At 41.7% G+C, this 72089-nt stretch overlaps 1 protein-coding gene and 3 gene segments (V, D, J or C); all 4 read left to right on the top strand.

Annotated features, from left to right (window-relative positions):
- The first annotated feature begins 9030 nt into the window (after nt 1–9030).
- LOC123233154 lies at nt 9031–9780 on the top strand. The segment is given in 2 exon segments: nt 9031–9235; nt 9467–9780. Coding segments are annotated over 2 exon segments (519 nt in total).
- A 4351-nt stretch (nt 9781–14131) lies between these two features.
- Nucleotides 14132–29208, top strand: LOC123233155 (zinc finger protein 345-like). Its single transcript, XM_044659319.1, has 7 exons — nt 14132–14236; nt 14755–14922; nt 15291–15455; nt 22888–22942; nt 24392–24487; nt 27431–27468; nt 27775–29208. Exons 1-7 carry the CDS (start codon nt 14132–14134, stop codon nt 29206–29208), a joined length of 2061 nt encoding a protein of 686 aa, XP_044515254.1.
- Nucleotides 29209–52249: 23041 nt separating this feature from the next.
- LOC123233156 lies at nt 52250–52962 on the top strand. The segment is given in 2 exon segments: nt 52250–52420; nt 52649–52962. Coding segments are annotated over 2 exon segments (360 nt in total).
- Nucleotides 52963–62105: 9143 nt separating this feature from the next.
- LOC123233157 lies at nt 62106–62691 on the top strand. The segment is given in 2 exon segments: nt 62106–62151; nt 62384–62691. Coding segments are annotated over 2 exon segments (354 nt in total).
- Nucleotides 62692–72089: the final 9398 nt, after the last annotated feature.

Consider the following 72089-nt stretch of genomic DNA (forward strand, 5'->3'; position numbering starts at 1 on the left):
AATTCCCTCCCCCTTCTTCTCCCCTCCCTTTTTTTGACCTCCCCACTCCTCTGTTTCCCTTGATTTATCCCTTCTGACTTTCTCAGAAGGGTTTGATAAAAGTTTTATGTCCCAATGGATAGTATAGCTACTCTTCCCTCTCCGGGTTGATTACTCTGAGAGTAAGGTTTGATTATTACCTCTTAATGCTCTCTTCCTCTCCTTCTTATAATAGTATTTGTCCCCTCTCCTTCCCATGCCCTCTTTGTGTGTAATAGAATATCCTATTTTTCTTATTCACTCAAGTTTCTCTTGGTGTCCCCTGCTATTCACCCCTTCTTTCCCATCCCCCATGTCATCTTAGATTATTTAGTGTTCCACCCTCACCCAATGAATTATTTTTCTGATTACTATAATAGTGAATACTATAATAGTGAATAGATTTCACTACAGAGAATTATACATAACATTTCTCTACATAGGAATACAGATAATTAGATCTTACTAAGGCCCTTAAAAAGGCAAATTTAAAAATTATTAGTTTTCTTTCTTTCCCCTCTGTTTCTTATTTAACTTTTCATGTTTCTCTTGATTTTTGTGGTTGGATATCAAACTTTCCATTTAGCCCTGGTCTTTTCTGTGCAAATACTTGGAATTCTTCAATTTTGTTGAATGCCCATACTTTCCCCTGGAAATATATAGTCCATTTTAATGGGTAGTTGATCCGTGGTTGCAGGCCCAGCTCTCTTGACTTTCTGAATATCGTATTCCAAGCCTTGCGATCTTTTAGCGTGGAGGCTGCCAGATCCTGTGTGATGCTGATTGGTGCTCCTTGATATTTGAATTGTCTCTTTCTGGCTTCTTGTAAGATTTTTTCCTTTGCTTGAAAGCTCTTGAATTTTGCAATTATATTTCTGGCCGTTTTCTTATCTGGATCGAATGTAGTGGGTGTTCTATGAATCCTTTCAATGTCTATATTCCCCTCTTGTTGTAGGACTTCAGGGCAATTTTGCTGAATAATTTCTTTTAGTATGGAGTCCAGGTTTCTATTAATTTCTGGTTTTTCTGGAAGACCAATTTTCTCAAATTGTCTCTTCTAGCCTGGTTTTCTTGGTCTGTCACTCTCTCATTGAGATATTTCATATTTCCTTCTATTTTTTCAGTCTTTTGACTTTGTTTTATTTGTTCTTGTTGTCTTGAGAGATCATTAGCTTCTAACTGCTCAATTCTTGCCTTTAGGGACTGGTTTTCAGCTATGATCTTTTGGTTTTCTTTTTCAATCTGGTTCAATTTGCTTATCAGTTCATTTGATTTCTGAGCCTCACTTTCCAATTGCAAGATTTTACCTTTTAAACTGTTATTTTCTTGCCAGATCTCTTCCATCTTCCTCAGAATCTCAGTTGTGAACTCTTCCATAGCTTGTGAGGAGTTTTCCTTATTTGAGGAGGGTCCGGATGCTTGTTTGTTCTCCTCCTCTGTTTGCTTGGTTGTCTGGATTTTCTCTGTGTAAAAGTTGTCGAGTGTTAAAGACTTCCTTTTCTTGTTGTTTATCTTTCTCTTCTGAACTTCCTGAGTCTGGGTAGCCATCATTAGCCCAGCAGCTTCTCAGCTTTATCCTTGTGCTTGGGGTCTGTCCGTGGATTTTGGCTTCTGAGGTCTGAGTTCTGGTTTTTTCCAAGGTCAAGCCCCCTGGTGGACCCCTTTGCTTGATCCTCTGCCAGAGGTTTCTTTACAAGTCTCAGGGCGCTGCTTCCACGGTCGTATACCCATCTGCACTGGTTCCCCACTCAGGGTTTCAGAGCTTTAGCTCATGGCTGTGTCTGCTTCCTCCCATGCCTCCATCACTCCTGCGCTCAGAGTTCGCATGCGTTCTTTGGCTTTTTGGGGTCCCAAATCTTGCTGCTCTCAGGAACAGGCCCTGGAGCTGCCAATGACTCGATGGGTGCCCCAAACTTCCTCTATTTCTTTTTAACTGGCTTCGGCGCTATTGGTGGTGTGTGTGGTAGAGGTGGGGGTGGGGTGGTTGCTCAGCCCGCAATTTAGTGAGAGCTGTTTCACCCCTTTATAGCATGGAAATGTCCCGATTCCACATACCTTCAATGCTGCACCCTGTTGTGGGGTTCCTCCGTTCGTCTGGACTTGTTTTTATGTCCCCTTGAGGAGTCTTGTGTGTTTTGGTCAGGAGAGGTTAAGAGCTGCTTTTTACTCTGCTGCCATCTTAACCCGGAACCCCCAACCATTCTTGATAAAAATACAAGATATGTATAAAAACTTTTAATTTCAAACATTTAAATGAAAGGATACATAAAAAGGTAAACTTGAATTAAAAATGATAAAAGACTAAACAAAGAACTAGCCTTACAGCTGACATTCATATATAGGAGAGGATAACTATGCCCCCTCAGAATCCTATCATCCTCTGGGGTCACAGAGGGAATCTACTTAGACAGGACCTGAGAGTGGTTCCCTTATGATTTGATCTTTTTTTAAATTGAAAGAAAGAAAAAAGAAGAATACTCTTGTGGTGGGTGCGTGGGGGGAAGGAAAAGGAAGGTGAGAGTTAAAGTATCTCATATAATGAAGGTACACAAGTAGTCATCTCTGTAAGAACTAAAAATATATCTGGGCCATGATCCTGAGCTGAAAAACTGACTATATATTGACAAATTTATTTTATCCCTCTTCAAAAAAAGAACATGATGATTCCTAAATCTGAGTTGTTTTTAATATGAAAGCTTTCTGTAATCAATCCTGAGGTTTTTCATTTGTGGCAAGATTTCTTTGAAGGTAAGAGCTAATAACTTCAGAAGACGGTTCAGATTATCTTACAAATTAAATGAAGGTGGGCACCTTGAAGTCTAATTAATGGTGGTTTAGGAGAAAATTTCTTGAAGAAATATTGTTGTGGGGAGAAGATAGGGAAAATTTGGAAGTTAATTAGAATGTATAAAGTTTAACAAAACACTTAAGAGCTCGATAGTTTTTGGTTCTTTAATTCTATGATCTTCTTATACAACAGCCCCACTAAATATCTGGGCAATTTGTCTTAGTAGCCATGTCTGGTATGTTGAAATGATGCCTGAAGAAATCCAGTAGCTCTAATTGTATCAATCAAGTCTTGAGACAGGTTTTTACAGTGCTCACTCCAGTGGTGTTGGTCTAGTTAGTTCCTCAACCTCATTTGTACTGCTGGTCCAGGATTCCTTCCCTGACTTGTGAGGTTACAGGGTCTTCCTTCCCTTATCTATGCTGAGGCTGTTTCTTCCACTGCCTTTAAAATCTAGGTTTTCTGTCTTCTAAAACTAAATCTTAATTCAACTCATTTCTCTTTTCTAATGGCCTTTTTTTTTGCTATATCCAGCCAGGCATTTATCTTTTCATTTGGTTGATTATTTTTTCAAAACCAACAATGATTTAGTCTCCCCAGAGAAGAGAGGTTTCTCTTGACTATAGCCACAGGGAGCAGATGCCTATTAGAGCCTTCCCAGGGGACCCTCCAAGCAGGCTTGGCAGGCCTTAGGAAGGACAGATCTCCCAACCATGAGGTCACACCTTCCTTCATATGTACCACTTAGCTAGTCTGGTCCCCATGTCCTACCTGGCACTGACTCTTGGAGGTGAGACGTGGCCTCACAGGTCTCAAACCTTCAGATCTACAAAAAAAATGATCTCCCCATCCCACTTCCTCTCCATGCTCTGCCTTCTGTCCTTGGACCACAATCTCCTTCCCCTCCTTCATCATCTTGAACTTGGCCCCTTAGTCCTCCAGCTCTGACAGGTGAGCTCTGGCTGGATCTTTTCAGAACCGAGGCCTCCACATTACTTACTTCATGATGTACCACTGGGCAATTTCCTCCCTCTTCTCCCAGGTGCTCTTATACTTACATGTGTGAAAAAGAATTGATTCCTTCATCCATGATGTAGCCATAGTTTATTACGATCTATCTGTAATTTATTTCCAATCAGTATTTCTCTGATTATTGTGATTGAATAAATAATTATTCAATATACCCAGAGTGTAAAGATAACCTAACGAAGAAACTTTAATCAGTTTCTATTGTGACTTTTTAGAACTGTATCCTCTGCATATAATCCTATTAGATACCCACTGTTATTAGTGTAAGATTCGATTTAATAGTAAGCAAAAGTCCCAATTGTTGATTAGAGAATCGGGTGTAAGAATCAGTAATAAATAATCATATTGTGAGTAAAATGACATGGAAAAACTCTTCAAGGGCCTCACAAAATACCTTTGCCAAGGCAGGGTGTGCCGAGCCTTCAGTGACCCGGAATGTGTCCAGATTGATGACGTCTCAGTTGTCTACTAAGTGACCATGTCTGTTACCACATATGGGGCAGAGAGGATGGGATTAGCCACAACAAGAAGATTCCACTTTCTTGAAGAAGGAAACTTTCTAAAAATGAGATTCAGGTTGTCCTCTCTGAGAAGAGACATTCATCTGGCCCCCATCCCATTCTGGGGGAGTTTGAGTCATCTGACTCTTCTGTGTAGACGATGTACACTTGTCCTTTCCTCAGCTCTGGGTATTAGACCTCACTACTGGGCAAGTCTTGACCTTGGTGTTATAATTTACTGATCCAATAATAAATGTCAGTTTGGCTCAGAAAATTATTTCTTAGTATTTCTTTTTCTTTTATAATATTTACCTGTAGTCAATCCAGATTAATCATATAGGTATTGATTTTTGTTATGCTCATGTCAAGTTAAGGAGATCCAGGAATCCAGAGACTCTTTACCAGATCCCAGCCCTCATCCTGATCTCATTTTAGTGCTGAGACCCAGTTCCTGGAGATTTCATATGAATGAGAGAAGCTGCTGGGATAGAATCTGTCTTCCATACTCTGAGCTGGATCACTCTTGGCTTAAGCCTGTTGGTTTCTAGCTAAAACTTTATAATCTGAACTTCGTTCTCATTTTTGGACCAGCTAGTCAGATTTTAGTTAGCCAGAAGGGTTTAGGCAGATAGAGAGAGTAAACAGAGTAGCCCAATGGTGTTGGGACCAAGCAGGTCCTTGCAGACCCGTATCTGAGTGGGAGGAGCTAGGACCTGGTAGCTTAGGAAACTCTTTTTACTCTGGTTCTCTACCCATCCTGCTATTCATAAAGTAAACATCATTTATTTGAATAGCATCAAACCACAGTCAGATTTTGTGTTAAACTTACAGAGGACTGGTGTGGCTGACCCCTGGGCCTGCAAACTAGGCCAGAATCACTGTTTGGGTCATCACTGATCAAAACCTAAATCTACACTAAGGGACCTCTATTTAGTGGGTAAAACCCCCCATTCTTTCAATATAAATATTGATTTTTGTTATGCTCATGTCAAGTTAAAGAGATTCTATCTTATATTAGGTTTTCAGGCCATAAGAAGGAGCTTTAAGACTATACTGGGAAAACTAGTGGCTCAGTAGATAAAGAACCAGGCCTGGAGATGGGTGGTCCTGTGTTCAAATCTGACCTCAGACACTTCCTAACTGTGTGACCCTGAACAAGTCACTTAATCCCCATTGCCTAGCCCTTACCACTCTTTCACTTTGGAACCAATGTCTAGTATTGATTCTAAGATGGAAGGTGAGGTTTTTTTTTTTTTTAAATACTGTATATTAAGAGCCATGAGTACACTCTCTTAACCACAAAACTGTCCCAGCTAAAGAACTTCTACCCAATTTATGAGTCAATGGGAAGGATATCTCAAAGTCAGTCAGAGCACACATCACTGGATACACTCCTTTATTTAAATCTATTTCTTCTCATTTTATTTTTTCTATCTAAAGGTCCTTCCCCAAAGCTTTACTGGTGTAACTGTTTTCTTTTTTTTTTCGTATTCAGGTGTAGGAGTAGAGGGGAAATTGCTTAGTAAAACACGTGTCTTTAAATTGGGCAAATATTCCTGCCTTTGGACAACATTTAAGATTCCATCCCTTGCCCTTCGATTGGGAAATGGTTGAGCAAATTGTGGTATCTGATGGTGATGGAATACTATTGTGCTGAAAAGAATAATGAACTAGAGGAATTCCATGTGAACTGGAAAGACCTCCAGGAACTGATGCAGAGTGAAAGGAGCAGAGCCAGAAGTACATTGTACACAGAGACTGATACACTGTGTGTGGTAAAATCGAATGTAATGGACTTCTGTACTAGCAGCAGTGCAATGACCCAGGACAATTCTGAGGGACTTATGAGAAAGAATGCTGTCCAGATCCAGAGAAAGAACTGTGGGAGCAGAAACACAGAAGAAAAACAACTGCTTGATCACATGGGTCGATGGGGATATGATTGGGGATGTAAACTTTAAGCAATCACTCTAATGCAAATATTAATGATATGGAAATAGTTCTGGATCAGTGACACATATAAAACCCAGTGGAATTGCTCCTTGGCTATGGGAGTGGGGTGGGAGGAGGGAAGGGGAAGAATATGAATCATTTAAGCATGGAAAAATTTTCTTAATCAATAAAATTCAATTGATGGCAAAAAAAGATTCCATCCCCAAACTTCTGCATGTAAGATGATTTCAAAAATAATTTCTCTGCAGATTTGATACATAAGTAAATAAAGACTGAGGGAAGAAAGGGTACATGTTATCCTGCACAATTCTGATCTTCTTTTCTGGGGGCAGACTCCAATTTCCTCCTTTTCCTTCCTTTTGTCTGCTCAAATGCCTTCAGGTCTTGCCTGACAGCTCTGGCTGCTACCTTACTTTAAATCCTAATTTCCTCATAACAGTGATCAGGAGACTCCTGCTAGTTGGGAGGAGCCAATGCATTCAGTTTACTCTCTCTTCCCTACCACGATGAGGTTTAGAGTCATACTGGAGCCTATCATTATCCTGGTTCCTGGTATTAGAATAATGCCATTTACTTCGTCCACTCTCTCATTCTCTTTTTCTTGCTACATAAATCATATCAAGGAGCAGACTCAGTGCTTAGGAGAGTTCTGTCAAAGAAGACAGGACTGAGAGATAGATGCTAGATGTCAGTAGTGGTCCTCTTCCCCCAACTCAGCAGGATGATCACACTTAATGTCAGACAAATCTTATTTCCTTTGAGATGGGGCTGCAGAGTTAGTTCATCAAGATCATGCTTTAGTAGAATTGACCTGGCTTTTGGGAAAGCATCTGAAAAAAGTCTTTGATACTCCCTATCTTGGAAAAAAATGGAGAAGAATGGGTCTATAAATTAAGGAACTGGCTAGTTGCTGGTCTCTATGCAGTCATAAAAGGTGGCAGCTTTCAAAGGAGGATTCATGTAAGGGACACAGGTTATCTATGCTTATCCTCTGCTAGCTAACATTTTTATCCAAGTCTTGGATAAAGGTACAGATGGAAAGCCTAAGCAGATTTACATATTCTACACAACTGGGAAGGGAACTAAGACACTGAATGACAATCAGCATCCAAAAAAAAAAGGAAAGAATGAAAAAAGAGGAATACTGATGGGCTAGAACACTATTTACAGCCAGTGGGATCATTCATTTTATTTGATTATGCATATTTGTCATAAGAGTTTTGTTTTTCTTTTTTCCAAGAGTGGAAATAGGAACTGCCAGAAATAGGAGAAAAGCATCAAAAAGAACATAAAGAAATAGTGTCAGTGAGGTGTCATTATTAATGCATAAAAGAGAACAGTAGGAAGGTCAGAAAGAAGCTGAGATGAGCAGAAGAGTTTTGAAACTTATAGGTTGAATTTATTATTTGCATAAAAACAAAAGCAAATTTACACATAATAGAAATCTTCAGCTTCATGAGCAATCCAAAGTTTCTAGCTTATTTCATATATAGAAATGCTCATTTTATTTGTTTTTTTCCTGGTACTTATTTCACTTGACATTCCTTCCTAGGTTTCTCAGGGAATGCTCCTGAACACCAAGGAGCAATGTCATGAATAAATAAATTTCCCAAAGTGAAATTTCATATCCTATGTTTATTTTCTCCACATATCTTTTTAAAACAGATTTTCAGAATAAACCTTATTTCTAAAAAACTGGAAATACTTATTTGATCAGAGTGCTGATCAGAGGTTACTGTGGGAATGGAGGTATCAGCAAATAAGTTACTTTTGACAAAGAGGAAGAGGATTTTAACTTCTAAGATTGGTAGATAGGAGGAAGAAGGAGGGGATTAAGTTTGTGAGATTCTTAGAGACATACAGGAATATGTTTGGACACAGAAAGAATAGGAATCTCATCAGTCCTAAGGAGGAATGAAAATCTTCCAAAGACCTTCCAAAAATCTCAAATGAAATCAACACATTGGAGACGATCCTCTGATTCTTTATATGTCTGGAGGCTGGGAAGGTCAGCTCCTGGCCCTCTGAGGACACATTCTGGCTATCGGGCTAACCTTAGCTTCTGGTGAGAAAGTCCCACATCAGGTAATACCAAACTTCTATCTAGCAAGTTATTGATCTAAGAATATGAATCTCCTTCCATCCATCACCTTATATCTTTCCATCTCCTATGGGTCCCCTGCAGTACAATGGAATCGTGTAGGGATTGAGTTGTTTAAAGTACAGACAATGGTATGGAAATCGCAGGAACACAGGAGGAAATGCAGAGATCTGAGGAGGATCATTCCGGTTCCCCAATGGAGAGTGTCCAATTAGGCAAGCCCATTTTCCCCTCAGCCCAGGATCCACTTTGTGCTGTCCCAAGGTGGTTGTGTCTTCCTTCTCCTTCTCTGAATCTATTGCTTCACCTGTCTTGGAATTTGATCTTTTCATTCTTCTAAAATGAATTTCTCACTCAGGTCACTACCCTTTCCTAACAACTTTTTTTGTTGTCTACAAACCAGACATCTGCTTCTCCTCTTCACTAACTTTTTAACCTAAACTCGAATTTCAACCTAGTAACTTCTGGGAAGAGAGAGAGGCCTCACTTGTTTATGACCACAAACAGTCATAGGCCATGACTTTTCTTTGTGATGCTCTACATAGAGTTGGTGGAGATGAAACTACTGAGACCATTTAAGTATGAGATAACAATCTCCAGTAAACCCAGTAGAGAGTCTGACCTTCTTCTGGGCTCTGGAGATGAAGCTGAGAGGCCTGAGGTGGTTCTGGGTCTGTTTTGCATGGGGAGATCTCAGCCCCCTGCACAAGGCTGTCCTGACATATAAATGCATCTCTATCCCTGTCTGTCTCATTCTGGGCTCAGAGCTCTCTGCCTGCAGCTCTACAAAGGACACAAGGATGTCCCCATCCCAGCTCCTCTGCCTCCTGCTGCTCTGGGCTCAGGGTAAGACCAGCCACAGGCTAACCTGGCGGGGAGGTTCTCCAGGAGGTTCCAGAACTAGAAACCATCTGAGGAGGCAGAAGGAGAAGTTCTCTACAGCCAATGGGGATGATGTGTCAGACTCAGGCACAAAAGAGATGGTCTGAGAGGAGGGAACTCACTGGGGAATTCATAGCACCTGGATGGGGTTCTTTCTCTAAATCTGCTTTTTCTCTTTTCTTCTTTCCATGCCAGAGTCCAGGACAGCCATTGTGATGACCCAGACTCCAGCCTCCCTGTCTGTGGCTCTGGGAGAGAAAGTCACCATCAGCTGCAGGGCCAGTGAGGACATTAGGAGTTATTTAGCCTGGTACCAGCAGCCTCCAGGAAAACCTCCCAAACCTCTTATCTATCATGCTTATCATGTAGAATCAGGAGTCCCTGCCGGCTTCAGAGGCAGGAGATCTGGGACAGATTATACTCTCACAATCAGCAGTGTGAAGGCTGAAGATGTCGGACATTACTACTGTCTGCAGTATGATGATTCTCCCACAGTGATGGAAGCTTGAACAAAAACCTCCCCAGGCTGTTGAGTCCTTCAGCTCAGGGCAGCAGCTGCTTCCTGCACAGCATCTGACTCAGAGTCATCAGGGAGCCCAGGGGAGGGCTGGGACTGAGAGCCCAGTTGGGGGGCCACAGAGCCCAGGCTGCCTCCTCTGACAAGCCATTGGGGAGGGCAAAGAGAGAAGAGGAGAACCTTCCCTCCAGCCTCTCTCCAGCAGCCTCAGAATCTCCTCTCACACACCTCAGAGAAGCTGGTCCCTTCCTTCCTGCCTGCTCTGCCTTCTCTCTGCCCCTTCCTGGGGGCTGCTCAGAGGAGGCTCCTCAGGGTTGATTAAGGGAAAGGCCTGGAAGGGCTCCTGGGAAGGGGCTGGCCTGACCCCTCTGAAGCTCTTCCTATAGTCTGCACTGCCTGGCAGGGCCAGGAGAGGATCCTTAGTGAGATCTTCCTGAGCATCCCATGACAAAGGACACATGAGAGTGTTTGTAACTGACTCCAGAGAGACCCAAATGGCAGCTGACATTATTATGCCATTATTAGTCCTCCCTGAACACCCCATTTCAATTGAAACTAGAAGAATCAAAGAGAGAGTCCCAGAGTCCCTATTACACAGCGAGGTTGCATTCAGGGCTATCATTAGGGACCAGAGCAGCGGGTCTGGGACACATTTAATTCTCACAATTGGCTGTGTGAGACCTGATGTTGCTTCCAGTTTCCATGATCATGACTTCAGGTGAGGACAGACTCTGAATGAAGACCCCCCACTTTGGGGATTCTTTACCCCTTGGGGTCAGGAAAGAATTGCTTCCTCCAAAGGCACCAGGACAGAACACCAGAGTTTCCTTTGGCCAGTAGCCTTGGGCCTAGAGTTAGACTTAATTAATGCTCCTCAATAGCATTTGGCTCCTCATGATTTACTTCCAAATCTGACTTAGCTGTTGGAAGAGTCCTCATCTCATCTGGGAAGAACTCTCAGAGGCTCTATGCTGGGCCGATTTGCTCACTCAACTCTGGAGGGACTCAATGTTAAGTCAGTTGTCTTGGGTCATTAGGTACTTCCTAGCTACTACTTTCCATGATAACTAGATGGATAACTAAACAGAGCAAATTGTTCCCCTTCTCATCTTCTTTTGAAGTTTAAAGCAATTCTAGTTAGATTTTCAAAAATATATTTTATGATCATTTTAAAGATAAATTCTGTTTTTGTCCACAAATGTGGTTTAATTAGAGTAAATGGGTAGCCTATCTTCTGTTCTCTCACAATGTAAAATTAGAGCTTGATTTATTGTTTTATTGATTGTCTACACTTAAGAAACTGATGGAGAAAATATTTAAAATGGAGATTCGATTTTAAATTGTATCATTACAAATACATTTTCTTTTCAGAGAGTTATTTGTGAAACATTTACCAGTTTAGACCTGAGAGAGTGAGAGTGAGGAGGGAAGAATGAGACCAAGGTTTCAAAACTTTATTTCAAAAGACTGCAGAGAGTGGTAGTGGGGTAAAATCTTGCTTCCAAGTAAGATAAAGCAAAGAAAGGATTCACCTATTCAAGCCAGGCTGTGGGATGGGGCCAGGAGTAGAATCCAAGTTTCTGATGGACTGGAGAGGGTCATAATGGGACCATCGTGAGGAGACCTCAGGAGGATGTATATTGACCACCAGAGACAAAAAAAGTATAGGATGTGTCTTTTTATTTTTTAAGGTTTGTGTTTAATTTAGGAAAAGTAGTAACATCAACAATGTTCAACATAAATTTAACCTACAACTGAAAAGTAAAGGAAGACAAAGAATATGGAGCCATTTGCAAGAATTAGGCTTGTCATTAAGGTACATTATAATCTGGCTATTTGGAAGTTTATCTTCTAAAAATTTAAATAATGGTTAGGTAGCTTCTCTCCCTCAGTTTCCAACACATTTACAGCGCTTTGGTATTTTGGGGATTGTGATGTTCTTTTCAGAATAATAGTCATACCCTTGAACCCAATTTCTTGGTTCTCCCCAAAGCCGGGAGCCCCTCCCCTCCTCCCACGTGGTGGGACTCGAGCTGGGCGTGGCTGGCTGGGTCCAGAAAGGACTTGGGGCTGGAGCGGAGCCAGACAAGAAGCTTAGGGGTGCGGATTTCATTGCGGGATACCCTGTGGCTGCTCTGGTCTGACAGGGTTCAGCCTCCTCCTTCCTCTTCTTGGTCTTCTTAACTGCTAAAACGTCCTGCCTGGAGGGGTCCCAGCTCCTCCTCCCCCGCCCCTTGGGCAACCTCTGCTTCGGGCACCCCAAGTGCGCTCTATTTTGGTGTTGGGGTTAAATTAGGAGTTTGACAAAGGTAGGAGAGCAGTTTAACACATTTTTTTAATTGAGAAAAATCAGTAGAGACGGAAAGATAGGAAAGAGATTTAACTGTCTATCTTAGCACTACCTAAATCCAACCTAAAACTTCTTCTATCAACCTATAAGCTGGCTAAAAACTGTCCTTTGAGAGAGGCTCACTAATAGCTCTTCAGCCTGGCTAAGCGGGCCGGACCTACACTATTGGTCCCTCTAGGGTCTAACTAGCTCCCTAAACAAGGGCAGCCGCCCACCCACACGCTCTCCTTCCACAGGATTCTCCAGCAGCAGCAGCAGCCACCACCTACCCTCAGGAAACCTTAGAGGGAGAGGGCGCCCTGCCCCCACTTCCTGCTTGCCTTTATCTCCCCCCATCCTGCTGCCCTTCTTATGTCACTTCCTGTCTGAGAGCAGTTTCTGTTTCCTTTTCCTGTGGGCTGGTCTCCAGGGTAACAGAACCTCCTCTTTTGGGCCTGGTTCTCTGTCCACTGTGCTGGCTCTTTCCCCAGTTAAGGTAGAGCGAGGGCGGGATAAAGAATTCCCTTTTACACTGGCTAAACAGGCCATAATGACCAGAGAGAGGGCAGAGTGAAGAGTTCAGGAGGGCTCCCTGGAGGAGGTGAGACTGTCCTTTGGACTGTAGGGAAGCTGGGGAGGGCAGTGGTCCGAGCTGGGGAGGAAGAGCCTGTCAGCTGCCCTGGGGGACAGCCAGAGAAGGTGCTCCTGGCCAGGAGCTGGAGGTGCCGTTAATGGGCCCCCAGGAGGCTGGTGTGGCCCAGGGCAGAGGGTGTGGCAGGAAGGAGGGGGATGGGGTCGTTAGAGCTGAGAGTGCCAAAGTGCATGATGGGAGTTTGGACGGGGGGCGGAGCCTGGGCCAGAGGAAAGTCACCTCAGGGGCTGAATGGAGGCTGGCTGGAAGGGGAAGAGAGGCCAGGAGGCAGCAGAGCACCAGGAGGGCCCTGCAGTCAGGGATGGGGGGCTGAGGGGAGGAGGAGGGCCTTCCCCACAGGGGAAGTTTCTACAATTTTCAACTGAGAAGGTAAGTCCAAATTTTTGTTTATCAAAATCACTTAAAGCCCATTGTTAATCCTTTTAAGCCTGAGGCTAGCTAATAAAGGTTTTGCCCATATTCTGCTATAAAACGCCTTTAAAAATCCTTGAAAAGACCACACTCTGACCCTAACCCCTAGCCAATAGCGCCATCTACTGGTAAAGAAAAGCAAAAATTACAATGAATCTAATAAGTAAATTAATACCAGTTAACATGGATTTTTACCAACATAACTTGAGTTGGAAATACGTTGTCTTTTCTCCGTTTAAAATGACTCATATGTTCAGAGGACATTTCACAGTATCTCTATATAGCCAGTGAAATAAGTTTGATACTATATATATATTCCACCTGAAAAAGAAACAAGAAGATCCTTTGTTTGCACTCAGAGCTGAATTAAAAGCTCAAAATGAAAGTATGGAGAATAGTTTGTGGGAGATAAAAACTTTTATGAAAAACATTAGAAGAAAATTAAAGATCCTCCAGAATAAATCTCTCCATACTTCCTCATTATTGAAGCTGATTCAATCTCTGTCCCATCTTGACCTACACAAACTCATTCCTCCTATTTAACCCACCCCCTCCCCTGCCCCCATCCTTTCTCCTCTGCCCCAGTCCCTTTCCCCCCTCTTCAACCTATCCCTTCCCTGCCCCTACCTCTGCCCCAGTCCCTCCCCACTGCCCAACACATCCCTCCCCCTCCTCCACCTCTTATCTCCCTGCCCCTCCTATCTCAGCCTTCCCTCACCCTGTCCTCACCTCTTATCCCTCTTTCCCTCCGGCCCCAGCCCCCCCCCTCCATTACCCAATTCATCATCCTCCCTGCCCCTCCCTCTAATACCTCTGCCTTTCCCTGCCCAGAACCCTTCCCTCTCAGTTTACCAACTCCTCCCCCTCCCCACCCCAGTGAAAACCAACCATTGAGAAAAAATGATCCAGGTGGGAGGCAGGAGTCTGAGTAGGGAGGAAAGGCAGGGAAAGATGGAGGAGCTTCCCCAGAGGGACTCACTGAGGCTACTTTGCTGCCTCTACAGGGAGCCTGGAATCCCCGGGATGGCCTGTGAGAGGGACAGACTCCCAGGCCAGGTAAGTGCATTCCAGCCCCAGATGGGAGCCCCATCAGCCAGGGAGGCCCTTCCCTGGCTCTGACACAAGTTGGCCTGCGAAGCTGCTCCCTCCTTCCTACTGGGCCCTTTCTGTGCCCACATTCCAGACAGGAGGAACAGCCTTTTCAGGCTCTCTTCTGGGATTTGGGAGGGATTCCTGGGCCCAGGGGCAGCTCAGAGCCCAAGAGCTCCTCCAGGCTGCCTCCCAGGTTGGATTCTCCCCATCACAAGTGAGGCCAAGGATGACCATTGACTCCTTCCTCCCTGTCTAGAGATCCTGTCTTGGCTCCCTCCTTGCCTGTGACACTCACCCCCTCTTCCTCTACTGCTTCTCACCTCTTCCCTCTTGAGTCTGGGCTGGAGCAGAGCCAGAGGGTGTCCCCTGCTCTGTGGCATCCCCAGAGAAGACATTGTCCCCTGGTGCTGCTCCCTGGCTTCTGCCTCACATGATTGAGGCTTCCCCGGGTCCCTCTGGCTCCTTCCTCTCCCCCTTTTTAGCCCAAGTCAGCCAGCCTGGAGGAACACCCTGGTGTGTGCCGGGCACGGCTGAGCCACAAAGGAGGGGAGAAACCATTGACCGTCCTCCAGGCCCCCAGTTTGACCCAGGAGACCCCTCAGCAGCCATGTCCAAACCAGCTCTGTGCTGGCAGGATGGAGGGAGGCACTGTGGGAGGGAAGCTCTCAGGGTTCTGGGAGGTCTTTGCTTCCTGAGGGGGGGATTCAGCTGGGACTGAAGGGAGCTCCGAGGCCAGAGGAAGGAGGGAGAAGCTTCTCTGCAGGGAGACAGACAGCCCTGGAAAGGCCCAGAATCAGAGCAAGGAAGGTCTTGGCCAAGGCTCAGCCAGGAGGCCAGTGTCCCTGGGTCAGAGGAGGAGGAGGAGGGAGGTGTGAGGGGAGAGGAAGGGGCTGGGAGGTCAGCAGATGGCAGTGGAGCCTGTGGTGGTAATGGTCAGGGTCCTTGCCAGGGACAACCAGACTCAGGCAGCTGGGGAGGCCCCAGAGAACCCCCCTGTGGCCTTTTGTATCCACTGCAGAGTATCCCCACTGGCCTTCTGCTGCTGAACCCCCTGACCCAGAGAGAGTCCGAGGCGTTTGGGGGGAGCCCAGGAAGGGCCTCACACAGAAATGGGGGCTTTTTCTCAGGAGAGGAGCTTCGAGTGTTCTTGAGCAGAGCCGTTTGTACCAGAGCCAGCAGTGGGGTACGTTCCTTCTCTGTTCAGTAGGTTTCTTCACTGCTCTTGTCCTTCCCTTGTTGGACAGGCTGGAGAGAAAGGGGGGAGCCTGTGGAAGGCCTGAGAGTTTTCTTAGTTAATAGGGTTAGGGAGGACCTGAGTGAGTCATCCTGGTCTTGTCACACAGGCATCCGGCTCAGTGGCAGAGAATGGGATACAGACAGACTGAAGAGCTTTATGTTCTCCTAAAAATCAGCTTTCAGCACTCTGTGTAATAACACTTTGGGTAAATGTTCTAATTCTCATTATTTCATAGTTGAGGAACCTGAGGCAAACAGAGGTTAAGGTTTCTGTGCAGATGCTTTTCTGTTTTCAGTAATCAAACTTTTCCATTTTTTTGGTAATTGTCTCTTTCTCAAGTTCGGCTAAGCATTTGTGTCCTTGAACTGCAAAGTGAAACACCCCTGAGGCACCCTGTCATGCCTGTCAGTTTGGCCATTGTGCTAGAAAAAGAAAACGATCAATTCAGAGATGTGTGAAAGCTGGGACACTCATGCATTGTTGGTGGAGTTGTCCGTTGATTGACCATTTGTGGGGCCATTTGGAACTCTGCCCAAAAGGCTTTCAAAGTGTACATACCCTTTGATCTAGGCTTGTATCCCAGAAAGACCCCCAAGAGGAGGGGAAAAACTTATTTATATAAAGATATTTATATAGCAGATCTTTTTGTGGTAGCAGAGAATTGGAAGTGGAGGGACATTCATTAATTAGAGAATGGCTGAACATGTTGTAGTGTCTGATTATAGTGTAACCTGGTTGTCTATGAGGAATAACAGGAAGCATCATTTCAGAGAAACCTGGGAAGACTTCCATGAACTGGTGCAAAGTATGAGCAGAAGCAGGAGAACATTTTATAGGATAACAGCAACATTGTATGGTCAGAAGCTGTGAAGGACTCGGCTGTTCTCAGCAATTCAGGGTTGTAAGACCATCTCAAAGGACTTGTGATGAGAAAAAGCATCTGCTTCCAAAGAAAGAACTGATGAAACAGACCAAAATATGTTTCCCTTTTTTCCTTACTTTCATTTTCTTTTCTTTGAGATTTCTTCCACAAAATGACTAATAAGGAAAAATACTTTACATGATTGCTCAAGTAAAGTCTAGATCAGATTGCCAGCTCTCTTGGATGGGGAATGGAGGGAGGGAGACTATTTGGAACTCAGTTAAAAAAAATTAATGTTAGAAATTGTTTTTACCTATAATTGGGGAGAAAATAAAACATTATTCTACATATATCTCCCTGTAGCTGTGAGATGTGTATGAGCTGTTTCTCTCCTACCTCCTTCTAGTGTGATCTTTAATATTAAGCTCACATTTCCTTAAACCATGTCTAGTACAGTATGGTTTAAGCTTATGCTCTGAGCCTCATTTCCTTCCAGGCTGCTTTCCAGTTTTCTTAGCAGTTTTTACCAAATAAGGAATTTTTTCCCAAAGAACTTGTTTGCCACTTGACAGGAGTTATTTTCTTTAATCTGTTCCATTACTTTATCTCCTTATCTTATCAGTCCCCCGGTTTTAGAGTGACGGCTGACTTGTGATCTTGTTTGAGCTCTGGTAGTGCTGTTCCCCATTTATCCTGGCTTCTTTTTCTCATTTTACTTGATATGGTTTTTTTTATCTTTTTTTCTCAAATAAATTTTATTATTATTTTATTCATCCCTTTCAGATACCCTCTTCCTCATTGCATGAGGGGCAAAATTACATTTTTTTCTCCTGGATTATATTTTTAGATTCAATCTTAAAGCTGCTTCTGTGAGGTTTCACTAGAGAAATTTATGTGGACTAAAACATGGAGCTCCCCCTATCTGAGGAGATATGCTGAGGCTGCCATGGCTGCTGTTTCCAGAAAATCTCTGTCCTCAGAATTCCCAGAAAGCATGGTCTCAGCATTTCCTGGAGGGTGTGTGAAGAAGCTGGGACAAGCCAACCTTGTCCCATCTACTGAGCTGATGCCCTCTTGGGCAGGAAGGGAGGGCTTTGGGGAAGCAAGGGGTGAATTGTGGAAACATTCTCCATCTTGTGACTCCGTGCTGGAGCTGGCTCGGTTCTCTTATGTTCCATTGTGTGCCTCGTCCAAATTTTGTCTGGTGAGGAAAGTTTATTCAATGGGGAGAATTGGGAGAAAGCCGCATTACATTATTTGAATCTCTTCCTGCCTGGCTGGGAAACTGGACCGCCTGTACATGCTGTTTAGAGACCCTCAGCTAAGGCCCGAGCTTAGGTTGACTAGAAACACTTGGATTCTGAAACTTATAAAAGGAGTTTTTTTTTTTCTTATTGTATGTCTCAGGTATTCCGTGGGTCTTATCTGCAAAGTGGGTCCATATTGATCAATCAGTTATTGATTGATAGGGATTTCACACTAGGTGACCAGGAGACATCTTGAGCTCAGTCTGACCCAAACACATTGTTTTCTCTCACCTAGACAGATCCCCCACCTTCTCTATAGCTGTATCTTCTTCATCCTCCAGGCTCAAAACCAAAGAATCCCCCTTGACTCCTTACTGTCCCTTAATCACATATCCAATATGGCACCAGGACCAGTTAGTTTCACCTTTGCAGCATCTCTCCAATACACCCCCTTCTGTTCTGTGTCACTGCCATCATCCTGGTGGAGGCCCACATCACCTCCCTCCTGGGCTGTTTTTTTAAAACCTTTGCCTTACGTCTTAGAATCAATACTGGGTATTGGTTGTAAGGCAGAAGAGTGGTAAGGCCTAGACAATGGGGGTTAAGTGACTTGCCCAGGATCATATAGCTAGAAAGTGTCTGAGGTCAGATTTGAACCCAGAACCTCCTGTCTCTGGGCCTCACTCTCAATTCATGAGCCACCCAACTGTACCCCCTCCTGGACTATTAAGACAACCTGCTGCTGGGTCTGTCTATCTCCCACAAGGCTCTTCCCACTCTAAGGCCTCCTCCATTCTCCCACCAGAGTAATTTTCCTACAGCTCAGTTTCTGATTGCGTCACTCAGTCTGTATTCTTGGATCTAGGGAATGTGATCTTCTGGATTCCTTCAGCTGCAGACTTAAAAAAAATCCTTTATTTTCTGTCTTAGAATTGATGGTAAGCTTCTGTTGTTAGACAGAAGATGGTTAAGAGGGAGGCAACTGGAGGTAAGTGGCTTACCCAGGGTCATATAGGTAGGAAGTGTCAGAGGTCATATTTTAACCCAGGACCTTCTGTCTCTAGTTCTAGTTCTCTATTCACAGAGTCACCTAACTGACCCAAAATGGAAAAAGTTTTTTTTTAGCCCTCACCTTCCATCTTAGGATCAATTCTAAGATAGATGAGTGATGGGGGATCAGTTTTAAGTGACTTACCCAGGATCACACAACTAGGAAGTGAAGGAGGTCACATTTGAACCCAGGATTTCCTGACTCCAGATCTGGCACTCTATCCACTGTGTGATCTGGCTGTGTCTAATCCCAGGTGTTTCCAATGGCTTTATGTCATGTCTGGAATATTTTTCCTCCACAATTCAGATCACTGACCCCTTTAAATTTCCTGTAAGCCCCAACTAAAGACTAAAAACTTTCTCCAGGAAACCTTCCCTCATCCCTCTTAGTCAGAGTGCCCTCATTCTTTCCATTCTTCCCTATTTCTCCTAGATAGAGCTTGCTTTGTGCCCATGTGTCTGTGAATTGTTTCTTTCCCGCACTGGGCTGTGAGCTCCTGGAGGGCAAGGACTATCTTTTGCCTCTTGGGAAATCCCCAGAAGTGCAGAACAGGTACTCATTGTAGAGGGAATGGAAATGAAAGTTTCTGCTCCTTAAGATGCCCTGGGTGTGTCTTTGTCTTCTCTGTATCTACCTCCTCTTCTCTCCTGTGGTCCTGCAGTCCAATGCATGAAGCACCCTCCTGGAGCAGATGGGACGCCACATGATTCTTCCCATGATCCCCTCTGTCTTTGTCTTCTACTTTAGCCCTCCAGGGTTTCCTCCTTCCTCCCTTTCTCCTTGTCTGTAATTTTTATTTTTAAAAATTTTTTTTAAACATTTATTAATATTTATATTTTAGAAAAGTTAACATGGTTACAAGATTTATACTCTTACTTTCCCCTTCACCCCCCGGCCTCCCCCCTCCCCTGGCCGATATGCATTTCCACTGGTTTTAACATGTGTCATTAATCAAGACCTATTTCCAAATTGTTGATAGTTCCATTGGTGTGGTACTTTCGATCCCCTATCATGTCCTCATCATCCCATGTATTCAAGCAGTTGATTTTCTTCTGTGTTTCCTCTCCTGCAGTCCTTCCTCTGAATGTGGGTAGCGTTCTTTTCCATCAATCCCTCAGAATTGTCTTGGGTCATTGCATTGCTGCTAGTACAGAAGTCCATTGCATTTGATTTTACCACAGTATATCAGTCTCTGTGTACAATGTTCTTCTGGCTCTGCTTCTTTCACTCTGCATCAGTTCCTGGAGGTCTTTCCAATTCACATAGAATTCCTCCAGTTTATTATTCCTTTTAGCACAATAGTATTCCATCACTAGCATATACCACAGTTTGTTCAGCCATTCCCCAATTGAAGGACATACCCTCATTTTCCAGTTTTTTGCCACCACAAAAAGTGCAGCTATAAATATTTTCGTGCAAGTCTGTTTATCTATGATCTCTTTGGGGTACAAGCCCAACACTGGTATGGCTGGATCAAGGGGTAGGCATTCTTTTATAGCCCTTTGAGCATAGATCCAAATTGCCGTCCAGAATGGTTGGATCAGTTCACATTGTCTGTAATTTTTAAAGGAAGCTTCTTTCTGCTCTCTCTGATGTTCTTCTGATGCTACTGTTGTCTTCAGTTATATATTCACTGCTTCTGCTGCTCTGAGTATTCAAGAAGCAAATGATCTCTTCCCATTAGTGTTTCCTCCTAAAAATACTGCAGACTCCTCTTCATTAGTGAACATCTACTGTTCTATCTAACATTGTGAAGCTCACATTTGCAGGTGTTGGGAATGAAATTTAACCAAAGGGCAAACTGAGGCAGCTCTAGAAGGAAAACAAGCAGGGAAATGCTACCTGTCAATAAAAGGGGTTGGGGGATTGCCTCTGTTAATGCTCCAGACCCTAAGCAGAAGGATAGATATCTTTGATAGGTTTGGGGGAAGCACAGAACAAAGAACAAACAAGGTAAGTGATATCATAGGATGGAGGGTCACCATTGTTTATAGAGCTGGCATAATCAGGGACATTGTGACTGATTGGAATAATCAATAATAAAGGGCCAGCATTGCCCCAGCCCTACTTCTCTCCTCAGACTAAGAAGAAATTCTTGTGTGAGTCCAGTGCAAGGTCAGGGCCCCAACTTTGGGCAGCAAACCAGACATCTCTGAGATGGGTCGGGGGTATAGAAAGACTAGACCTGACTCCCTGGGACTCTCCTGAATCTTCCAAGGTCAACTAATGCCTTGAAATGAGGCTAGAACAGTGATGAAGTGCCCAAGAGCTGGATTCTGCACTTCAGCTATTATAGGCAGGCTGAACTGAGTCAGGAGACAGAGAACCAGAACACAGGCAGTTATTAGGCAAAAGCAGTTACTGGTAAATAGGATCAATAAGTAAATTTTCTGAGATCAGCTCAGCCTTCTCCAAAGATAGGTCACCCTGGGCTGTGTCCTGAGTTCCCACGCTCTCCTTTCTCTTGCCTTCCACAGTGTTAAAAGTAAAAATGGACCTGGGGGCTTATTACCAGATTGATGAGCATTTATTAATAGAGAGAAAGTTTGAGAAAGGCAGAAAGAGAAAGAGAGAAGTCTCAGCCTTTCTAGATCTCATTCTTTTATTATTATTATTATTATTATTATTATTATTTAAACCCTTAACTTTTCGGTGTATTGTCTCATAGGTGGAAGAGTGGTAAGGGTGGGCAATGGGGGTCAAGTGACTTGCCCAGGGTCACACAGCTGGGAAGTGGCTGAGGCCGGGTTTGAACCTAGGACCTCCTGTCTCTAGGCCTGACTCTCACTCCACTGAGCTACCCAGCTGCCCCCTAGATCTCATTCTTGATTCAGTTTGCTCAGGCTGGGCTGGCCAGAGATCAAGAGATCAGGAAAACTCCGAGGCAAATCGCCAGCCCAGAGAGCCAGTTCCAGTAAAAGGCATCTAGGGAAGGAGAGGGGGCTTTTGTATGCCCCCTCTTGTTCAAAAGCCTCCTCTTCTTCCCTGAACTGCCTTTTACTTTCCCAACTCCTCCCTCCGTGGCTCTCACATTGATGATTCTCACACTGATGCTGGCTGCACTGGGGCATGGCAACAGACATGTGACTCTGAGTGCTACTTCCCACCACTCTGGGGCCCTGGGGATCCAAGCTGCAGTGGAGGTCCCCACAATATTTCCCTTCACATAATAGAAACTTCTCAGCTTCCTTCCATAGCAACATAGAGCTGCTTTTCTCTGTGAAGATAGGACTAACTCTCCCCTTGCCTATTTTTAAATTCAACAAAAACTGAGAACACCTACTATTTAACACTAAGTAGGGGAAGTCTACAAGCCACTTGCTAAAGTGGGTGTCAACTCCAGAAATGACTGACCACCCTCTGGGCAGTGCTAAACAAATTGATGGATTGCAGTTGGTCCCCATAAAATGGAGGAAGGCACAGGAAATGACCTGGAAAAAGGACTATAAAAGTCCTGAACTTCCTGTCCAAGATGGTCTTTGGCCTGAATCTTGGGCTTGGAGGGTGTTGGAATGGGACTGTGGGTTAGAGCTACAACTTGGAACTTTGACCTGGGACTTCTGGTATGACTGCTCCTGGATCTTCTCCTTTGGAGTTTTGCTTGGGTGACTAAGAAGCTGACACTCCTTTCCTGGCTTCTGTAGAGATTAGTTCCAGAGAGGTCTTCCCCTCTTGGAGGAGGCCATGCGAGTGGAACCCCTGTTTAATTCACCACAGGGTCCTCTGGCTGAGGATTAACAAGCCCTCCTGAGCTGACCTGGGGACTGAGCAACATTTAGGGTGATGGGCTAGACATCCCTAACCTCATTTATAGTTCTCTACTTTCATTCCTTCCACCTTTTTGTGAATAAGACTACTAAAAGTCATTTTGACTTGAGCTATATAATATTTTTAAATTGGCTACCACAGTTCTATCTTAGATTTCTCATATATTTAGTCAAACCCTTAATTCTAATTTCTTACATTCAAACTTCCATTGGACTCTTAAAGACTCAGCTTCAAGTAGTAGCTTTGACACTGACAAAGGGGAGACCTTTGGGTCCCTCCCTTTTTTGTGGGTCAGTTTCCTCCTGTAATTGACCAGAGGTGGGCTCTTCATTGTGATGTGACTTTCAGCCCTCTGTGCTCTGACTTGGGCTACTCTAGGAGGTGGTGACATTCAAGGATGTGGATGTGGACTTCACCCAGGAGGAGTGGCGCCTCTTGTCCCCTCCCCAGAAGGAGCTGTACAAGGAGGTGATGGTGGAGAATGCCCGAAACCTGCTCTCTGTGGGTAAGGAGTCCTCTTCCTGATGCTCAAGTCTGCCATCCAAGGGAATATTGCCCTCAGTAGCAGGGTTGGGAGAAGTTTTCAATCATGAAAAAGGGATGAGGGCTGGGATTCTGAATCCCAGAGCCAGGGCCTTCCTGCTGCCTGGTTCTCCCGTAAAATGTCTTTGAATTGTGTAACTGGACCTTGGGGGTTCCCTTTGGTGTTCCTGAAGTCCAAGTCCAATGTGTGTTGGAGAATCTCAGATGTGGAAGTAATCTCAGCACTGATTCCATCTCTCCTCTCCCTGGCCCAGAACTGGGTCTCTCAAACCCATCTGGGAAAACTGTTCAGGAGAGATTTCCTCCTATCCTCTTTCCCTCTAGGGTAGATCTACTTTTGGGGATCCTTTTCTCTTTAACCAGCATAAACTCATAGCTCAGTGTTCCTAGGAGTCTCCAGGAGATCAGGTTTGTCTTTAGTCTTCCTTCCTATTGCCCTAAGCCTTCAGCAGAGCCAGTGAGGAAGGGAGGGAAGGGATGAAGCATTTATAATGACCTGCTCTTGACCCGGGGTTCCGCTGAGAGTTTTCTCTGTAATATTATGGTATTTCTTCCTCACCTTCATCTTCCTAATTCAGTGACACAATTGCCTCCATTTTACAGATGAGGAAATAGATTCAATTAAGTGGCTTGTTCTGAGGCATCCACATAAGAGCTGATTCTGGTGAAATGTAAACTGAGACCTTCCTTCCTCTAATCCCAGGTCTCTCCACCCTTCCCCTTCTAGCTGCCTCTCATTTCCAGATAATGGAAAACTATGGACTGAGTCCAGCCTTTTCTGAAGAAAATGCCCTAGAACCTAACATTCTGGTACCAGATTGGTTCCCCAACCATCTAATCCCTCCCCTCCCCATACTAAATGCTGTGGAGACTCTCCTCCAGGAGTCCCTGTAAGCCTCCTGCAGGCCCTGCTTGCCCTCCTCTGTGATTGTCAACATGAGTGGATTTGATGAGAGACAGCATTGGGCCCAAGGATTGTTGAGTTCACCAGGAGAGGAGGTAGAGATTCCCTGAGAGAACAGTTCAGGAGGATCAGAGAGGTGTTAGGGAGGGAGGAACAGGCAAGGTGATGGGACAAAATCTGATCCCTCGAGGTCCCTGGGTCTGGGTCTTCAGACTGACCCAGAACACTGGCCCTTGGCCCCAGTGTGGAAGTTTAAGATTTTCTGCCAGAATGGATCAGAACAGAATGGGGAGGAGGGAGGCTGTTGCTCATTCCTGGTCCCTCAGAAGGGTAACAAGCCCATACTACCATGGGCTTCTGCATTATAGACAATGGGGTGAGGGCAGACTCCTGTGGGAAACCCATGGAGAGAGTCTCTGAGTGGTGTCATTGGACTCCCCAACTTTTCCCTAAAGAGAACTCTGAAGAGCTTCTCTCAGTCCTCCTCCCTGATTCTCTCTTGCGCAGGGCTTCCAGCTCCCCCAGAAGATGTGATCTCTTATTTGGAGCAGAGGGAAGCCCCATGGATGCTGGAGCAAGAAGGCCTGAGGAGCTGCTGCCCAGGTAAGGGAGGGGAAAAGAAATGTGGGAGAGCTGGGATGACCAGAGGCTTCTGTGTGCTCTGGTGAACCCAGGGCTAGATTTGGTTGCAGGAGGATGAATTCTTTTTCAGAAGTTTTAGCAGGGGCTCTCTGGATAAATCACTGAACCCCTGAATTTCAGTTTCCCCATCTGTAATATGAGGCTGTTGGACTCTATTTCCTATCTGCTCTCTTCATAAGATCAGTCTGTGACCCTCTAAGCAGTTTTGGGGATTAAAGGGCCTGGAAGTCTCCTGCAGGTGCCATAAGGGCTGAGCATATCCCCTCTGAGCTCTTTAGTATCCAGAATCATATTTGAGTGCTTGCTCTGTGCTGGGTCCAGGGGACATAGAGGGCTGCAGTGGACATCCCCTGCCATCATGGAGCTCACCTTCTGCTGGAGCACACAGGAGCATGCTGACAGTTCTATAAAAGCCCTCTATATTCCAGCTCCAGGGCAGCCAATCTTGAGAAGGAAAGCCCTGAAGAGAAGGAGCACTACAGAGGTCTAATGCGGGGAAGGTGGCCTGGGGCTTCAGGTGAGCCAGACTGAGGATTCTAGGGGAAAGTATAGCAGAGAAAACAAAGGAAAGGCACTGGTACAACTCACTGCAAATGACCATTGCTAGATGTTGGACAGTATCTCATGGATATGAAGAGGTCAAGTGAAAGTGTTTGGAGCACTGGGGAGAAATGGTTTATTGGTTCTGAGAGGAAGAGAGTCATGACCTCATTAGTGTGGGAAAGGCTGAATATGAAAGAACAATGGGGGCAGTAGAGGGAGGAATAGATGGGCTTAGATAAGGGATGAGATGGAATTCTTTGCCCATGGAAAGAGATTTTCTTTAGCTAGGAGAAGAATGACTTTTTCCTCTGATCTTGAGGCCCAAGAGGAAAAGGAGGCAGCTGAGCTGGGTTAGATGTAGAGGATAATAGAGCTCTGCATACAGGTCGAGCTTTTGTTCAGTGAAATATGAGGCCAAGTTCTTGGCTCAGAAGGTGAGGCAGGGGTTGGGAGGAAGCAATAAGGGAGAGCTGGAGACCAGGGAAATCTTTGGAAGGCTGCTGTGTCGGGTGGTAAAGGGAATGTCATAGACTTGCCTTGCCATGGTGAGGACCCAGGTGAGATCAGGGAGCCTCAGTGTAGAGTGGAGCTGGGCAGCTGGTTTTGTGATTTTCCTTCTCTCCATTGACCTGCAGCCCATGAGGAGGAGTGAAGACTGCTGCCTTACTTGGAAGGGATCCAAGCTAAGCTTTTCCTAAGTCATCAGCCCAGGCCATTTCTTGGTATTTGGGGCTCAGTCTTTGTCCTGTTCTTGAACAATCAGGTAACCACAGCACCTCACTTTAGAGAGATGAGAGCTTAGAGAGAAGCCTCTGGGATCTTAAGGATTGGGTCTACTCTAGTTCCAATGGTGTTACTGTTGACTCCTGAGAAATGAGGGCAAGAGAGAGACAGAAACATGACTGAGGCCAGATCATGCATTTGCCTTCCAGATGAGTGGCAGAATGCAAGAATACTGGTAGCGTTTGGGCCCTACATAATCCCTGGGCCCAGTCAGTAAACATATTAAATAATAAATATGTTCTAGGAACTGTGCTAAGCCCTGGGCATACAAAGGAAGGGAAACACCAGTTTGGGCTGTCCTGGAGCTCACAATCTAGAACCCAGACATGAAGGTGGTTTAGAAAAAAAGCAACAGATCCTGTATCTCATTCTGAGATGATCCAGGGAGAAAGGAGTGTTGTGGAATGGGAATGCATTTAATTCAACAGGGAAATCAGGAACTAGAGGAGTGAAGAGAATGACAGTTTGAGAAAAGCAATCAAAAGAAGAAATAATCCAAATTCTAATGATAAATATAACATTACCATTTGTGTGTGTGTGTGTATGGCCCCATAGTATGTGTCATATACTTTATAAATATTATCTCATTAGATCCTCATAGGAACCCTAGGAGTCACTTGATATTATTATGTCCATGTTATATTTGAGGAGCCTGAGATCAACAGAGGTCCTGTGACTTGGCCAGGCTTAAAAGTCCTACCAAGTTTCTGAGGTACAATGAGAATGCACCATCACCTGTATTGGGATTTTTAAGAAGAATATCATGAAAAGGCAGCATCTATATAAGGTGGGAATTAGGAAGAGAATTGTATGACCTTTCTTGCCCATTTCCTTACAAAAGGATCATGGACTCAATGTATGAGACATGGAAAATGCCAAATTTTTATTTAAATTGTATTTAGTAGGCACGTAAAGAAAAGTAATGGCTATTCTCAAGGAGTAGGAATCAGAACAAAATCTTTTACATCTTGGATAAATACAAAGCAGAGTGCTGAATTTCTTCATCTGATCTCAGATACTGGAAGAAAAAGTAAGGTTGAAATCAATCATGAAGGGAATTACATAATGGTTACAGAGAAAATAGATAATGAAATAGAAATATTTAGTCTACATGCACCCAGTGATGTCATACCTTTGAAGAGAGCACTGAATGTATAGATAATGAAAATTAAAGCAAAAAGATTGAAAGTGAATTGTCTAGTACTGTGAACAGAGCATGCCCAGCCACAAGATTTGGTTTCAACTGCCAGGATTTTGGGTCAAGTCACACATTCAGCCTTTCTGAGGTCATGGTCTTAGTTTAAGAATGTAATAAAGTTAGCCTGTCCAAAATCCCAGGTTTGTTAGAAGAGCCAATGGGATCATATGGGAAGCTCTTTGTTATTTAAATTGTTGTTTAGCTTTGATGTAATGGCATTTTCAAAGGATGGATTGTGCCCATTTAAGTTGGAAGACTTTTCTTCTTACCTGAGGAAATAGGATATAAAAAGTGGTTTATGTTCCTTCAGTGGAGGAAAAGAGATTGCTTTGTGTATGTGTATATGTCACTATATATGTATGTTTTTCTGTTTGTTTCAGGAGAGATCAGACCTGGAATGAAGGAGAATCCAACAGAGGTGAGCTTTCCTGTGGAAGAAATGGACCTACAAATATTCATGAGTGATGGTCCCAATAACTTTGCTTTCAGAAACTTCTGTGTTGCACCTCAAATTTCACCTTATATTGAACATCAAAGAATGCACACTGAGAAAAAATCTAGTGAAAGTAATCAGTGCAGAAAGACTTTTATGCACAGGACTAGTCTTGCTGGCCATCAGAGAATCCACAATGGTGAGAGACCTTATGAATGCAAGCAATGTGGAAAGACATTCAGTCAGAGTTTCTCTCTTGCTGTACATCAGAGAATCCATACTGGTGAGAAACCTTATGAATGCAAAAAGTGTGGAAAGACATTCAATCAGAGCTCCCATCTTGTTGTACATCAGAGAATCCACACTGGCGAGAAACCTTATGAATGCAATCACTGTGGAAAGACATTCAGTCGGAGCTCCCATCTTGCTGTACATCAGAGAGTCCACACTGGTGAAAAACCTTATGAATGCAATCACTGTGGAAAGACATTCAGTCGGAGCTCCCATCTTGCTGTACATCAGAGAATCCACACTGGTGAGAAACCTTATGAATGCAATCACTGTGGAAAGCCATTCAGTTGGAGCTCCAAACTTATTGTACATCAGAGAATCCACACAGGGGAGAAACCTTATGAATGCAAGCAATGTGGAAAGACATTCACAAATAACTCCAGTCTTGCTATACATCAGAGAATCCACACTGGGGAGAAACCTTATGAATGCAAACAGTGTGGAAAGACATTCAGTCAGAGCTCCTCTCTTGCTATACATCAGAGAACCCACACTGGCGAGAAACCATACAAGTGCAATCAGTGTGGAAAGACATTCACAAATAACTCCGGTCTTGCTGTACATCAGAGAGTCCACACTGGGGAGAAACCTTATGAATGCAAGCAATGTGGAAAGACTTTCAGTCGTAGCTCCCATCTAGTTCATCATCAGAGAATCCACACTGGTGAGAAACCTTATGAATGCAAACAGTGTGGAAAGACTTTCAGACAGTGCTCCAGTCTTTCTGTACATCAGAGAATCCATACTGGCAAGAAACCTTATGAATGCAAGCAATGTAGAAAGACTTTCAGACAGAACTCTGAACTTGCTATACATCAGAGAGTCCACACTGGGGAGAAACCTTATGAATGCAAGCAATGTGGAAAGACATTCTGTCAGAGCTCCGATCTTACTCATCATCAGAGAATCCACACTGGGGAGAAACCTTATGAATGCAAACAGTGTGGAAAAACTTTCAGACAGAGCTCCAGTCTTGCTGTACATCAAAGAACCCACACTGGTGAGAAACCTTATCAATGTAATCAGTGTGGAAAGACATTCACAAATAACTCTGGTCTTGCTGTACATCAGAGAATCCACACTGGGGAGAAACCTTATGAATGCAAACAATGTGGAAAGATATTCAGCCAGAGCTCCCATCTTACTGTACATCAGAGAATCCACACTGGTGAGAAACCTTATGAATGCAAACAATGTGGGAAGACTTTCAGGCAGAGCTTCGATCTTGCTGTACATCAGAGAGTCCACACTGGAGAGAAACCTTATGAATGCAAGCAATGTGGAAAGACATTTAGTCAGAGCTCCCATCTTACTCATCATCAGAGAATTCACACTGGTGAGAAACCTTATGAATGCAAGCAGTGTGGAAAGACATTTAGTCAGAGCTCCCATCTTGCTCATCATCAAGGAACACACACTGGGGAGAAACCTTAAGAAGACAAGCTATATTGAAAGATGTTCACATGCAGCTCTAGTTTCGCTATTGTATGAATTAAATTTACCCTCTCCCCCTTCTGAGGCAGCATACCTGGTGTGAGCCTAAACTTGACTCAGAGTTGAGGATTGCACGATGGAAACTATTGAGTGGGAATAGAATGGCAGCAGAAAAAAAGGCAGCAATAGAGTTGAGAGATCACAAGATGAGGGCAAAGTGATGTCTCCTGCATTGCCCCCTGGATTGCCCCCCTGGGCTACCCAGGCAAAATAGAAAGCCACAGTTGGCACCTGAGATGAGGTTTGTGAGACTTAGTGGGTGGAGAAAAGGTTTGATAAACTGAGGCAAGTACGGATATCCAAGCTCTTCTCTTTCAGTTTTGTTGCTGGTTGGACTTCCTGTGACCATAGCTAGAGCACCCTAATGGTCACAGAAGAGCAAGCTAAGTGGAGCAGTGAGGAAAGTATCTCTCTCCTATTGTTCCATTTCCCCCTACTACCGTAGAATGAATAAAATTAGTTTATGGCCAATCTCATAATTTTCCCTCTTATACTATACTTCACAGAAACCTCAGACATTCACACTGAACTTTCACCTTGCTCAAAATTAGACAATTCACTCTATGTAATAAGCTCTCCTAAGATTAGGTCCAAATGGGCATAGGATTTAGACCTAAAGTGTGATCCCATAAACAAATTAAGGGAGAGTAAAATAGTTTACCTTTCAGATCAATTTATTGATAAGGGAAGACTTTATGACCAAATAAGAAATAGATAGCATTATGAAGTGTAATATAGGCAATTTTTATTATATTAACTTCAAAACTGTTTGTACAAACAAAACTATTGCAACCAAGATTAAAAGTAGAAACAAGAATTTATCATTTGTTTTACAACAATATGTCCAATTAAATGCTTCATTTAAAAAATTCTAACCCTATTTTTGAATGCCTTAATTTATCAATACATGGCATCTAGATATAAAGAGGAGTATAGAAAATAAAATTATTGACATTCCAATGAGTTAAATTCACTGGAATGCATTATCAGAATAATTATCTTACACGGAAAATCGCCACGCAACTATTACCTTGACACTGTGGACTGATTGAACTTAGAGGCCAGTGTAACATAACTGATACAATACATTTAGTTCTACAATTTCTAAATTTATCATTTACATATTAAATCTTAAGCCTATTTTTCATTAAGGTGTGAGCTACATATGTGGTGAAAATTTATCACACCAGTATATAACTCCAAGCTAAATAGGTTTGTTGGGAGGAGCCCAGATTCCCAATAAATCTAGAAACTGGTCAAATCAAGTGGAGAGACCCTGAGCATTAGGAGATAGCCTTTTTTATGCTAAGAAATATGATGCAGTGACAGAAAAATACAGTCACAATGAAAATATAATGGATGCAAAATTGTTCTTATGGGCATCTTCTTAATGACACAAGAGCTGATTAATCTGGTAAGTATAAAAAAAGGTCGCTATGATAGTAACTTTGCAGTACTCAGGGTCTTGGTGTTTTCACAGATGATTATGGTGTAATAATAGGAGTTTTGATTAACTGATATGTGAAAACAAGTGTAGCCCTCCACCTCCTGTGTGACTTGTCTTTTTCTACAAAGAAGACCATCCTTCCTCTTTTTGTCTGACCATCTTGTTATACAACCAAGAGGGGTGTGGAAGGATTTATGGAATCTTCTTGGTTACAGGCTTAAGGTCAGGATGTAAACAAAATTTGATAGTACCCCAATCTGTAATTACCTTAGCTAATGTTTATAATTTTTGTAAAGTAAACTGTCATTTGACTATGAACTCAAAACTAATGATTGTGTTATAAAAGTAATCATAAAGGCTAATAAAAATAAAAATAAAAGGGAATAGGGCGTTTCACACATATAAGATGTAGTGAAATTAGGGAAAATGGAAGTGGCAGGCAGAGAGAAAGGATTCCAGAATTTGGGTCAGTGACTGGCTGGTGTGGCAATTAGTCCCTAGACTCTCACTCTGGAGGTACTGGCTTGATATCTCTCATTGGATACCCTGCCTAGGTGGATCATCTATCAAGATTTCACTGGCCAGGAAGAGGTTAAATTTTGGTGAAACACACTGGTTAATGATGTGGTCAAGAGCCTTACTCCCTCTCCTTTGGATTTAAGTACTGAGACCCTACTGGATTCCTGACAGAGCCTGAAGGACAACAACCATGAGATCTCCCTACCACCAGCAGACCTGTTTGCCTTCCAGCTTTCCCTTATTCTTAAAAACCATCAAAGGGGAAAATTCTGGATAGGATAGAGTGAGGTAGCTGGGTAAAGTTAGGTAGAGATCATTATAGAAATCTGTTGGACCTTGGTGGGAGGGAATTCATTTCTACCCAGATAGTTCATTCCATTTCCTTCCCTTCCCTGCCCCAGTTAACTAATAAAGCCCTATTATTACCTTATAAGTATCCTTGAATCCTTTCCCAGATCTATAAGATTTTAAGTTACTGGCCCAAGGACTATGAAGAACCTAGAAATCATTTAATATTGTTCGATCTTTATATCAACAACCTAATAATTATTTAATCCACCCACATTTTATTTTTTCAAAGGTCAAATATAATCATCCTAATAGGAAAACAGATGGGAATTGAGTGCTACCACATAATTTATATTAAGACCATTCCATCAAATCTAGATTCATCCTTATAAATGGTACCCTACAGAATCTTTTCTCGAGACATTTGCTGTCAGCACCTCAAATGATAAAGACCTCTACTTTCAGATTAGTCTGCTGCCCAGGGTTTATGGATATCTACCTGTTCAGTAGGAGGGTCTTATTCTTGGACATGAAAAAGGGAAAGAAGAAGGTCTTGAAGAGATGGGGAAAGTAGAGGCACAGAGATCAGCATGGGAGAGACCCAGGTAAAATTCAAGCCCTGGGGCAGAATTGAAGGCCTGAGGAAGAACTGGATCTAGGGACTCTCAGAAGGAAAGTGCTAAGAGTTTTAGGGACAAAGAAACTTCTCAGAAAGTGAGATGCTACCTGAGAAGACTGAATCCAAGAGGTCGATGTGAGCATGGAGGATATATTCGAAGCAGTGGAGACAATCAAGGGAAAGGCAGAGTTTCAAGATGGAGGTTCTTGACCAAAAATCATCCAGGAGGCCAGTATCACTGGGTCAGAGACTGAGTACAGAGGAGTTCTTGTTGCAGTAACACTCAAGTTTGTAGAGGAATCTCAGCCCAAGAATGGGAGGATCAAATTCCATTCAATTTATAAGAAAAGAATTGTATTTGAAGAAGTTTATGGTTGTATAATAACTGATGGAATAGTCTGGAGGCTAATCAGGTGGCCTTAGGGCTGATGGACAAGTCTAGGAGATAGAAGGGTAGCCTTTTTGTAGCTGATTGTATAGAGTAGCAGTTCTTTTGTACAGTGGTAGCTTCATGTATGGAGTAGCAGCCACAACTGTAGAATAGCAGCTTCCCAGCTCTGTGGATTAGAGTTGGCATATTTATTAGGGCCAAGGAGGTTGTCATCTCCCATTCTAGATAAATCTTCACCTTTCCTGAAAGCCCTGGTAGGGGACATTACCAAATTCAGGTGCAGGAGTGTTTTAGCATGTGATGTCATAGGGAATAAGAAGCATGTGTAAATTTGGGGGATTCCTCTGGATTTCCAGAGTCCCCAGTAGGCAGGCCCCTTGTTCTGCACTGTCCACCTTGTTATCATTGGTCAATATGGGAGAGTTCTCCCTGACCTTCTGGAATGAGAACATGGTAATGGGGGATATGGCACACTGGAGGACCACTATAGGTAGATAATGATGTTATAGTTTTATGAACAATATGAGAGTTTTTACTTCATAAAACCAATTAGGCACAAAACTGATGCATAGTATGGAATATTACAGATCCCATACAGAGTTGGTAACAACTACCTGCCAATCATGTTTGACTAATGCTGAAACTACAGGTTTTGTAGTTGATGTTTAACCAGTTTTAACTACTGAGAAATGCCTGATTTTGGAGTCTGAGGGTTCCTTTCCTCACTACCCTTCAGTGGCTGCTATCAGCCCACATCAGAGTGAAGGATAAAAAGTCTGGAAAGGGGGTTGGGGAATTCCCTGTGATGAAGGGCAGGGCTTGGCAATTAGAGGCAGGCAGAATCTTGAAGTCCTGACCCAGGGTACCATTGGAGGAAAGGGCCCATCCTGGGGCTTCAGAGGCTGGGCATAGTGGGGCTCTCAGATCTGAGAAGACCCACCCAGAGTGGGCTGGATGTAAGGGAGACCCTTAGGAGCTGAGATCACTCTGTCTTTTGGAAACCAACTCTTCAGGTGCAGATCCCTCTTAAATCAGGGCCAAGAACCCCAAAGATACCAGACTTCTGCTGGCTTCCCTTTCCTTTGAGTCTTATTCTCCACTTCTTACTTCATGGTGAGCATCTTCTGAGGCAATCTAGAACATGGCTCTCTCCTAGAACTCGTTATTGGCTATCCACACTCACATTTTCATCTCAAAAGTCATAGGGCACCATCCCCAATTTACCACTGAGTCACACTTTCCTTTCACACATCTGCTATACCAGCTCAGGTGTCCTGTATCCCTACCTCCAGTTCTTGGTTAGAGGTTTGGTGATACTGCCTCCATCACAGGTCACTGTGAAATCAAAATTTCTGAAATGGGGCTGGGCCTGCCTCATTCTTTGGGTACTCAGTAGGAAAGCTCAGGTTTGGTATTCAGATGGTGGCAGCAACCATTTTAATAAGACCCAGAGACAAGTAGTGAAAAGTGGAATGGGTAAAACTCCTTTGCTTATTTTATCAAATATTTTCTATAGTATTGGGATTATTTGGGTAAAAGGGGTGAAAAAGAGGATTTCACTGATAGAAAAGGGAAGAGACAGTTAAAATGGGGTAAATTATATCACCAGAAGAGGCATGAAAAAAGAAAGCTATTACAGTGAAGGGGAGGATGAGGGTGGTGACAGTCAATGCTTATTCTGAGTTTGGATGATCCAGTCTCCAGCCTCCCAGTATGTGGCTCTGGACAAGAGAGTCACCCTTACCTGCAGGGCCAGTTGGGGCATTAGCAGTAATTTGGCCTGGTGCCAGCAGTCACCAGGAAAAACGTTCCAAGCCTATCTATGCTGCTACCTCTCTAGCATCAGGAGTTTGTGCCCACTTCAGTGGCAGTGGGTCTGGGACAGATTATACTCTCATTATTTGCAATGTGGAGGCTGAAGATGTTAAATATTACTACTGTGGACAATCTGATGAGTTCTATCTCCCATAATAATGCACGCCTGAACCAAAACTTCCCCAGGCTGTTGAACTCTTTAGCGTGGGGTAGCAGCTGCTTCCTCAGCAACACTTGAGGCAGAGACACCCACAGAGCTTTTCTGCCATCATCCATTTGACCAGAAGTGTCAAACATCAGACTTGCTCGAACCAGATCAAAATGTTACTGGGAAATATGTGTGGAAATAAATATAAATACAGTTAAAACAAACAATGGTAACTTGTGGTTCTCTGAATCCAGTGTGTAGGCAGCAAGGATCCTTATGAATGATTTGGTGGTCTCTTTCCTATTTGAGTTTAAAATCATTGTAGTTGACTATTACTTTTGCCTAGAGAGATTCCCATTCTTTCTCAAAGGGATGAAGAAACTGTCCCAGTAATGCCTCCTGGTCATCCTTTCTGGGTCCAGGGAAATTAACAAGTGGTGGGAGGGACCCAGAGACAGAACTTAAGGTATGAGCCTAAAGAGAGAAGCATATGAAGCCCATTCCTCTTCTCAAGGACAGACATTTACCCATAAGATATCTCTTTTTTAAGCTACTCAATTCTCAATCTATCACCCTCCCTGCCAGGGTCCCAAGTATCTTAGTTTCCAGAGAGCCTGTCAAATAGGACCCAGGACTCTAGAGAAGACCACCTTATAGTGAGAGCAACAGGACTGGTACTGAGGAGATCAGATCAGAGGACATATTTCCAGAAGAAAGGGATAACAGTGGGAAAGGCCAAATTGGGAAAGATCTGAACCAATAGATCAGTTGAAGGAACTGGCAATGGACTCTAGGCTATTTATTGGTTGTCTTAACAATTGGAACCTGGAATATCCCAGGTTGCAAATTTAAAATTCCTGGGATAAAAAAGTAATAGAGATTTTTTAAGCATTTGATTTTTATTTAATTAAATGAGGGCATTTCAGGGGAAAATGGAAAAGAAAAGAGCTGTGGGATAAAGAATTGGAAGAGAACTAGCAGCTAGCACGAAATAAGTAAAGCTTTACCTAAGCAAAAAATTCCCTGCAAATTAGAATGGATTAAATAAAAACAAATGATTCCATTAAACAACAGAAAATATTCAAAAAAAGCCAAGAGATTGATGAAACAGAAGAAAATGTGAATTATCTCATAACATATTAACCACTAATTAATTAATTTATTGGTTAATTAATTAACATGGAAAATAGATCAAGAAAAAATTAAGAACCAGTGGACTATCTGACCTCTATGACCAAAAAAGAAAAAAAAGTTTAACCATTCTGTTTTAAGAAACATACTTAAAAAAACTGCCCAGATGTCTTAGAATCATATGGAAAAGAAGAAATAAAAAGAATCCACTGATCACATCCTGATAGAAACCCCAAAATGAAAATTTCCAGGAATATCATAGCCCAAATCTAGAGTTGCCAGTTCAAAGAAAAAAGACTGCAAACAAACAGAAAGAATTAAGTTATCAAGAAGCCACCATAAAATGATTTCATGATTTCCACTATAAAGTTATGGAAAACTTGGAATTCCATATTCTAGAAGGCAAAATATTATGGGCACACAGCCAAGAATAACTTAACCAGCAAAACTTGAACAAAATGCTAAAGAAGGAATAAAAATATATTTTAAATAAAATAAAGGCTTTTAAACACTCCTAATGAAAAGAAAAGATCTATTTAGAAACTTTGGGGTTCAAACATATAAATGAAGAGAAACATAAAAAAAGTGAAGAGGAATTAAAAAATGATGAAGGATTAGACAACAGACTAGCCCTTACCAACTCTTCTGTTTACATTCAAATATAGGAAGATAATACCTATGTCCCCTCAGATCCTATCATACTCTGGGGTCAGAGAGGGAGTTTCCTTAAGACAAGGCCTAAGAGTGGTCTTAAGAAAAGAATGGAAAGAGAGAGAATGAAGAATACTCTTGGTGGAAGTGGAAAGGGAAAGGGAGATTGGAGAAAATTATGTAATGAAAGTACCCAAGTAGTCATCTCTGTAAGAAAGAAAAATATATCTGGGCCATGATTCTGAGCTGAAAAAAAGGATTTTACTTTGGGGGCAAATACAGTTCATGGTCCATCACACCCAGCCCATGGCAAAAGACCTCATTTATATTTTACAGTTTAACAGGTTTTTGACAGTGAAATAACATAAGTAATTAGCAAAATCAAATGTTCAGAATAAGTTACTAAAGCTTAGGAAATATTTGCTAAGAGTTAATAAATTCCAATAAAAGCTCCCATTAGCCCTTGTCCTTCTTGTGATTTAGTACCAGTTAAGAATTCTTATTTAGACGTCAGAAGGATTTACAAAGATCACGACCGCTTTTAAATATCTCAGCCTCTAGAATGTATGGTTCCCAGTATGTCACAAGCACCATCCATCACTGCGGTGTGAAAATAACAAAAACCATAAATATGGGAATGAATCTGATGAAGATACATTTTTCAGGCATCTCTAAATGATATTATAAATAATACACTGACATAACCAGACTTCACTCCCTATACTGACGCTGAGAAGAAGACTAAAGATAAGCCAGAGATGTTGATCTTGGTCATATACTCTGAGGCCCAAAACTCATTGACTTTCACAAACCATATTCTCCCATACAAGGAAGGAACAAAAATAAGACAAGATCCTGATAAATTCAGAAAATCAAAGGGAATTAAAAACCATTTCAAGGCTACTTGCCATCTTTAATTCCACAGAGAGTTTATCCTATTAAGATTCTAAATTCATATTGGGAGAGGAATTTAATGCTTATGTGTAGGATTGTTTGGGTCATGATTGTTGGTTTTTTTCCCCCAACATAAGCACATCCTACTAACTGTCCTTTACATTCACTGTTAGCTGGAGAGTGTTCAGGAGCCAATGACATATCATAGACAATGGCCCAGCCATAGTATGTTAGCAGTGTGTGTGTGGGTAAGACCTTGACCAGGAGGTGGAAGCACATACCCACTGTAGAACCACCCTTCTAATATACTATTTTCTGCTTGTTACTTTGATAACTGTACACTAGAAACTAAAAATTTGCTCTTTCTTTTTTGGGTGACATAGAAAAAATGAGCTGCATGGCAAAAAAAGTAGGGTCATCAGGACTGATGTAAACAAAATAAGGAGAATAATTTATACAATAACAATAGCATTTTCCCATTCTATCACATTTCTATTTTACTCCATATGTGGAAATATGCATTTTATTTGGTGGTACTATTTATTTCATTTTATATCCCTTCATTGGTCTTTTAGTAATTGTTCATGAAGACCAGACAGCAACTTCATGATTCTGGAAATGGGCCAAAGTATAATTTCACATCCTATTTTTATTTTCTCCAAATACACTTCTAAACTTTGTTTGTATGAAAAATATTATTTGTAGAAAACCTTGGAAATATTTAATGTGACTACAATAGTTAAAGGTTATGCTTGGAAACTGGAAATATCACAGAGAGATTTTCAGTTCTGTGTTTATCTCTTTTTTATTTGAAAATTTTTATTTAATTAATTGATTTAGAATATTTTTCCATGGTTACATGATTCATATTCATTGCTTTTTAAAATTTATCTTTATTTTATTGATTAAAAATTAAGAAAAATTTTCCATGGTTACAAGATTCATATTCTTTCCCTCTCCTCCTCCCACCCCCTCCCATAGCCAACGCAACCTATTGCCATATTATTGATATTGATATTGCCACTTGGGTGGTCGTTTAGAGTCTACATCCCCAATCATATCCCATTGACCCATGTGATCAAGCAGTTGTTTTTCTTCTGTGTTTCTGCTCCCACAGTTCTTTCTCAGGATGTGAATAGCGTTCTTTCTCATAGGTCCCTCAGAAATGTTTTGGATCATCGCATTGCTGCTAGTGGAGAAGTCCATTACAATCGATTGTGCCACAGTGTATCCATCTCTGTGTATATGGTTCTCCTGGTTCTGCTCCTTTCACTCTGCATTGTAAAGATCGCAGTTGCAAAGATGTAGCTTGCAGGCCCAGAGCCCCGGCTGTGAACTCAAGTCTCCGGGAGGGTGGGTGGGTGGGGGGGGGGAAGGAAAACAAGTAAATAGAACTACTCCTTCCCCCTTCCTCTGGAAGTTCAAGGCTCAAGGAGGTGGTTTAACTGAAATGTCTGTGGACCAATGTAGCTGCCTATCTGACAAGCTTTTCCAGGGCTAAATTTGATATAAAATGAGAATAACTTCACAGGAAATTGATGACTTTATCTATTTGAGATTTATCCCCTAAACAATGATGGTTAATTGGCTCAGGATGTCTTCAAAGATGATTCCTTTCTCTCAGGATCCTAACTGCCTCCCAAGATGGAGGCTGACCTAGGTAATATATGTGTTTAGGCTTAACTAGGATAGGTAAAGAATTTACATACCTCACTGACAACTAATAACAAGGGTTTAATAACTTGGAGGGTCTGGGTAGATGATATGTACAGGAAAGAGGGAAAGGTAAAAATTGTCTAATTTATCTTCAGTACTATCAGGACAGCTTCTCCCCTAATGGGGAAAGCCCCAACAGACATCTTCTTTCCCTAACTATCTTACAAAGTAATCTGTATCTCAATATTAACTAGGAATAAATGCAAGATGGTTAAAAGTATCTTGATTGGAGATCTGTAGATTCAGGTTTTGTTGAGATACTCCTAGCTGGATTTCTTTGCATCAGTAACTAAATCAGAGGTCAGTGTGGGATAGTTTTGATGATTGCTTCTATGGGTAAATATCTAACATCTACCAAGCTCCTTAGATCAGACTTGTTAGGCTTCAAAGAGAAGTAGAAAACCCACTATCACATCCACCCAGTATCCTGTCCCCCCCAAAGAATGCTTGACTCAAGCTTGGGGTGCTGTTTTATACCCACATTCTTAACTGTCCTAACTGTCCCTCTCTTGGGGATCTATGGGGTAATTCACCCCACTTAAGATTCTTCTGGTTACAGCATCAATTCCTGGAGGTCGTTCCAGTTCACATAGAATTCCTCTAGTTCATTATTCCTTTGAGCACAATAGTATTCCATCACCAACAGATAACCACAATTTTTTCATCCATTCTACAATCAAAGGGCATCCCCTCATTTTCCATTTTTTTGGCACCACAAAGAGCATGGCTATATTTTTGCAAAAGTCTTTTTCTTTAATATCTCTTTGGGTTATAAACCCAGCAGTGGTATGGCTGGATCAAAGGGTAGACAGTCTTTTAAAGCCCTTTGGGCACAGTTCCAAATTGCCTTCCAGAATGGTTGGTTCAATTCATAACTCCACCAGCAATGCATTAATTTCCCAATTTTGCCACATCCCCTCCAACATTCACCACTTTCCTTTGCTGTCACATTAGCCAATCTTCTAGGCGTGAGGTGGTACCTCAGTTGTTTTGATTTGGATTTCTCTAATTATAAGAGATTTAGAACACTTTATCATGTGTTTATTGATAGTTTTGATTTCTTTATCTGAAAATTGCCTATTCATGTCCCTTGCCCACTTATCAGTTGGGGAATGGCTTAATTTTTTGTACAATTGATTTACCTCTGTATAAATTTGAGTAATTAGACCTTTGTCAGAGGTTTTTGTCATAAAGATTTTTACCCAATTTTTTGCTTCCCTTCTAATTTTGGTCACATTGGTTTTCTTTTGTACAAAACCTTTTAAATTTAATGCTATCAAAATTATTCATTTTACATTTTGTAATATTCTCTATCTCTTGCTTGGGCTTAAAGTCTTTCCTTTTCCATAGATCTGACAGGTAAACTATTCCATGTTCACCTAATTTACTTATAATTTCCTTCTTTATATTTAAGTAATTCACCCATTCTGACTTTATCTTGGTGTAGGGTCCTGATGGTGAACCTATGGCATGCGTGTCAGCACTGACAGGTGTAGCCATTTTTTATGACATGCAGCCGCTGCATACAGAGAAGCATGGGACCGCATGCCAAGAATGAAACATTTGCTGTAGTGTAGTGTAGACACTCTGTGCCAGAGGTCTTTAGGCCAAAACAACAGAACTCCAGCACAGGGCCTCTAGTTCTGGGACTTCCGGGCTGTTAGGAGATCATTGACCTCAATTCTGGTTGGTGGAGCAGGGAGCAGTGGAATGCCATGGGGGATGCATCTCTGGGGTCCCTGTGATCTCCATTGCCAGCAACCACATAACCACAGCTACCATCATCTATTCTACTGTTCTGGGATGTTTTGGATTTCTTTTTTTTTTTAATTTTAATTTTGAATATTTTCTCCTAGTTACATATTTCATGTTCTTTTCCTTTCCCCCAAGCCTCCGTAACCCCCCTTAGCCAATGCACAATTCCAGTAGGTTTTACATGTAACACTGATCAAGACCTAACTCCATATTATTAGTAGTTGGACTAGAGTTATTGTTTAGTGTCTATATCCCCAATAATATCCCCAACAGCCCATGTGTTCAAGCAGTTGTTTGGATTTCTAATTGACCATCATTACTTAGATAAGTGAGGGGGAGGCTGGGAGAGGTGAGGGCCTATGCTATGGGTGCCATTTTCTGCCATTAGAAATAGCGGCAGCCATCTTAATTTACATAGGGAATGCCATCTTGCAGTATAGTGGAGACTCTATTTCACTACTACTACTGTTGTGCATCCTTATAAATCCCTATTTCTGCTTATTAACCCTTCCCTTTCCTAAAAAATGGTTACCATCTTGTGGTCAGTTAGGCTAGTTAATCCCTAATTGCCTGCAGGGCTAACAGGATATCTATAATTCTATCTTCTGTCACTGCCTTCCTGATGGAGACCCCCCCCCCAAAAAAAAAAAAAAAAAAAAAACCAAGGTTAAGTAAAGGAAGTGGTAGTACCAGTAGCTGACCCTTTCAAGAGACATGGACCAAGATATATGGCATTATAGAAAAAATGGCAGACCATTTTACATTCTATGTACTGAAACTGTAGTAAGCAGACATGGAATATAAATAGATATTTTGAAACTCATCATTCCCAGCTCTTGAAAAAAATGAGGATGAAAGGAAGGAATACATTTCCAGGCAGCTACACCTTTATAAGACCCAATCTAATTCCATCTTTAAATTTGTAAAAAGTACAAATTTAACATCTGCAAGTTTGAGCATTGCTCACTCCATAGCTCAGCATGGAAAAGCACTCAGTGAGGGAGAATTTATTAAAGAAACTCTCCTAAGATGTGCACCAGTTCTATTTCACAACATGAAGAATAAAGATGCAATTATTAAGAGAATATCTGAGATACCACTCAGTAGAAATATCATAAAAGATCAAATAATGAGACTGAACACAAACGTACAACATTAATTAGAGACATAAGTAATTGTAAATATTTTTTGATCTCTCTTGATGAAACTACTGATGTTACATCACATGCTCAGTTGGCCATTATTGGTCAATATTCTGATGGTCTCACAATGAGAGAAGAGTTGATAAAGTTAGTATCAGTGCCAACAAGTACATCAGGAAGTGAAATATGTAAGGTTGTTACACAAACATTCTGTGACCTAAGCATTGATATCTCTAAAGCTGTGTCAGTGACGACAGATGGGGCACCAAACATGGTGGGAAAAAACATCAGATTTGTCAAATTGTTTATGGAAGCTACTGGACTTCAGATTATGCCTTTTCATTGTGTTCTCCATCAGGAGGCTTTATGTGCCAAGACAGGATTAAACAACTTAATGTCAGTTGTTACAAAAATAGTTAATTTAATAACTGCTTACTCCCTTCACTTTTCTGCATTTTTACTGGAGATTGATTCCACCTACTGTGGACTGCTAATGTACAATAATATAAGATGGCTGAGTCGAGGCAAAGTTCTTGAGTGCTTTGTGGAGTGTTTTGAAGAAACTTTCTTCAGCTCAATGATGATAAGTGGGTCAACACCCTGATGTTTTTTACAGATCTCTCTGTTCATATTAATGAACTGAATTTAAAGTTACAAGGTTATGGCAAAAGTATTGATGTTATGTTTGGATATATAAAAGCTTTTGAAAATAAACTTAAAATTTTCAAGCGAGATGTAGAAACTAAAACTTATAAGTATTTTCCTTGAGTAACAAACTATTTTGAGAAGACCAGTGCAGCTATACAAAATGAAATAGAACCTTTGCATAGAAAGTACCAGCATGTTTTAGACTCGTTACTTGACCAGTTCAGTGATAGATTTAATCAATTAAAAGCCTAGAACAGACCATGAAAATAATTAAGTATCCTGATGTAGTAGTCTACAGTATTTTGGAATTAAATGGTTTCCAATGGATGCAAATTGATGATTTGGAGATGTAACTTAGAGAATTTAAAGAACAGCATCTGGGCTCAGGTGTTTGTCAACTTGAGGTCAAAGCTTGAGAATCTGGAAAGGTGCCACTTGGAGAATCAAGAGGAGTGGCACTATGAACAGAAAATTTTGAGTGCCTAGAACTGATTACCAGACACTTTTAGTACCCTGAAAAATATAGCAATGGCTTTACTCACAATTTTGAACCTCTATGTACTTTTGTGAGACCTTGTTCTCAGTGTTAAATAATATCAAAATCATCAAAAGAAACAGATTGACAGATGAACATAGTAGTTCTTGCTTGGGCTTGAAGTGTACAAAATCCAACCTTCAATTAAAGATTTAGTGGCTAAATGAATTTTCATTAGCCAATGAAATTCAGCAACAAAAAAGTCACTAATAGGCAGGTTAGTTAAAGAATTCCCCTTCCCCTCACTTATCTTTGTTCACAGCACCCCATACAAGTTAAATAATATCAAGACCAACAAAAGAAACCGACTGATAGATGAACAAAGAAGTCACTAAGCAGGTAAGTTAAATAATTCGTTTTTGGTTTATTAAATACAGTTATATATTACAATTATACATTTTTAACTTTAAACTACAAATATCACGAAATTATGTTTTTTTTCTCTAAGTGTAACACCACCTGAGTTATGCTCAGTTTTTTGGTGAATTTTGACACATCAAGCTCAAAAGGTTGCCCATCAGGGTTTAGATCAGCATCTCAAACCCTATACCAAGATAAATTTGGAACTTTGCCCAAAGGGCTTTAAAATAATGCCTGCCCTTTGATCCAGCCATACCACTGCTGGGTTTGTACCCCAAAGAAATAATAAGCAAAAATACTTGGACAAAACATTCATAGCTGTGCTCTTTTTGGTGGCAAAATACTGGAAAACGAGGGAGTTTCCACTGATTGGGGAATGGCTGAACAAACTGTGGTATCTATTGTGCTGAAAGGAATAATGAGCTGGAGGAATTCCATGTGAACTGGAAAGACCTCCAGGAATTGATGCAGAGCAAAAGGTGCATAATCAGGAGAACATTGTACACAGATACTGATACATTATGGCACAATCAAACATAATGGACTTCTCAACTAGCAGCAATGCAATGATTCAATACAATCCAGAAGAACTTGTGAGAAAGAATGCTATCAACATCCTGAGAAAGAACTGTGGGAGCAGAAATGCAGAAGAAAAACATTTACTTGATCACATGGTTCAATAGGGATATGATTGGGGGTGTTGACTTTAAATGATCACTCTTGCAAATATTAATAAAATGGAAATAGGTTTTGAAGAGTGATACATGTAAAACCCAGTAGAATTGCTTGTTAGCTCTGGGAGGGGGAATGGAGGAGGGGAAGCAAAGGATATGAATCATATAACCAAGGAAAAATATCCCAAATTAATTAATTAAATAAATGATTTTGTTTAAAATAATAAAAATTAAAAAGGGCCAGTTTCACTGGCATTATACTTTTTCACATATTAAAATAAAAAAGAACATGGAAAATGTATGCCATCTTTATCTGTTTATTAATGGTTATCAGGGTTGGTTTGCTCCTGGCCACACTACATTCCTGAGGAGTTCCTCATGTACTCTTTCTGGTGACTTGGGGTCTCCAGGGCCCCCTGGGCTCCTATTCTATCCTTCCCCTTTCTAATATCTAAAGGATAAAAAATAAGAAAGGCAGTCTATTTTCTGTAACTTCTAGGCTGAAAATGGGGCATAGAGGTGTCTCTGATGGGCAAGGAGAGAAAGGGAGAGGTGGGTTCCTGGGGGCACCATTCAGGGGTCATAGGGACATGGCTTCAGGGAACACTTGGATCCTAGAAGCAAACAGAAATCCAAAGGGTCTGCCTCTCTTCATTGAAGGGTGGGGTGCAGGTGGAATTGGTTCAGTCCCTGAGGCAGAAGTAATAGGAAGAAAGACTGAAGTAATGAATAAAACCAGAAGAATCTAGTATAGTAGCAATGGAAAGCATTGACTACCATCAGGCCTCTCTACATTTTAGTACCTTATCCCCAATGCCAACAAAGCCCATCTCAGAAGCAATCTTTTGACAGGTAGGGATAGATTTCCTTCTCAGTAAACTTGCTTTTTTTTGTTTGAAAGTCAGAGTACACACTAATGGACATGATTCTTCATCTAGATCTATTTCTTCTCAGTTTCTTCTTTTCCCCTCAGGGTCCTAAGGAGGTATTTTACTGACCCAGTCTCCAGCTTTCCTGTCTGTCACTCCTGGAGAAACAGCCACCATCAATTGAAGAGCCAATCAGGACATTAGGAAATATTTAGCCCTTTACCAGCAGTCACTGGGGCAAATTCCCAAGTCCATGTTTTATGATGTTTCCAAGATGAGGTCTGGGATCTCTACCTGCTCCAGTGGTCCTGGGTCTGGGACAGACTACACTCTCACCGTCAGCAAGATGGAGTCAGATGTTGCACATTGCTAGTGTCAGAAATATGATAAATTCCCTCCCATAGAGCTGCAGTCTTGAATAAAAACCTCCCCAGAGCCTGGAGTCCTTTAGCTCACAGAAGCAACTGCTTTATTCATGGTCTAAAAGCCAGAACAGCCCTTGAACCCAGGGGAGCAATGGGTATCATTCAGTCATACTCTGGAGGTCAAGAATCCTAGCCTGTCCCATGGTTGTGAGGCAAATAGGGCCAAAAGAAGAGGATACAGATCCCTCTCCTCTTGCCTGTGACAGACAGGTTCACAATCTACCTTCCTCGTCCTCCAGTCAAGCTGGTCTCCTTGCTCTCACCTTCCCAAGTCCTTTTCTGTGTAGGCTGCTCACACAAAATCCATCAGTGATCTTCTCATTCAGAGGAAGTATTTGAAGGACTTCTTGGAAGAAACTGAACTGACAACTATGAATGCTCTTCAACAGGCTTGCACTGATAGGGAGGACCAGGACAAGATCATTACATCCATTTGGGGGCCTCCCATTTGGGGAATATATCCATAGCTAAGGCCCTGCCATCACTGAGAAGTCACCAGCTCTTCTCCCCAGAACTGGAGTGCATCAGCAGTGGGCTTGACTGTGACACCTTCAGTAAAAGAATTTTATTGTCCAAGCTGGGGAAGTGAGCATCATCCTGGAAAGCTTGTTTTAAACTTCTCATTCTAGCCTCTTATCTGTTACTCTCCTGGGGTAAAATAGGGGTGTAAGTGTTTAGTGTATATCTAGTATCAAGCCCATGTTCCTACATGACACATAGATACTCACTGGCAACCAGGCACTCAAACCTGATCCTTTACCAGCTCTTCTTCCATTATTTAGCCACTAGTGAGTTCCTTGGACAGCAAGGAGACCAAATCAGTCAACACTTAGAGCAATTAATTCACACTCTTCATTGGAAGGAGAAATACTGAAGCAGAAGCTGAAATACTTTTGCCATGTAATGAGAAGACAGGACTTCAGAATTATATTAAATGCAATGTCTCATCATTCAGGAAATGGCTAGAATTCAAACATGCTTCTTCCCTTTTACAGAAAAGGGCTTAACTTTAAGGGTGGTAGGAGGATTATGTTGTCAGACATGGAAATTATATTGACTTGTTTTGTCTAACTATTTTCTGTGCAAAGTTGTGTTAGGATGTATATTTGAGAGGTTACAACCAAGAAAAATGAACAACTAAATATAGTAACTGTAGAGAAATATTTGTTAATTAATTAAGTTAATTAGGAAATAGAGTTAGGTAGCATAATTTATTGATAGATACATGAGGTTAAAAAGTTGGTTTTCTTTAAATCTGAATTGAATCTCAAGGATGATTGATGGGAGAGAACTTTATCAAGGAGCTTTGAGAAAGGCGGTTGATCTAACGATTCTCTCTTTTGGATGACGTGGTTCAAGAAAAGTTGTTCAAAGAGTGACTCTGCAAATTTGGAATATCTTGGTGAATGCACATTCTGAAAATCCATCTAATCAAGCCATAGGAGATTACTGGGTGAAGTACCAGTGATTTCCCCAATAGGTGGCAGCAAAGTCTGTCCTGGTAGAGTGAAGAAGGCAGTGGAATCTGACCAGCTGGAAATCACATCTGAGCAGCAGGAAAGAGAAACCTAACTTATTCTTTGTTTATAAGTTTATAATTTCGATTAGGATAGATAGATAAAGATTTTGGGGTTCTAGATAAATATAGATAAAAAAGATAAATAGGAAGAAAGAATAGCTTCAACTCTGTTGAAGGAGAATAAAGTACTTGCAGACCAGATTGGTTGGGTGGTTATAGTTAAGATTTATTAGTATAGGGATCTACATAATATAAGAAATACCTTTCTACCTGTTTTCTTTTAGTATCCCTTCCTTTAGAATTTATACCTACAATAAATATATTTTTATAGATCTGCCCTGAGCCAGAATTCTTTTAGACTGCTTAGAGAAGCCATCTTTATAACAGTCAAAACAGCAACTTGTCTACTCAAAACACAGCTATTGGTATATAAGCATATCAATACCAATAATCTATAAGGGTCAATAACCCATATTACATTTGGCGAGCCAATTTAGGGAACAAAAGAATCTGATAACAACAAGAAAATTACTGTTTATATTTTAAAACAAGTCAAATACAGAAAGGGTTCTCAGTTGCCCAAAACTTCAAGTGCAGCTCCTCTTCAGCACCAAGGAGAGCACAAAGGGCTGTGTGTCTCCTACTGCCAGCACCAAGTTTCACAGAAACAGGGTCTGCAGTGATTGCTAAAATCAACAATGACGTGGATCAGATTACAATATCTAAATATGGGGAATATTACCCAAATGGTTAACAAAACAATCCAATGATACATCCAGGAAATACCTTTGCCTAACCCTCTATACCAGATGCTGTGTTTATCACTTTTGGATATCCTGTACTGGTTTCTGTTGGGATATCTGGGGATGCTTGTGCTGTCCTTCTGTAGGAAGTCTGTTGTTTACATCCTAAATTTGTTCATATCATGGAAATTAAAATAGATCAGGGATAATGAATGTGATTTGAAGGTGCTATATCTGGAAGGGGTCATAAATGGACAAGGGAAATTTATTGAAGAGATGAGGAAGAAATTGAATATGATCACCAATGTAGTACAGGCTCCTGTACAAACAAAACTTGAGCAGGAGACAGCAGAGCTAGAGAATGCTGTTGGGGGATGGGGTGGCTTCCCACTGGATGAGGTACCATGGTGATGAATAACAAAAAGCTGGTTACTGTCAAACAAAGGGAAAGCTTGACCCAAATGGATCCCAATAGTTTTAAGAAGAATACTTCCTCCTTTGAAAAGGAGCCTATTGCAGTAATTAGAAAATTCGAGAAGATTATAAAGAAGTATGATCCTAGATACTGACATGGACATATTGATGGATGAATTATTGACAAAAAGAGAAAATGGACAGATAGTTTCAGAAACAGTAGAGCAGCCAGGATTTTCCCCAGATTGGGATGTGAATATTCCCGAAGATTATGATGAATTTGTAAGAGCAAGGGAGGCACTAATTCACACTATGGGACAACACTCCAATAGACTCGGGACTTGGGCCAGTTTTGAATAGCTAAGACAGGAAGTGGGAGAAACACCTTCCAAATTTATGGACAGATTAATTGACCTGGGTGAACATTATTTGTCCTTAGACATCGCAACAGATAAAGACATTAAACAATTAAGAAGGCAATTCATAAAGAATTCGTGCAAGGTGGACCTGTGATATTTTCAACAAAGTTGTCCTGACTGGCCAGAATTGTCTCTAGCTGACATCTGGAGAGTTGCTATATATATTTTTCAAGTGGACCATGACAAAAAAGAGAATGATACATTTGATTTAGTGGAAGACCTAAAGAAAGAGATTAGAGAATAGAGATATGAAAATGGAAATAAATAGAACAGACAAAAAAAAGACTGTGATAGTACCAATGAAAGAATACATGCAGCCTAAGCAGTTTTTTACCCAGCAATGGTATTTTTGTGGAAATTATGGGCTTTTTATGAGGCAGTGTAGATCCTGAGGCAGACAAAATGGAAGATTTTACAGGATTTTACCTAGTTATCCTAGTAACTATGAAAGCAGATTTCATCAAAGGTCTGCCCAAGTAGAAGATATGGCAATGATGCAAACTTGTATTAAGAATGGTGATAGAGGGGGCAGCTGGGCAGCTCAGTGGATTGAGAGCCAGGACTAGAGACAGGAGGTCCTAGGTTCAAATCTGGCCTCAGATACTTCCCAGCTATGTGACCCTGGGCAAGTCACTTGACCCCTGTTGCCTACCCTTACCACTCTTCTGCCTTAGAGCCAATCCACAGTATTGACTCCAAGACGGAAGTTAAGGGTTATAAAAAAAAGAATGGTGATAGAAACTAATACTCTCAGGTGGTTAGTGGCAACATTCCAGAAGGCTGAATCACTGAAGGGAGCACATGTGGGAAGTGCATTATGAACTTTTTTTCCAGGGAAATGGACCAGATAATGAGGATGTAGACAAGGATATGGACATACAGTCTATGGATGTAGAAAAAGAAATGCGAGGGGCAATAAATGAACTGAATGAATTAGAAAATGAAGGACAGGAAGATGAGTTTAGGTTTCCTGATCCAACTGTTATGATTCTTGTTATCCTGGTCCACACCCTGCCTCAAAGCACAGAATCCTATGTCATCCTAAAAGTGGGAAATGCAACTTATGTCTTTTGGACATTGGAGCCTCTAAGTCAACGTTAAAGAAGTCACCTGATAGGTTGTGTGATAGTGTGGGATCGATGCAAGTTGTGGGAATCTCAGGAACACCACAAGAAGTAAAGAGGTTACCATTTCATATGGTTTCCTTGGGGTCCCTGAGTATGGAGCATTCTTTCCTGCTCATGCCAAATTTGTCAGCAGATCTTTTGGTCAGAGACTTATTATATAAGTTGAGGTGTACCATTGTTGTGAGGAAGATTATTTAGATATTTGATAGGAGACTTAGCAGGAAGGGCCAGAGAATTCCAAGATGGAATGAAGAAACAGGAAGTGTGTGCTTGCTCACTGAGAGAGACTCCATGGTGGTTGGGACAAGTTGCAATTGATCCTAGGAGACCTCAGTTTACCAGTGATCCTGTGGAAAGACCATCACCTACATGTGGGAGATTTTGGTAGAGACTATTAGTCCCAACCTGAGCTGCAGGTCAACTTGGGCTGGGTTAGCTCCCAGAATCTGCCCACCTGGAAGAGTGCAGCAGGAGGTCCTGGAGAAGCAGAATCATCTTTGGAGTGAGACTGGACACTACTGTGAAGAAATCCACTTCTTTCTTTGCTTTCCCTCTGAGCCCTGCCAGACTTAGGCCTCAGTTTAGCATAGCTAAGTCCCTTTCCTTGACCCTGGGTTGGCCCTTAGTCTTCAAGTGTAGGAAACCCTAATTCCCATCCTTTGCCTTAGGTTGTCCTTGATTGAAAGGTGTTGCTTTTACTTATGAACCTCTTGCTTTTACTTTACTGGTTTCCATAGGCCTAGTCTTGAGTCTTCAGAGTGGCAGTTGGCCTAATTTCATCAACTGACACCCCTTAGCTGTTAAACTTAGTCTCCCTATTTGTTTGGTCCTGTTTTCAGACATTCCTGTCTCCCACACACCCTTCTGGACCCATGTTTAATGTTTAAGGCACCTTCCCTGGTTGTTCCCGCTTAACACCATCCTAAATACGCTGCTCATGTTCAGGTTCTCTGGGGACATCAAGATAAAAGGGGCTCAGAGGAAACATCATGGACGGACAGTTCTTTAAAAGAATGGATAAGAAGACAAGAACATTTGACACTGTTTACATCCAATGGGATCATTTATTTTACTTGACTAAGCATATATGTCAAAGGACTTTGTTTTTCTTTTTTTTTCCAAAAGTGGGGATAGGACGTGATTGGTAGAAACAGGGAAAGAGCATCAAAAAGAAAATAAGGAAACAGTGTCATTGAGGTATCATTTTTAACGATGAGAAGAGAACAGTAGAAAGGCCAGAAAGAAGCTGAGATGAACAGAATACCTAAAACTTACAAGTTGAATTTATTATTTACATAAAAAAGAAAAGCAAACTATACATAATAGAAGCCTGTAGCTTCATAAGCAGTCCTCTATTTCCATCCCACTTTACTATGGAAATGCTCATTTGTTTTGTTTTTTTCCTGGCACAATTTATTTCACTTTACATCCCTTCTGAGTTCCCAGTAATGGTTCATGAAGACCTGGGAGCAGATTCATGAATCAAGGAATTGGCCAAAGGAAAATTTCATATCATTATTTATTTTTTCCATATATATTTCTAAATGAGGTTTTTATAATAAATCCTATTTATAGAAAACTTTGGGAATATATATTTGACTAAAGTGATGATCAGAGGTTGTGTATTTTTTACCAAGATTGGAAGATGGGAAGAAGAGATAGGTAGTAGGCAGGTGAGATTCTTAGAGAGACACACAGGAGTAGATGTTTGGACACAGAATGATAATCTCATCATTTCCAGTATCGGATGAAAATCCTCCACGGCCTCTCTCCTATGCACATCACATCATTGACCTTCCAGAAATCCCATATAGAATATCAACTCAACACACTGAGGACCTTCCTCTGATTCTTTGCATTTCTGGAGGCTAGGATTATAATATCCTGACTCTCTGTCTAGGGACTTATTCTGTTTTTTTTTTCTGGTCTGAGGACCTTGCTCTGATTCCTTAAGTTTCTAGAGGCTAAGAATGTAATGTCCTGCTCTCTATCTGAGGACTCTCATTATTGCCAGATGGTCAGACAGCCTTAAATTCTGATGTTTCATATGAACCTCATCATAAAATGACAAACTCCTAAGCAGCAATCACTGCTGGCGACATGTGCATCTGCTTCCATCCATCATCTTCCATCTATCCATTGCCTGCAGGTCGCCTGAAGATGAACTGAATCAAACGAGGGAGGGAGGAGACTAAAGCACAGACTATGGCATGGAAGTCTCAGGCACATGAAGGCAGAGATCAGCCTGGAGGAGCCCCTCCAGTTCCCCCCCATCAGGCCCATCTTTCTGTCAGCCCAGGATTCACTGGCTGCCTTCCCAGAGGCTTGTGTCTTCCTCCTCCCGCTCTCAGCCTCTTCCTTCACCTCTCCCTGAAGTTCTTCTTTTCATTCTTCTTACACTGACCTCTTAGTCAGGTCTCTTCCCTTTTCTAATGACTTTTCTGCCATCTACAGTGCAAACATCTCTCTCTCCTCCTCACAGACTCTGCTCTAGGCTCACAGGTCCAGTCTCTTCTGGGGAGACAGAAAGAAAATCAATTTCTCCCTTGTTTTAGCCACAACTAGCCATCTGGCCTGGCCCTTCCTGTGACCCTGCAGCTGTCCTGGGCAGAGACAGAACCAGAGAGACCATTGAAGCCTGAGATAACATGCTCTGCTGAACCCAGTAGAGAGTCTGGCCTTTATCTGGGCTCTGGAGATGAAGCTGAGAGATTGGAGGTGGTTCTGGGTCTGTTTTGCATGGGGAGATCTCAGCCCCCTGCACAAGGCTGTCCTGACATATAAATGCATCTCTATCCCCATCTGTCTCATTCTGGGCTCAGAGCTCTCTGCCTGCAGCTCTGCAAAGGACACAAGGATGTCCCCATCCCAGCTCCTCTGCCTCCTGCTGCTCTGGGCTCAGGGTAAGACCAGCCACAGGCTAACCCGGGGGAGGTTCTCCAGGAGGTTCCAAAATTAGACACCATCTGAGGGAGGCAGAAGGAGAAGTTCTCTACAGCCAGTGAGGATGACATGTCAGACTCAGGCACAAAACATGGTCTGAGAGGAGGGAACTCACTGGGGAATTCATGGCATCTGGATGGGCTTCTTTCCCTAAATCTGCTTTTTCTCTTTTCTTCTTTCCATGCCAGAGTCCATGACAGCCATTGTGATGACTCAGACTCCAGCCTCCCTGTCTGTGGCTCTGGGAGAGAAAGTCACCATCAGCTGCAGGGCCAGTGAGGACATTGGCTATAGTTTAGCCTGGTACCAGCAGCCTCCAGGAAAACCTCCCAAACTTCTTATCTATGCTGCTGATGAGCTGGAATCTGGAGTCCCTGCCCGCTTCAGTGGCAGTGGGTCTGGGACAGATTTTACTCTCACAATCAGCAGTGTGGAGGCTGAAGATGTCGGACATTATTACTGTCTGCAGCATTATGATTCTCCCACAGTGATGGAGGCCTGAACAAAATCCTCCCCAGGCTGTTGAGTCCTTCAGCTCAGGGCAGCAGCTGCTTCCTGCACAGCATCTGACTCAGAGTCATCAGGGAGCCCAGGGGAGGACTGAGAGGCCAGCTGGGGGGCCACAGAGCCCAGGCTGCCTCCTCTGACAAGCCATTGGGGAGGGCAAAGAGAGAGGAGGAGAACCTTCCCTCCAGCCTCTCTCCAGCAGCCTCAGAATCTCCTCTCACACACCTCAGAGAAGCTGGTCCCTTCCTTTCTCCATGCTCTGCCTTCTAGGAAGCTCCTCAGGGTTCATTAAGGGAAAGTCCTGGAAGGGCTCCTGGGAAGAGGCTGGCCTGATCCCTCTGAAGCTCCTCCTATAGTCTGTACTGCCTGGCAGGGCCAGGAGAGGATCCTTAGTGAGGTCTTCCTGAGCATCCCATGAGAAAGGACACGTGAAAGTGTTTGTAACTGAGTCCAGAGAGACCCAAATGGCAGCTGAAAGGATCATACCCTAAAGACCATGTCTATAGAGATACAAAAAAGTCTGAAGAAATTAGATTCAAATCTGTTTTTTCCCCAACAATAATGAAATACTCCCAATGGCTGGCTCAAATAGAGGACAGTTCAGAGTGTCTACCCAAGGCAGCTGGTCCTGAGTGGCCTCTGAGAAATAGGAGAGAAGCAGTGAGGAATTTTCTCTGCTTGTTTAAGGATGGTGGATTAGAGTGATTTGTGCTTCAACCTTATAATAACCTCAATTTCCAGAGTTGGTATAGACCTCTTGGGAGAACAAAGAATTCTTATATTTATGTCTTCCATTTCCTAGAAATTCCTGATTTTAGTGCATTTCAGGATATATATTCAGAACATTTTATCAGGTCTATCTGGTCAATACTTGGAACCCTGCTGCTTCTGCCCACAGTGGTGGGGTGTATAACCCTTCACCAGGAGCCTGAAGGAGGCAGGAGCAAGAAACAGGTCACAGGAAACTTGCTGTGCTCTAAGACTCCTTCCAACTGTTCAGTGCTTTGTATTATTCTGAGGTTGGGCAGTCCCAAGGAGGCTTGGTCAGGGCAGCCAAAGAATGCAGTGAAGAGACAGAAAGAAAATGTGACAAAAACTCGAGCCTAAGTCCATGCAGAGAACAAAGCAGGGGGAATGCAGACTGGTCAGTCCTTCAGCATCCAGGAATCCTACCCTCGCAGTAGCTCATTGCACAGAGTTCGGGGGTTCTGCATTCCTGGGCCATTTAGCTGATGGATCAGAAGCATCTCTGCAGCTCAGGGATGAACCAACCTGATGGGCTCAGTAAGCTGCTGCTTCTCTGAGTCCAGGCTGGAGAGAAGGGAGGGGGACTGGGATTCATGGGACATTTAAAATCAGTAGGAAATGTATTTATACTTCTGTAATTTACTGATATTTACATGAAATTATTAGTAGTAAAATTATTCTCATTTTCAGATTATTCAGACCTGATTTGGAGGACGTGAAAATGATCACATTGAGGGCAGTGGAGGGATTATTGTCCATACGCCACAGGGAATCTCCACACTAATGATGTCACAGATCTATGGAAGTTATGAAGCAGCTGCCAGGTCCCTTATGTTTTCACATTAAGAAAAAAGTGGGAAGAAAGAAAAAGAAAGAGAAATAAGAACACTTTGGGAAGGATATTGGGGGAAGAAAAAGAAGGCTGGAGAAAATGAATTATCTCATGTAATGAAGGTACACAAGTAGTCATCTCTGGAAGAAATAAAAATTCATTTGGGCCATGATTCTGACTGAAAAAATAGACTTTATTTTGTGGGTAAATACAGTCTTGAGATAGATCTCTACAGAGCTCACTCCAATGGTATTGTTTCAGGTCCCCAATCCCATTTTTACTGTTGGTCCAGAAACCTTGCCCTGACTGCTTCCCAAGGTTACAGGGTCTTCCTTCTTCCCTCATCTGCTCTGAATCTGTTTCTTCTGCTGCCTTTAAAGTCTGGGTTTTTTCTCTTCTGAAACTAAATCTTGATTCAGCTCCTTTCTCTTTCCTAATAGCCTTTTTTGCTGCATTTAGCCAGGCATTTATCTCTCCATTTAGTTGATTATTTTTTCAAAGCCCCAGAGAAGAGAGGTTTCTCTTGTTTATAGCCACAGGGAGCAGATGCTTATTAGAACCTTCCCAGGGGACCCTCCAAGCAGACTTGGCCGACCTGGAAGGACAGATCTCCCAACCATGAGGTCACACCTTCCCTCACATGTACCAATTAGCTAGTCTGGCCCCCATGTCCTACCTGGCACTGACTCCTGGAGGTGGCCTCAGAGGTCTCAAACCTTCAGGTGTACGAGAGAAAGAATGATCTCCCCATCCCACTTCCTCTCCATGCTCTGCCTTCTGTCCTTGGACTACAATTCCCTTCTCCTCCTCCATCATCTTGGACTTGGCCCCTCAGTCCGCCAGCTCTGATAGATGAGCTCTGGCTGGATCTTTCCAGAACTGAGGCCTCCACATTACTTACTGGCCATTTTCATGACGTGCCACTGGGCAATTTCCTCCCTCTTTTCCCAGGTGCTCTTACACTTACATGTGTGAAAAAGAATTGATTGATTCATCTGTGATTTAGCCATAGTTTGTTATGACCTGCCTTTTATTTATTTCCCATCAGTTTTGCTTAATTGAACATGATTGCATAAGTGATTATTCAATATACCCAGAGTGTAAAAGATAACCAAATAAACAAACTTAAGTCAACTTATATCGTGCCTTTTTAGGACTGAATCCTCTGCATGTAATCCTATTAGATACCCACTATTATAATAATACATGGTAAGCATAGATTTCATAGTAAGCAAAAATCCCAATTGCGGATTAAATAATTGTGTATAAGAATCAGTAATCAAAAATCATACTGTGAGTAAAATGACATGGAAAAATTCTTCAAGGGCTTCACAAAATACCTTTGCCAAGGCAGGGTGTGTCTGAGCCTTCAGTGACCCGGAATGTGTCCAGATTGATGACATCTTAGTTGGCTACAGAGTGACCATGTCTGTTACCACATATGGGGCAGAGAGGATGGGATTAGCCACAAGACAAGAAGATTCCACTTTCTTGAAGAAGGAAACTTTCTAAAAATGAGACTCAGGTTGTCCTCTCTGAGAAGAGACCTTCAGCTGACCCCCAGCCCATTCTGGGGGAGTTTGAGTCATCTGACTCTTTGGTGTAGACGATGCACACTTGTCCTTTCCTCAGCTCTGGGTCTTAGACCTCACTACTGGACATGTCTTTGATCTTGGTGTTATAATTTACTTATCCAATAATAAATGTCAGTTTGGCTCGGAAAATTACTTCCTAGGATTTATTTTTTCTTTATAATACTCACCTGTAGTCAATCCATATTGATCACAAAGACATTGATTTTTGTTATACTCTTGTCAAGTTAAAGGGATTTTATCTTAGGATTTTAAGCCATAAGAAGGAGGTTTAAGACTATACTGGGAAAAGTAGTGGCTCAGTAGATAGAGAGCCAGGCCTGGAGATGGGTGGTCCTGGGTTCAAATCTGGATTCAGACACTTCTTAGCTATGTGACCCCAGCTGGGCAAGTCACTTAAGCCCCATTGCTTGAGACTTATAACTCTTATGCCTTATACATGATACTTAGTATTGATTCTAAGACTGATAGTTAGGATTTTTAAAAAATGCTCTAGAAGGTAGCTGGGTGGCTCAGTGGATTGAGAGCCAGGCCTAGAGATGGGAGGTCCCAGATTCAAATCTGGCCTCAGATACTTTTTCGCTGTGTGACCACAGCTGGGCAAGTCACTTAACCCCCATTGCCCAGCCCTTACCACTCTTCCTCCTTGGAACCAATACATACTATTGAATCTAAGATGGAAGGTGAGGATTTTTAAAAAATACTGTATACTAAGGGCCATGAGTACACTCTCTCAACCGCAAAAATATCCCAGCTAGAGAACTTCTACCCAAGAGGACTTATAAGTCAATGGGAAGGATATCTCAGAGTCAGTCAGATCACACACTACTCGTTATGCTCCTTTATTTTAAATCTATTTCTTCTCATTTTCTTTTTTCCATCTAAAGGTCCTCCCCCAAAACTTTACTTCTGTAGCTATTTTTCTTTTTTCCCCCCTATTCAGGTGTAAGGGAAATCACTAGAAAAACACATCTCTTTAAATTGGGCAAATACTCTTGCATTTGGACAACATTTAAGATTCCATCCACAAATTTCTGGATGTAAGATGATTTCTAGAATAATTTCTCTGCAGATTTGATCCATAAGTAAAGAAAGACTAAGACAAGAAAGCGTAGAAATTATCCTGAACAACTGTGATCTTTTTTTTGGGGGGGGTCAGACTCCAATTCCCTCCTTTTCCTTCCTTCAAATGCCTTCAGTACAGAGTCCATTCAGTCCTGCCTTCCCTCCTCCAGACTCTTAACCCTTTTCCCTCCTGCCCCTACCCCAGGCTTCTTCAATGCCATTACTTGAGGACAGTTGATTCCTTCAAGGAAGTGATGGAGGGAAAGAAGATTTGTTCCCTTAAAGCACACGGAGGAGTAAAACAATAGCAGACCTTACACTCTAAGGGGCTCCATGTTAAGCCCTCAAAAGGATCATTCATTGGAATGGGGTGATCAGGTCATGAGCTAGAGTAAAGTGAAGGATGTCAGGAGCTGTCGGGTCCTTCCTGACTCCAGGTCCTGATCTCTTTCCCTTGAAAATATTGCTTCTCATGCAATCCTTCTAGCCATTTAGAACCATAAAACTGACCCAAACTGAAAGGAACTAAGTAGGGGAGAAATAGCAGGAGCACACAGTAAATGAGGGTCAAGGAAGGAAGTATATCTTTGGGGTAACAAGTCTCAGGTCTTCCTCTGAGCTTATAACTAGAACAATCCTCCGCACCTCAATAATGTAAAAGAACTAATTTTTTAAAGTCTAAGCTGAGTTTTTAATTGCTGTCCCTTACTGGGGTTTTGCTAGATCCAGTCAAGCAGGATGATCTCTTCAGAGACAGAATGCAAAAATGACTGCACCCCCTGTCTCAGACCAGAAAGTAACCAATCTGACTGCTTCTTCAAAGGAACAGAGTTTATTTAAGTTGTAGTTGAAGATGGGGTTAGGAATGTGGGTTGTGGATGTTTCTCTATCACTAATAAAACTATCTTATTACCCACCAATCTGACTTTGCTTTAAAGTCTCTTCAGTCCTCGACTTTTTGAGGCTACACTGATTACCCTCTCTGCCTAAATGATTTCCCTTTTATTCTAATCTAATTCTAGGCTGAACCCACATAGGAAATAGTCTCTAGAGTATTGATAGAATAGAGATGAATCAAATATTAGGAGTGATTAAGTCTACCCTGGTGAGGCTAAAGCCTCCCCAAAGGTAAACTAAGCAGTTCAGTCAACTCCCTTTGAGATTTGGTCTTCTCAGAGTAACAGCAGAGCCAGACACTTGAAGGTCTTCAGGATTTTGGTAAAATATCTCTCTGGAACAATTTGAACTTTCACAGAAGGTTGGAGCTGGGTCTTGGAGATGCTTTTGCCTCCAGAGTCTAGGACCAACTCCCTCACCTGGACATTGGTTTCCCAGGATTCTCCTTCCCTCTGTATCAATGGAAAGTTTGAACCCTGGACTTCATCTACCATAAGTCCCTTAGTTTTCCCCAAATTCCCTTTAATCTCTTCTGTGCCTCCAAGTTTGCATGGTCACGTTATTGTTTTATAGTTGGCTGTAACTCTTCCCTCTTTCTCTTTGGTTCCTGGGAAGCGAGCTGGTTAGTAACCTTTTAGTTAGTCTCTTTGTTATTTTATTATTAATAAAATATTTATAACTATAATATTTGGTATTTTGCATATTAATTTTAAAATCCACACCTCCAAGATTCTAAAAGAGTTTGCTCTTGCTTCTCCTGGTTCAACTGCATTCCATGTCACTCTGCTTTCTCTACTCTGTAATCTTGTTTCCTTTCCAAAATCTCTCCTTCGCACATTCACTTCCTCCACGCTCTCTTTCTCTTCTCCTTACTATATAAAGCAAATCAAGGAGCAGACTCAGTGCCCAAGAGAGCTCTGTCAAAGAAGACAGGATGGAGAGAGAGACACACACACACACACACCGGAGGTCAGTAGTGGTCCTCTTCTCTCAACTCAGCAGGAAGATAACACCTAATGTCAGAGAAATCACATTTTCTTTAAAATAGAGTTGCAGAGTTAGTTCATCAAGATCATGCTTTAGTAGAGTTGACCTAGCTTTCAGGAAAGCTTCTGGAAAAGTCTCTTATGCTCCTTTTTTAAAATAAACAACAAACAAATAAATGGATAAATAAATTAAAAAGGAGATTAGTGGGTCAAAAGACCAGAGAGTTCTATAGATTAAGGAACTAGCTAGTTGCTGCATCCAAAAACAGTTAAGAATGAAAAAGCAGAAACATCTGACTGGCTAGAACATTGTTTTACAGTTAGTGGAATAATTAATTTTACTTGATTATGCATATTTGTCATAATGGCTTTGTTTTTCTTTTTTCCAAGAGTGGGAATGGGAACTGCCAGAAAATAGGAGAAAAGCATCAAGAAGAACATAAAGAAATAGTGTTAGTAAAGTGTCATTATTAATACAGAAAAGAGAACAGTAAGAAGACCAAAAGGAAGCTACAATAAGTAGGAGAGTGTTGAAAATTACAGGTTGAATTTATTATTTGCATAAAAATAAAAGCAAATTTACATATAATAGAAATCTGAATCTGCAGCTTCATGAGCAATCCAGTGTTTCCAGCTTATTTCATATATAGAAACGCTCATTTTATTATTTTTTTTCCTGGTATTTATTTCACTTGACATCTCTTCCTAGGTTTCTCAGGAATTGTTCCTGAACACTGAGGAGCAACGTCATGAATCAAGAAATTCCCAAAAGTGTAATTTCATATCCTATGTTTATTTTCTCCACATATGTTTCTAAAACAGTTTTTTCTAATAAATCTTATTTCTAAAAAACTGGAAATGCCTACTTGATTAGAGTGATGATCAGAGGTTCCTATGGGAATGTAGGTATTCTTATAGGTAATTTATGGGGTAGAGATAGATTTTAGGGTAAATAAACAGACAGACCTGGCTAAGACTCTGGCTGAGACTGGGGACATTCTATCTTAGAATGTACAGAGGAATTTTGAACCGAGAGACTGTCTTGGTTGCAGTTGAGAGAGAAGGTTTTTGCCTAGGAGTGTGGAGAATTGTCATCTTTACAACCAAGCCTCTAACCCAGTGAGCGGTCTTTGGGATCTCACTAGCAAGAGATTAATCGTCAAGCAAGACCTTGATGGATTGAGTGCATGCCTGCTTGTTGGTGGACAGCAAGCAAGGATCCCTTTTCTCCCTGGTCCTATTTGGATTATTTTGCTGTGACAGAAGTGTTCCTGAGTCCAAACTACACCTAGAAGTCATCAAAGATGTTGTGTGTGAGATTCCCAAAGTCCCTGCCTCACCCAGCTAAGCCTTTGGTGGCTGTCTGTTAGGTAGCTTAAGATTAGCCAACCCAACTGCCACCATTCTCTGGGAGTTGGTACCCTTAGAAGTTAGAAACTCCTCTTCTTCTAATCTCATCCTTACCAAACCATTAAACTTAACTTTCATACAACTTCCTTGTCATTCTCTCCCCAACCACCAAGATCCTACAGAAAAGTTAACTGTTTCCCTGGCTATTGTGAAAGATTAGTTACTGTTAATTTTCTCACTCCGTTTGCCATTTCCCTTCAAGTTTCATTAGTTTTATTTGTTATCCCTTTCCCCAGTGGCAGTCTTTGTGCCTCCTTGTGTGTTTCCCTGAGTTTTCAGTTTCTTCTCTGTCTGTTGTGAGTTTACATTTTTTTTTCAGTATCAGAAAACAGATTACTTTTGACTAAGAGGAAGAGGATTTTAACCTCCAAGATTGGTAGATGGGAGGAGGTAGGAGGGTATTAGTGACATTCTTAGAGATACACAGGAATAAAAGTTTAGACCCAGAAAGAAGGGGAATCTCATTAGTCCCAAGGAGGAATGAAAATCTTCTCTGTTTTGTGTACTTCATAACCATGACCTTCCAGAAATCCCATATGAAATCAACACACTGGAGATGATCGTCTGATTCTTTATATTTTTGGAGGCTGTGAAGGTCAGCTCCTGGCCTCTGAGGACACATTCTGGCTATCTGGCTAACATTTGTTTATGGTGAGAAATGTCCCTCATCAGGTCAAACCAAACTCTTATCTAGCAAGTTATTGAACTAAGAATATGAATCTCCTTCCATCTATCACCTTATAGTTTTCCATCTCCTCTGGGTCCCCTGAAATCCAAATGAATCAAGTAGGGAGTGAGGAGCTTAAAAGTACAGACGATAGTATGGAAATCACAGGAACATGGGAAGAAATGCAGAGATCGGTCTGAAGAGGATCATTCCAGTTCCCCAATGGAATCTGTCCAATTCAGCAAGCCCATTTTTCCCTCTGCTCAGGATCCACTTTGTGCTGTACCAAGGTGGTTGTATCTTCCTTCTACTCTGGACCCATTGCTTCATCTGTTTTGGAATTTGATCTTTTCATTCTTCTAAAATGAATTTCTCCTGTGTGACCCTGGGCAAGTCACTTGACCCCCAATGCCCACCCTTACCACTCTTCCACCAAGGAGCCAATACACAGAAGTTAAGGGTTTTAAAAAAAATAAAATGAATTTCTCATTCAGGTCACTACCCTTTTCTAACGACTTCTAACTAAAGAGTTGGTCTACAACCAGACATCTGCTTCTCCTCTTCAATAACTTTTTAACCTAAACTCAAATTTCAGTCTAATAACTTCTGGGAAGAGAGTGAGACCTCACTTGTTTATGACCACAAACAGTCATAGACCATGGCCTTTCTTTGTGATGCTCTACATAGACTTGACAGAGATGAAACTACAGAGACAATTTAAGTATGAGATAACATGCTCCAGTAAATCTAGTGTAGAGTCTGACCTTCTTCTGGGATCTGGAGATGAAGCTGAGAGGCCAGAGGTGGTTCTGGGTCTGTTTTGCATGGGGAGATCTCAGCCCCCTGCACAAGGCTGTCCTGGCATATAAATGCATCTCTATCCTTGTCTGTCTCATTCTGGGCTCAGAGCTCTCTGTCTGCAGCTCTACAAAGGACACAAGGATGTCCCCATCCCAGATCCTCTGCATCCTGCTGCTCTGGGCTCAGGGTAAGACCAGCCAGAGGCCAAAACTAATGGAAGCTGTCTAGGAGGTTCCAAAACTAGGAAATATAATGGAGAGTTATTAGGAGATGTTCTCTATTGGCAATGAGAATGAGATGCCAGACTCAGTTATGAAACATACTGTCTTAAAGGAGGGGAACTCAATGGGGAATTCATTGCATATGGATTTTGTTCTTTATCTAAATCTATTTTTTCTCATTTCTTCTTTCAATATAAGAGTCCAGCGCAGTCACTGAGGTAACCCAATCTCCAGCTTCCCTGTCTGTGGCTCTGGGAGAGAAAGTCACCATCAGCTGCAGGGCCAGTAAGAGCATCAGCAATAATTTAGCCTGGCATCAGCAGCCACCAGGAAAACTTCCAAGACTTCTTGTGTATTATGCTAGCTCCCTAGCATCTGGGGTCCCTGCCCGCTTCAGTGGCAGTTGGTCTGGGACAGATTTTACTCTCACAATCAACAATGTGGTGGCTGAAGATGTTGGACATTACTATTGTCAACAGCATTATGATTTCCCTCTCCCACAGTGATACAGGATTGAACAAAAACCTCACCAGGATGCTGAACCCTTTAGCTCAGCACAGCAGCTGCTTCCTGCACAGCATCTGACTCAGAGTCATCAGGGAACCCAGGGGAGGGCTGGGACTGAGAGGCCAGCTGGGGGGCCACAGAGCCCAGGCTGTCTCCTCTGACAAGGCATTGGGGAGGGCAAAGAGAGGAGGAGAACCTTCCCTCCAGCCTCTCTCCAGCAGCCTCAGAATCTCCTCTCACACACCTCAGAGAAGCTGGTCCCTTCCTTCCTGCCTGCTCTGCCTTCTCTCTGCCCCTTCCTGGGGGCTGTTCAGAGGAAGTTCCTCAGGGTTCATTAAGGGAAAGTCCTGGAAGGGCTCCTGGGAAGGGGCTGGCCTGACCCCTCTGAAGCTCTTCCTCTAGTCTGCACTGCCTGGCAGGGCCAGGAGAGGATCCTTAGTGAGATCTTCCTGAGCACCCCATGAGAAAGGACACGTGAAAGTCTTTATAATTGATTTCAGAGAGCCTCAAATAGCAGCTACCATTATTCTTCCCTTGTTCCTAGAGGTGTAGGAAAATGTCTGTTCTGATAAGTTCAGATATATGCAAGGGAGGCAGCCTGAAGAATGAAGAGTCTTGATTTCCTGGCCGGATGCTTCTGAAGCTCTTCCTATATTCTTTACTGATGGTCAGAGCCAGGAAAGGATCATTAGCAAGGTCTATATAAGAATCCCATGAGAAAGTAAAGACAAAAGTGTTTGTAATTGACTTCAGAGAACCCCAAAATGGTACCTGCCACTATTATGCCTTCAAAACCCTGTTCATAGAGATATAAGAAAACCTGCAGAAATGAGATTCAAGTCTGCTTCCTCCCAAGAACAATGATTGTATTCTCACTGTTGGCTTGGAAGAGAGAACCTCAGGTAGTCTGTCCTGAGTGGACCCTCTGAGAAATAGGAGACTTGAGGTGAAGTTTAGAGATTATGGATAATTTGTCCCTTATGCTTTAACCTTAAAATTACACCAACTTCCAAAAACTCTCAGAGCTGTGTTCCTTTTTTCCTAATTTCCATGTATTCCATTATATATATATATTTATTTTTGTCCCAGTATATATCAGCTAGTCTTCCTTGTCAATCCACCTGCAAAATAGATTCTCCTGCCTTTGCTTGGAGCCAAGGCTGTTCTTGCCCAAAGTTCTTAGGTCTCCACTCCTTAATGCAGCCAAGAGTCTGACAATAGCAGGAATGGGAAGCCAGATCATTGTGCCCTAGGGTTTCAATGACTGGGCTGACTCCAAAGCCTGGAGGTAATCAGAGGCACAGGGTGGTTATTTCAGTGCTGGGGGATGTAGATTTCCAAGTACCACCTGTACAATCCCTGCTATGGGAAGCCAGGTAGTGGGTGCTCACCATGGAGAACAATGGTCCATACAAATACCTTCAGAAAAACGACTAGAAGAGGTGTAATAGATCAGAATTCTATACTATACCATTCCAAGGAACAGCCAAACACGTACCTACACTAACTACTTGAAACCTAATCATATCAGCCATACTCCCTCAGCTGGAAAGGCAGCAAGGTGGAATTTCTCTGTGAAAGGGAATTCTTTATTTTCTTTGTCTATTTTGAGTTAACACTTACTTAACCCCTACTTAACACTTCATTTTTAAGTAAGAGAATTCTGATGGTGGTCCAGAGGGAAGAAAATAAAATTTTAAGAGAAAAATTGAAAAGAGCAATCATGGAGTGGCCATAGCCTCTTTGTAGAACTCCACAAATTAATCATTAATGTGTTATTACTGTGGAAAAAGGAGTCATATAATGATGATCCGTTAGAAGTGGAACCAGGTATATAGGAATTTTAACAACTTTAGGAATAATAATAATTACAGAAATAACAATAATTGTAGATATAACAATAATCATAATCATAATCAAAATGGTTACAGGGATAATAATCCAAATGAGTCCCAAAAATATATCCAAAATGGGGCTCATCTACACCATCCTCAGAATGGAAATCCCCCTCAACGAGGGGAACCCCAGAGAAATGGCCAAGGAACTTTATGAAGGTTTGGGAGGGGATAAAGGACTCTGGAATCAGAGAGTGAAATCTTTGATTTCCCAGATTCTGATATCTTAACACCAGTTATCCCAGTCCATTCTTCCCTACATAGTAATGAACCTCATGTAACCCTAAAAGTTGGGAACACATATTATGATTGTCTCTTAGATACTGGAGCTTCCAGATCAGTTGTGGTGAGTAAACCAGATACAGAATGCAATTCTATTAGCTCTCTAAATGTAGTAGGTGTATCAGGAACACCTCAAAAGGTTCCAAAAATTTCCCCTTGAATGGTATCTGTGGGATCCTTATCAGTAGAACATTCTTTTTTTTTCAATGCCTGGTTCTTCTATAATTTTGCTAGGGAGAAACCTATTATGTAAACTTAGAGCCACAATAACATGCACTCAAGAAGGTTCTATGACACTAGAATTGCCTGAGGAACCTTTAAATTTGTTCCCTGTACTTCTCTCAGAAACACAGGAGGTGAAAGAGCCTCCCACCTTTGAATTACCAGCTGAATCTGTCTGGGCCACATCTTCCCATGTAGACCTACTTAAATCAGCTATTCCTCTACAAATTAAGACAAAAGGTTTCCCACCTCCTTCTGTTCCTCAGTATCCTCTATCAAAAGAGGCAATTGAGGGAATTACCAAATAATAAATTCATTAATTGAGTAAGGAATAATAATTCCATGCAAATCTGAATATAATACACCTATTTTACCTGTTAAAGAACCAAAATTAGGCCCAGATGGAAAATATGTACATATATTTGCACAAGATTTAAGGGCTATAAATAATCATGTCATAAAAAGACATCCTATGGTTCCAAACCCAAACAAAATTATTTCCTCAATTCCTAGCACAGCTACATATGTTACTATAGGAGACCTGTGCTCAGCATTCTTCTCAATAAAAATTTATGAGAATTCCAGGTGTATATTTGCCTTCACCTGGAAAGGTTTCCAGGGGATGTGTTGCCAACTGCCACAAGGGTTTGTGGACAGTCCTACATTGTTCTCACAAATTTTGAGTCAAGATACAGATAATATTAAATTTAAGACAAGCCATTTAATTCAATATATGGATGATTTGCTCTTGACCTCACCAAATGCCATGGCATGCTATTAGGGTCGAGCAAATGACTGCCAAAGGAGCATACAGAGACAATGCAATCCAAACAAAGGGAAGTCTTTATTTCTAGTGCTAGGGGAAGCTCAGCAAGAGAGTTACAAAATAATGCAGTTTGGGGTGGAGTTTATATACCTCGGGGCTTGGGTCAGTGTTATAGGGAAACAGGATGTTGCCTTGGAGGTGGTGGGGTGTTTGGGGGGAAACAAGATATTGCCCAAACAAGATGTTGCCCAAACAGGACGTTGCTCAGACACTTCGCTAGGCTGCATGCATCAGCAGATATGGTGTGGGTCAGCTGGCCGATTTCGGTCGTGACCATTTACTCTGCTACAATGCCAAGAAGATAGCAAACACCTTCTTTTAAAATTACATAAGAGAGGCCACAAGGTCTCAAAGGCAAAGGTTCAGTGGTATCTCCCCAAAGTGGAATATTTACGGTTTATTTTAGCTGCTGGTGCCCATTCTATTTCTCCTAAGCACATTGAAGATATTAAAAAATTGAGTGCTCCCACCACTAAGAAACAATTGAGAGCAATTTTAGGAGCAACAGGATTTTGTAGACAATGGATTCCTTGTTATGGGGAAATTACTAAACTCCTTATAGCATTAACAAAAGATTCAGTCTCTGAAACACTTAGATTAGAGGTGGAATAGCTGTTAGCTTTTTCAAAATTAAAACAGACTATCCTGTCTGCCTCTGCTCTAAGGATTCCAGATAACAAAAAGTCATTTACTTTGTATGTACACAATTAAAGAGGGGTGACTTCAGGTGTTTTCATCCAAACTTTGGGACTGGTTCAGCATCCAGTTGCTTATTATTTGGCCCAACTGGAACCAGTAGCTTCAGGAGCACCACCATGTCATAAAAGTGTAGCTGCCACAGCTTTATTAGTAACTAAAGGTCCTGATTTAGTATTGGGATGCCCATTAACAATAACGTGCCCACATGAAGTCGAAGCATTGTTGCTAAGACATAGAACACAGGCTTTTTCTGACCGAAGACTCACAAGATATGAAGTAACTCTGCTTGGCAATGAGAATATTACTTTAAAATGCTGTGTAACTCTTAACCCTTCTACCTTGCTTCCAGATTTACCAGTTTCAGGAGGACCATTACACAGTTGTAAATGTTTAGTGTCCATGGCTGAAAAGCCTTGAGATAATCTGGACACTTCTTTACACAACCCAGATCTAGTCTTATTCACTGATGGTTCTTCTTTCATGAGGGATGGTATATGTTACACTGGAGCTGCTACAGTCACAGAATTTGCAATTCTGTGGTCAGCTTCAGTGCCCTCAAACATAAGTACTCAAGGTGCAGAATTTATAGCTCTAAAACATGCCTGTATAATTGCCAAAGACAAAAAGGCAACAATTTATATGGATTCCAGGTATGCATTTGGAATTTGTCATTCAGTGGGTATGTTATGGCTCCAACGGGGATTTTTAATATCAGCGGGAAAATCTATAGCAAATGCAGAAATAATTAATGAAGTTCTTTCTGCTCTCCAGCTCCCTGAAGCCCTAACTGTAGTTCATTGCTCTGCCCATACAGGTGGAACCGACCCAATCTCTAGACATATACTGCCACAAAACTCTTTGCCTTAGAAGTGCCTGGATTAATTTTAACTTTTGTAACGAGTAACAAATCAGATTTATCATTTTCCTATAATGAAAAGGAAGTGGAAAAATGGAAACAAAATTTCAAAGCAAAACAGATTAATGAAGTATGGGTGTCATCTGAAGGAAAACCTCTGCTCCCTAGAAGTTTTTATAACCAAATATGCTAATTCATGCATAAAAACAGTCATTTTGACACCCAGGGCATTGTAGGCTCTGTTAAAAGAGTATGAATAGCCCTTGGTATGAGCCTCTAAAGTGTGTGCAGCCTGCTTCACCTGCCAAGGTTAAAATCAACATGCCTTTGTGGGAAAGCATTTGGTGGACACCCTCTGATTTACAAACCTTTTGAACGTCTGCAAATTGATTTCATTACAATGCCAAAGGTTGGATATTATAAATTTTGTCTAGTCATAGTAGATCAACTAACCAGATGGCCAAAAGCATTTCCTACCACTTGAGCCACAACAGCTTTTGTTGCCAAGATACTCCTAAAAGAGATTATTCCTCATTTTGGCCTGCCAGTACAAATTGATTCAGACAGGGGAACTCATTTTACCAATTTGGTCATGTCCCATATTTATTCCTTTTTGGGGATAACTTCTAAATTCCATGTACTGTATCATCCCCAGAGCTCAGGCCAACTTGAAAGAATGAACAGAGAACTTAAGACCATGATTGGAAAACTGTGCACTGAGACTCATTTAAAATGGCCTGAAGCTCTGCCTCTAGCTCTATTTTATCTCCAAAGCAGCCCCAGGAAATATCTACACATTTCACCATTTGAGATGCTTTTTGGATATCCCCCTATGCAGGATAAGCCTTTTTCTCCTGCATATGCATCACTATTAGGGGATACTTCTATTGCTAAATATATAAAGGGATTGCAGATCAAATTGTGAGAACTCTGTGGGAGGCCAATAAGAGAAACAGAATCTCAAGAACTAGAGCAAGGGCATCTTCAACCATCTAACAGTTCTTAGAATTCTCCTGTATTTGTCATTAAGAAAAAGTCAGGTAAATGGAGACTTGTACAGGATTTGAGAAAAATTAATGATACTATGTAAGACATGGGTTGCCTTCAACCGGGACTTCCATCCCTGGTAGCAATTACCAAAAATTTTGAAATCATTGTAATTGATTTAAAGAACTGGACTGCTTTTTCACTATTTCCCTAACACCTCAGGATAGAGTAAGATTTGCATTGAGTGTCCCTTCAATTAATTTTTAAAAACCTCACTCCAGATTCGAATGGGTTTTGTTTACCACAAGGCTCAAAATGCAGTCCGTACTTATGCCAAAAATGTATAAATGCTGCCTTGAACCCTATAAGAGTGCAATTTCCGAATGCTTATATAATCCATTATATCAATGACATTCTGTTATCACATCCTGATCAGGCCACCTTACATGAGATCCTGGCTAGTACTGTACAGGCCGTATCAAAATATGGCCTACAAATTGCACCTGAAAAAATTCAAACCAAATTCCCTATTCAATATTTGGGGTGTTCCATCAGCAGAGAAAACCTTATATCACATCAAAATCTGCAGCTACTAGTAAATCATCTCAAAACTCTAAATAATTTTCAGAAATTGTTAGGGGACATAAACTGGGTCCATCCCTTTTTAAAAATCACAACAGCTGACTTAAAGCCCTTGTTTGATATCTTAAAAGGAGATTCTTCACCAACATCTCCCCATAAACTAACAGAAGAGGGAGCCAAAGCCCTAGACCTAGTACAACAAGCTACTAACAAACAGCAACTTTCCCAAATTGACTATAGTTTGCCTTGGTCATTAATAATCCTTCCTACTGAGCAATATCCTACAGGATGCCTTTGGCAAAATGCCTCCCTTCAATGGATTTATTTATACAGTTCTACCCAAAATGTCATTTCTTCTTATACCTTGTTAGTTACAGAATTAATTTTATAAGGTGAAAAAGAAGCAGGGAGCTGTTTGGACAGGATCCATCAATTATAATCACACCCTTTAGTTTTTTACAGGTTGAAAATTTATTTATCTATTCCACAGACTGGCAGATTGCACTCATAAATTTCAGAGGACAAATTCTTTTTCACATCCCCTCTGACCCACTGTTACAATATCCCCTCTGACCCACTGTTACAATTCGTAAAAAGACAATTATTTTTCCTTCCAGATCTTTTCCCAACCCACTCCCTCCCCCTGCAGCTTTGGTTTTTACACATGGGTCATCAAACGGCAAAGCTGCAATGGTCATAAATAATGAATCTTTTGTACAGTAGATTACAGAGAAATCAGCACAATGCACAGAGATAATGGCAATAACTAATGTGCCTTTTAATTTGTATTCAGATTCTCAGAATGTAGTTAAACTTTTCCCAAATATAGAGACTGCTATGTTACCTGGCACTAACAGTTCTATATTCCCTCTGTTACAGAAACTACAGGAACTAATTCAAGCCAGAACTTCTCCATTTTTTATAGGATATGTCAGAGCTCATTCCTCTTTACCATGCCCTATCCATGAAGGAAATCAATTAGCTGATCATTAACTAAAACTATTTTTACATCTCTAGAGAATGCCTAGAGAAGCCATGCCATTCACCACCAGAACGCTACCTTTCTCAGACACCAGTTTCAAATTCAAGGGAGGCAGCCAGAAGTATTGTTTGAAATTGCTCAAAATGTCCTGAACATTTTCCCTCCCCTAACTGTGCTGTCAATCCCAGGGGATTGAAGCCAAATCACCTCTGGCAAATGGATGTAACTCACATTCTTTTTTTTTGGACGATTATGGTATGTCCATGTATCAATAGACATAAATCAATATTTTCTCATGTTATCATAGCCACGACCTGTCCTGGAGAAGCCTTTAAGGATGTTTCTCAGCATTTATTTACCTGCTTCTCTTATCTAGGAATGCCAAAAGCAATAAAGATGGACAATAGACCAGTCTATATGTCAAAGGCTTTTAAAAAGTTTTGTGCTACCTTTGACATTTCACATTCCACAGGAATTCCTCACAATCCACAAGGACAAGCCAGAATTGAAGGGACTCATCATACTTTAAAAATCCAAATTAAAAAACTTCAAGATGGTGATTTTCCACATGTGTCTCCCCATAACATCCTGACTCACACTATGTTTGTAATTAATTACCTGAATCTGAATAGTAATGATCTCTCCCCCATGGACAGGCATTTTAACCCCGATAATTCTTTCCTGAAACCCCTTGTTATTGGAAAGATGTTCTATCGGAATGTGGGAAGGTCCTGGCCCCTTACTCACCTCAGGACGAGGCTTTGCTTCTATGTTTCCACAGGACTCACAATCACCAATTTGTATTCTGGACAGCCTGATTGGACCCTATGACCCCATTCATTGACCCCCATCAATCAGGAAGAAGATCGAAAGCCTGGTCAAGCCGATGGAACAGCTCCCTCTTGACAACTTTCCACCTCCACCATCCTGGCCACGGAATCCTGCAGCTTCAACTAGAGCTGCCCATCCCCTAACCTGGGGTCCACTAAAGGCGCTTTCACAACAAGCCTGTGAGGTGGTCCTGAGCCAAAACAAAGAAATGAAACCCTAAATTATCTTCCTTGAAATTCTCTCTATTCTGGCTTGCAAGGCAAAGCACAGCAGCTGTGTCTCACTGGACATATTTCCCAGAGACCTCCATTTTTCATCCTGCTACCTGGGATAATGAGATTCAAATTTTCACTAATGATTCTAATTTCCTTGGTGGTCTTAATGATGAATATGTTTTACAAAAATCTCTGTTCAATTTTAATTATTCAGGGTTGTATCACCTTTCACCTTGGTGCTTTATGATGGCCCATATTCCCACCAAGGGTTGTCTCTTTGTTAATATTCATTCATTCCTTACCAATACCTCTACAAGCACATCTAAGGATAAAAAATCCTTGTGGATGCTCTATATGATATCTCCCACTTTTAAACGTGATTCAATCCTTTCTCACATAACCTTTAAACAATCCCCTAAAAACATTCCAGCATGCCAACCAATTTCTGACAATCCTTGGCATCAAATTGATGAATTGTTTGGGTTTCCCCCTTGGAAAGATTATGGATTTCCTACAAGGGGTATAAAATATCCTATTATTGGCTCATATTTTATATATAATTGTTCTATTCCTGGTCCTATAACTGAATTCAAATCTACCCAGGAACCAAAGTATTTTTCTGGATGGTCTGTTCCTCTTTTAACATTTTTTGATAATTCCTCAAACCCTACATCCAATTTTCTTTATGAATACTTATCTCTTCTCTCTGCCAGATTGTCCTGATTTGTCCCATCAAACATATAGAATCAAGAATCGTGCCTGTGTGAGAACTCCCTATGCTTTGCTGTTAGTACCACCTGGTAGTTCTTCTTCTATACAACAGTCTGACTCAAATACTTTTAAAATTTCCCATTCACAGTGTATTTTGGCAAATTGCCTTGATCCTTCTAATGTTATTACTACAGTATTTGTTCTTAAACAACCACCTTTTATTATGCTTCTTGTTAACATATCTTTTGGATGGTATGATGATAATGGATTATATGTCTTACAATTGCTTTCTGACAGTTTAAGCCACAA

The sequence above is a fragment of the Gracilinanus agilis genome, chromosome 2, assembly GCF_016433145.1.
Source record: "Gracilinanus agilis isolate LMUSP501 chromosome 2, AgileGrace, whole genome shotgun sequence".
Taxonomy (NCBI): Eukaryota; Metazoa; Chordata; class Mammalia; order Didelphimorphia; family Didelphidae; genus Gracilinanus; species Gracilinanus agilis.

Coding starts and splice junctions, on each gene's coding strand:
- LOC123233155 (XM_044659319.1), top strand. CDS start 14,132: ATGGAGGAGCTTCCCCAGAGGGACTCACTGAGGCTACTTTGCTGCCTC. Junction 24,488..27,430: donor CCTGAGGAGCTGCTGCCCAG/GTAAGGGAGGGG, acceptor TGTTTGTTTCAG/GAGAGATCAGACCTGGAATG. Junction 27,469..27,774: donor TGAAGGAGAATCCAACAGAG/GTGAGCTTTCCT, acceptor ACTGGTGAGAAA/CCTTATGAATGCAAAAAGTG.